Source organism: Pseudophryne corroboree, chromosome 3, assembly GCF_028390025.1.
Source record: "Pseudophryne corroboree isolate aPseCor3 chromosome 3, aPseCor3.hap2, whole genome shotgun sequence".
In the NCBI taxonomy this organism is placed as follows: domain Eukaryota; kingdom Metazoa; phylum Chordata; class Amphibia; order Anura; family Myobatrachidae; genus Pseudophryne; species Pseudophryne corroboree.
The window spans coordinates 670388543-670460631 of NC_086446.1; the positions used below are offsets into that span (position 1 = coordinate 670388543).

The 72089-nt window shown below is 44.1% G+C and overlaps 1 long non-coding RNA gene across 1 annotated transcript; it reads right to left on the bottom strand.

Moving 5' to 3' along the window:
* Positions 1-30177: 30177 nt before the first annotated feature.
* Positions 30178-56732, bottom strand: LOC135058155 (uncharacterized). Its single transcript, XR_010244643.1, has 2 exons — positions 56617-56732; positions 30178-30692 (listed from the first exon to the last, which is right to left on the bottom strand). It is a non-coding gene; the product is annotated as an uncharacterized LOC135058155 (long non-coding RNA).
* Between the last annotated feature and the right edge of the window lie 15357 nt (positions 56733-72089).

The window sequence follows — 72089 nt, forward strand, 5'->3', positions numbered from 1 at the left end:
CCCCGGCCAGGGGTGACTAGTTGGGTATTTAATGCCACGGCCGCAGGGTGCTGTATAAAAGTGACCCCCGGCTGTGGCATTATCTGTCCAGCTAGTGGAGCCCGGTGCTGGTTTCAAAAATACGGGGGACCCCTACGCTTTTTGTCCCCCGTATTTTTGGAACCAGGACCAGGCGCAGAGCCCGGTGCTGGTTGCTTAAATATGGGGGAACCCCTGTCAATTTTTTTCCCATATTTTTGCAACCAGGACCGGCTCAAAGAGCCCGAGGCTGGTTTTGCTTAGGAGGGGGGACCCCACGCAATTTTTTTCCTAAAAATGAACACTTTCCCATCCCCTTCCCACTGATAAACATGCACAGATCTCATGGATCCCTGCATGCCTATCCAAACACGGGATAAAAAGCAGGTCTGTTTTTTTTTAGCACTTTTTTACGAATTGTATTTCTGCACGGCAGTGTTTGGCTATTGTCGGCAGTGTTTGTGATTTGCACTTTTTAGTAAATTCCCGATTTCTACCAAATTGCAGGCGTATTTGACCGATGGTGTATTGATTCGTGATTTTTTCCTAGGACTTCCAAAATATTACGAATGCCCTCATCACTGCCGTGATTTTTGCTTAGTAAATTACCGAGATGACACTTTGAAGAAAAAACGGTATCTCGGTCAAAATCGGGACCTTAGTAAATATACCCCATTGAGTGTAAAAGGGTCGCCAATTTCTTTCCTAATTAATTGAAAGGGTTAAACCACTTTGGACATATGACCCCCACATGCTCAAAAGACACACCTATAATCTCTTACCCATCAACGAATTTGTTATACCTTAATAGAATGGTACCTCATACATATCGGCTCCCTATCAGATGATAACCCCTGGTTATTATAAATGGGAAAATCTCCCCAACCGATCAGAGGGATAAAGCAGCTTAAATGATATCTAGTTCTCAATAAAGCATATCTATATAATGGTGCTACTTATGACATAGCCTGCTGATGTAACGTGCAGGAGAAAGGAGCATGTGTTCACTAATTCTTCAAAGAAATTTTAATGAACAATAATCAACGCGGCAAAAATCAATGGATGTACATAAATCCATCACTATCCATATCTAGATTTGTAAACACATTTATCCCCATAGTCATATGTATTGGCAATCCATCAGTAAACACACATATCCTTTAGTAATTAACAGTTAGCAACATGGAGAGGGCTGATCATAAGTTTCATAAAATTCAGCAATATAACATGTTAATATGCGCCTAATAATTGATATACGCACAAATAGTTGTCCCGTAAGTTAAATACCTGTTAGTTTAGCATGGTGTACTGAAAAGGATAAAACTTCCATTAATAGGGCCGATCCTGTTATATATCCCTTAATTGATCAGACCAGTGGATACAATAAAATCAAAACCCCACCGCAGCAGATTCTTAAGACAATGTAATATTGAATCTTGTATTGGACACTGTAGAAATTTTTTTAACAACAATGTATCCTTGTGTTATATAACCAATTTAGAAACAACAGGCTGCTGCTGCGTAGGTGTAGATAGGAGAAGGTAAGCACATCCCAGCATAAACGGGCTAGTTCCCCTTTCTGCTGTCGTCTCATGTGCAGTTTTGCAGTGAATGAGATCGATGAGAGTTCGGGTCACGCCGATGCCGGGACAGAAGAAAGGAATGCGAGTTGCTTCTGCTGTCCCCAAACAGTACTCCCCCTCCTCTGTTGTGCCGCCACAGTGCAGAGGCAGTGGGAGAACTATTGTGGATGAGAGAGCCGCTCTGAGGTATGAGAGAAGCGTGTGTGTGCCGCCGTTCCTGTGTGCACAGTTCGATGCAAAGCACCGATCACGTGACCAGATGCCGGGTCGGGTTAGGGATTCCACACCCCCGGAAACAGTGTACGCCTGGTATGCCGATGACGTACGTTTCACATAGGCTTGTTCACATCGGTATCTGACAGATCTGTGAGTCAGAGCTGTATAAATAGCAGTCTCAATGCAGGTGTGGCTTCCAATCAAATACAATTATAAAGCTCATTAGAGCAATTATAAGACCAAAAGTAATGAATGAATGCATAAAGCATGTTTAATACATGTGTTAGGAAAGTAAGGCCCCATTTCGTTAATGTAATTTATTCACAGTTATAAATAATGTATCCTTATTCAGTTGGAGACCATAGCCTAAAATAATTGTATTATTAATTAAACCTAGTTGTTGATCTGATATCATAAAATATTCCTACAGGGTATTAGATCCAGATTGTAATTTATACCCAGACGATAATCTACCCTAATAATAAATAGGGAACATTGTAGTAGCTACAGCACGAAAAAAGAGGGTTTTTTTAATATTATTTATAAATTGATTAATTTCATACAAAAAATACGGAGACAAGGAAAAAAGAAAAAAAAAGGGGGGGGGGAACCCTTGTGGAGCCATATAAATAAAGGATAATAACAATAATAATAATAAATATATATATACCGTATATACTCGAGTATAATCTGACTTTTTCAGCACTTTTTTTGTGCTGATAAAGCCCCCTCGGCTTATACTCGAGTCAGTGGGAAGGAGGGACATGGAGGGCAGAGCGCGCCTCTCCTGTGTCCCTCCTCCGTCTCCGGCAGCAGCAGCGGGTCTATTAAATGAAGTACCCGTACGTGAGCTCTGATTGGCTCACGAAAACGGCACTTAATTTAACAGACCTGCCGCCGGAGACGCAGGAGGGACACAGGAGAAGCGTACGCTGTGCCCTCCATGTCCCTCCTTCACAAGACAGCGGGGGAGCGAGGAGGGTAAGTTGTACTTGGCACTGGGGGAGCATATTTGGCACTTGGGGGGGAATATGTGGCACTGAGGGGGCATATCTGGCAGTATGAGGGCATATCTGGCACTGTGGGGAATATCTGGCAGTATGAGGGCATATCTGGCACTGTGGGGGGCATATCTGGCACTATGAGGGCATATCTGGCACTGTGGGGGAATATCTGCCAGTATGAGGGCATATCTGGCACTGTGGGGGCATATCTGGCAGTATGAGGGCATATCTGGCACTGTGGGGGCATATCTGGCAGTGGGAGGGCATATCTGGCACTGTGGGGGCATATCTGGCAGTATGAGGGCTGTGTACAGCTAGAGCTGCATTTCCCACCCTAGGCTTATACTCAAGTCAATAAGTTTTCCCAGGTTTTTGTGGTAAAATTAGGTGCCTCGGCTTATATTCGGGTCGACTTATAATCAAGTATATACGGTATATATATATATTTTTTTTTTCCAATGTTTCTTTAAATGGTTTGCCAGACTTCACTTTGGGTTGTCAGTTGTGATGGACTATGTGTGGACTGTAGTGTTCTTCTTTTTAAAAGGTTTATTGAAATAGGAGTCACTGTAGATTGCTGTCACCCCCATACCTGTTTCAGCAATCAAGTGATACTCATACTCTTGTATTTCTTTACAGTAATCCAAGACTGTGGATTGGGTGGACATCCCAGTCCACATTATCGGGGATGCAGCCTACCCTTTGCGGCACTGGCTAATGAAGGGGTACACACAGCATTTGTAGCTGTCTCCCATCCGAGTGGCATATACCCACACTCTGAGTTCGGCAAGGATGGTGGTGGAGAATGCCTTTGGCTGCCTGAAAGGGCGTTGGCCTCATGAAGAGGAATGATGTTGACCTCAAGTTTATGCCCCACTTAGTAGCGGCCTGCTGTGTCCTTCACAACATAAGTCAGCTGCCGAAGAAACTGTTTTCAGAGGAGTGAACTGTGCAGGACCCTGAAGTGACACACTCTAGTGTACATTCGGAGGCCTTTGATGGGCAACATTCCTCTAGTGCCAAACTCATTAGAAGAAACCATTTGTACCCACCTTAACGAGATGTTAAATGATTATCAATGGTAACAATTTTACATAAACAAAAAGTTTGCACTGTTTTATCCTTTCTTTTAATTGTACAAACCTAACCTGCTAAATGCACAGGCATATATAGAGTAAAACCTGGCTTAAATTGACAACATGTGGGGAACACATAGCAAATATATTAATATAAAACACACAACCCCCCCCCCATACACACACACACACGCACACACACAAACACACACACAAACATGAAAATTGTGACCTTATAACAGCCTAAAACTATCAAAGTTAAATATACAGTCCAAGGCAAAGACTGTCTGTGGCAATTGCCTATATACTTTGTAATCAGGAGATGATGGTTTAGGGTTAGGGGAGTCATAGTAGCGACCTCTGGAATACAGGAGGGGCCTGGATAGCTGGGTACATATGGGTACTCTGAATGCGGGGCAAGATGCGTTCCAGGAACTGAAATTGCCGGTCTTGGACTCGCACAAGATGCGTTCTTGGTGTCCTATTATCTGTGTTATGAAGGATTGCTGCAGCTCTCTTTCCAGCTCTATAAAACGGAGTTGGCGGGCATCCTCCTGTTGCTGCATGTTGTTGTCCATGTCGCACAGTTCTTCAACCAGCACCTTGGTCATTGCCCAGGCAGCAAGCTCCACTTTGTGACTTTATGTTTCCTCTTGGGAACCTTATATACTGCAAGGGTAGGGAAAAAGGGCATATAAGAAAAAGCAGTGGTTGATCGTACGTGTTTGTGGCCTCCTCCCACCTGCACTAGATACACTCTGCGACAGTAAACTTTATAGCGTGCGGTTATGGTGGCATATAGTGCAGAATTGATGTTTATTGGAATGGAGGTGTATTGAACAGAAATTATGCTAAGCAAGGACAAATACTTACTATTGGTGTGCATCACAGGGGCATTTGCCTGGAGTGTCGTGCCCACATCTGTTTCATGGAGAGTCACAGCATCCGCACTGTTGCCGGGTATACTGTCATCAATCGGGTTGGCGGATGAGACCAGATCGGGATGGATAGGGTCTTCTTCGAATAGAATGGGGGATGATGTTGATGGCCCACATTGGGTACTTTCCATGCTGGACTCACTCTCAGCAGCAACCACAAATGGTGAGGGAGTGGCACAGCTGGAGGATGACAGGCTGATGGGGTCACTGAGCACAGTGTTGCCAAAAACTGATGCACATTGCTCATAAAACATCCAGTCGCGCCTTGCAGCCCCACTTTTGTTCCAGTTGTGGTCATGGATGCGGTTAAACTATTTTTTGAGCCCTTTCAGCTTATTCACCACTTGTTGTTGGCTACGGATGATGCCCCGCAAGGCCAGGATCTTCACTATGTTGTGGTATATCTGGGCATCCTTAACAGTTCCTGTGATCTGGCGCTGGACCTCCTTTTCCCCTCTAATGCTTTAAAGCTCCCTCACCTCCTCATTTGTCCAAGACATTGCAGGGCTGCATGAGTTAAAAAGTGCTGCGGGGATCTGTTGTGCCACAGAGCTGCCAAGTACCTGCCTCCACCCTGTGTGATGCCTCTGCGCGGCTCTGCAAAATCACAACACCAGGAAGCTGCTCTGCATAGCCAATCAGCATCAGCAGTGGCAACACGGGAAGGCGGGACATGTCCCTGCACCATTCACACTGTCCAGGACCCTGGGAACAACCCCGCTACATAGCAGTATTGAAATACCAGGGCATTGTTCCCGGGATTTTGGCCCAGGACCCTTTCACACCAGCACTACACCCGCGTTGTTCCCTGGGTCAACCTGGGAAAATAGGGGCATAAGTTTCACTAGTTTCTTTTTCTTTATATTTTATTCAAATACATTTTTATTGCATTTTACTTTTTACCAGATGGTGGTCCAAAACTTCATCCACTTAATATCCTGTTGCTTTAATAAATATTTTGAGTGACAAAAGCATTTTGAGAGGACATAAAGCTTAGAGGCCTAAAATAAAGTACAACATATAAAATTCTAAGTACAAAGATTACTGCTATTTGCTATTTAGTTCCTCTACACCATAAATGTATTTACCCTGGTGCAAACCTTGATTAAACAGTGACCTGCGGATTGTTGCATCAGAAAGCTGAATGGACAAACAGCGCCACTCGTCCATAATATGAGTAGCAAAACCCCAATGTTATTGAATTGGCTGCATGGCAATAATAACTCAAATAAGCATTATGCATTCAAAAGCTGTACGATGCTGAACTGAAAATGAGAAGCTGAAAAGAAAACCTTAACCAGAAATGAAACAGCTCTCTAGGTGAACCATGTCGATGATGTAAATGAAAATAGCCCATGTACACTAGACATATTGTAAAATAAACTGAAATAAATGGGCACGTCCTTAAAAGAAATTTGCTAGTCTTTGATATCTCCAGTTGGTTTATATTAGTAGCAAAACATTCTGGAAAAATCTGCTGAGGTTCCCTGCTTATTATTTCATTGTTATTAGTTCAAGAAGCTTTGCTGAGTGATGAAAAATCTGAATTTACACTTGGCAGTTCACCAAAAGAATAGAGAACGCTGAGAAAATTATAGGATCCCCAACATTTTTGCCATGCAGGTGGTAACAAATCATTAAACACTTTCCCAGAAGAAGTTGCGGCTCAGGAATCACCTGCTAAGTACACAATAAATCTATATTTTGGTACTTGAAGCCAGTGTTTCTCAAACTCTGTCCTGATGGAACCCTGACAGTGCGCGTTTTCAAGGAATCCTCAGGAATAATGATTACCACTTGTAGATCAATTGTTTTAGTCAATTAACACACCTGTTCTCCAGCTAGATGATCTGGAAAGCATGCACTGTTGGGTTCCATGAGGACCAGTCTTGAGAAGCGCTGCTTTAAGTGTTCTTTACGCACCAGCCAAGTGGAATTTTTTTTTTATTATGGTCGGTCACATAGTAATTAAATAGGTCACAGGAAGGTAAAATAAAAAGAGAAGAAAGAAGATTGCACAGGTACAGTCGAAACTGGCAAGGTAGTAGATTTGTTAAATTCCATTTCATTTTTTTAAAGAGGATAGCTCACAATTTGGTAGATACACAGCTTCAGAGGGGATTCTGCCCATAAGGGTCTAATAAGTACCCTTTAGAATTGCTGTATCCATAAAGAGATCTTTCAGCAGTGAAGTACCAATTACTGTCCAGTGGATGGAAGGTGTGTCCTGAATGCAGCATTTCATTGGCCAAAGCATGAGTCTAACAAGGTGCTGCATCACTACAACCTTCCCAATGTGACAATGACAGTAATTGCTTAATGCAGAGTGTTGTTGATAATCAAACTAGCATTATGGAGACCCTCGGATGCAGGCGCTGACAGTACAGCTGTCAACAAGATAGTAAATCATCCTGTTGATTTGTTTTTGGTACGCATGAAATGCTTTAATTATGACACTTTTCAACATCCCAGTGCCTCCATTCGGGGACCCACATACTGCTTGTTGGTATTTTGTAATATGATGGTGTAATGGTTAGCATTACTGCCTCACAGCACTGAGGTATTGGTTTGTTTCCCACCAAGGCTAATTGTATATCGTTGTATTTTTGTCCTTGCGCTTGCGTGGGTTTCCTCCATGTTCTGCAGTTTCCTATCACAATCCAAAGGCATTTCTAGTGATAGAGCCAGATGCAGAGTTGGCTGAAGATCAGGCTTATGTGATTTTGCATTGTGTGCACAGAATAAAATGCATACCTTCACGCATATGTAGAGATGTACACAACTTGCAGTACATCTGCCCTATATCCTCAGGCTTGGTTTGGTACTCATCATTATTATCATGCAAGAGCTCTATACTAGGTGTAACATATGTGCCTGGAAACAGGCATATATACACTTATGTACAACTAGAAGTAGGCCAATGTTGCGACAACTTGCCCTCAGTGAACTTTGCTTATTTAGGAAATTCTATTACCACCCAATAATGACTCTTCAGTCGTAAGTGTAGATGTAACCGAAATAATTACAACTCTGCGTTGCCTATACTTGTGTAGGCCCAATTCCGGAGCATGTACTGTGTAAAAACCCACCATCAGTACGTTCAGCTCAGTATCAGCCTATACCGCTATAGAAAGCTGCAATTTCCAGCACTGTAACGTGGGTGTGCGAGGGCAGTGTGGGATACTTGCCTACATCCCCTAGAAGTCTACCAGGCATTCCGGGAGAGTAACTAAGTATACATAAGTCATAATAACACTGTAATCTTGGGGCAGAACTACCACCATTTTCATTTGAAGCCAGCTGACAAACAACAATTTATTACAGATAAGGAAAGGGGCAGATGTATTAAGCCTGGAGAAGGGATAAAGAAGTGATAAAGCAGTGATAAGTGCAAGGTGATAACACATCAGCCAGTCAGCTTCTAACTGTCTTTTTTCAAATCCGTAATGATTGGCTTGTGCGTTATCACCTTGCACTTATCACTGCTGTATCACTTCTTTATCCCTTCTCCAGGCTTAATACATCTGCCCCTTTTATGCTTTGACTCAAACCAGACAAGTGCTTTATTCCAAGAGTAATAATGCTTCAATTAATGTTATTGATTTATTAAAGGGAAAGGTAGTTATGACTATAAGGGTGATAATGTAACTCACCAGTGCCATACTTCTTTTTCCACTTGAATATCTCTTATTAAATCTATCTCTGACTGGCATAAAATAGTGAGCCATGTTATCAAGGCAGTGGAACAGTTAAAAACAGTAGTTCAAGTGGAAGAAGTGTTGCGCACCATTTGCATCCGTATAGTAAAAACTTGAAAAAGAAAAAAAAATATTTTAACAATTGTGGCAGTATCATCGAAGATGGCATTGATGAACAGGTTATTCAGTGTGTGGCTGGAGGGATCGCCCACACAGACAAAAGCAGGCAGGTGTGAGGACACCCGGGGCGGAACTGTGGGAGGCAGTAGAGTCGACTGCCGCCGGGCTCCTGACCTCAAGGGGGCACTTCTCCTCCACTGTCTCCCGCTGACGATCGCTCACTGCTACCTTTTTTTTTATGATTCTTACAGACAGAGGAGCTGTGTCCATGACACGGAAGCTGCCTCCTGTATATACAGAGAGCTGGCACTGGCTGCAGCTAGGGGGATCTCCAGAGCACAGCTCCTCCCGGGCCCTTCCAGTTAAGCAAGCCAGCCAAGTGAAGCTCTCTGTTCCTTCATCAGGCTGATGATAGCCAAAGGTAGGCACTGGCATCAAGCTGCACTGTGGTGGGGAAGATGTAGTTGGGGGTGCTGGGGGGGCTTTGATAAATGTTGGAAGCACTGTGTTTTGTGTGTGCATGTTTTAAGTGAGGTGTGTGTGTTTTTAAGGAAAGTTGTGTTTTCAAGTAAAAGAGGCATGTGTGTGTGTAAGTGAGAGGCGTGTGTGTGTGTGTGTGTGTGTGTGTGTGTGTGTGTGTGTGTGTGTGAGAGGCATGTGTTTGAGAGGCATGTGTAAGTGAGAGGCATGTGTGTGTGTGTGTGTGTGTGTGTGTGTGTGTGTGTGTGTGTGTGTGTGTAAGTGAGAGGCATGGGTGTGTGAGGCATGTGTGTATGTGTGTGTAAGTAAGAGGTGTGTGTGTGTGTGAGAGGCGTGTCTGTATAAGTGAGAGGCATGTGTGTGAGAGGCATGCGTGTGTGTAAGTGAGAGGCATGTGTGTGTAAGTGAGAGGCATGTGTGTGTGTAAGTGAGAGGCATGTGTGTGAGAGGCAAGGGTTAAAGGAGGCATTTGAGCATTTCTAGAGGACTATCGGGGTCATTCTGACCCGTTCGCATGCAGCGGTTTCTCGCTGCAGTGCGAACGAGTGCAGAATGCGCATGCGCAGCGGACACTGTGCGTGACGTTACCTGGCGACAGAGGTCGCCGGGTTACGTTGCGCCTATCGACAGAAGCGGTCGCAGAGGCGACCGCTAAGAAGATTGACAGGACGGAGGCGTGGATGGGCGGATCCGGACCGTTTGGAGCCGTTTTCGGGGAGTGGTGAGTAAAACACAGGCGTGTCCAGCAGAACAGAGGGCGGAGGTGTGACATCAAAGCCGGGCCCATCATCACTGGATCCATCGCACAGGGTATGTCCATGGCTGGTCTATTTCTGCTTGAAATTTTTTTAGCTTAGCAGGGCTGCACAAGCGATCGCAGCCCTGCTAAGCTAAAATACACTCCCCCATAGGCGTGGACTATTGATCGCAGCAGCAGCTAAAAGTTGCCTGTGATCAACTCGGAATGACCACCTATGTACAGAGTCTGGGTACACACTACCGTACAAATATATAGAGGGGTGTCCATTTCTGAATGTGTGTGTGTGTGTGTGTGTGTGTGTGAGGCGCGTGTGTGTGTGAGAGGCGTGTGTGAGGCATGTGTGCGTGTGAGAGGTATGTGTGTGTGTAAGTGAGAGGCATGTGTGTGTTTAAGTGAAAGCGGCGTGTGTGTGTTTTTAAGTGAAGGAGGCATGTGTGTGTGAGTGAAAGAGGTATGAGTGAGAGGCATGTGTGTGGTTTTAAGTGAAAGAGGCATGTGTGTGTTTAAGTGAAAGGCGTTTGTGTGTTAAAGTGAATGCGGCATGTGTGTATGTTTAAGTGAAAGAGGCGTGTGTGTGCTTTTAAGTGATTGAGGTGTTTGTGTGGTTTTTTTTATATATATTGGCACACTGCTGCACCAAAGCATCTCCATCGAGACCTGCTGGAGGGTGAGGGAGCTCTGTAGGTGTACTATAAAGGTATGCTGGTATCTGTTTTTATTGTAATGACTGACTTGAAGTGCGTCCACTTTTTATGTGTATCTATATTACTATTGGGAAAGGTACCTGAGCACGCTACTACTGTTCACCCTGAGTGCCGGATAGTTACATATGGTATCAGAGCCTGGGGCACTAAAGAGCAGGGGGCCCCCATGGACTAAATATATATATATATATAAATATATATATATATCCACATCGCTAAGAATCCCTCCTCCTTCAGTTCAGCATGCGGCGTGCCAATGACTGAGCCGCAGGCTTGCTGAGCCGGACAGCAATTACACAGCTGAGCCGTCGCTCAGCTGCCCTGACTACAGCTGTTAGAGCACTCTTCTTAGAGCTGTAGTCAGCGCAGCTGAGCGACGGCTCAGCTGTCCAATTGCTGTCCGGCTCAGCAAGCCTGCGGCTCAGTCATTGGCGCGCCGCACGCTGAACTGAAGGAGGAGGGACAGGGCAGCGGGGAGCTGGGGCTCGTGAGCGCAGCACCGCAGATCGGATTGAAGAGAGATCCGATCTGTGGTGTGGCAGGGAGCCCTTTTGGACCCCCCCCCCCCTTAATCCTGCTCTGTATGGTATGTGTGTGTATATGTAGGGGGGCACCAACATTTATCATGCCTCCGGGCGACTGGGACGAACTTACGCCACTGAGGACACCTAATGGCTGCAGCTGGAGAGTGAGTCACTCTAGAAGACTGCTGCAGTCAGGAGAGCTGACTTTGCACAGGTGGAACTGCAGTCAGATACCAGTGTGTGTAAGGAGGCCCCTGGGGGTGTCAAGAGGCCAGTGTCTACACCTGCAAAAGACAGAATGAACACCAAACTCTGACACTGCATCAGTGGAGCTGTGGCAGCAAGCAATCTAAGATGGAGCCTGTGTTAAGGCCCGTACACACTGGTCGATATATCGCGGGACCGTCGACCAGTGTGTACGGCCGATACATCTGTGAACTCCGTCGTTCACAGATGTATTGCATCGGCCGCGCAGCACAACCGACGGCCAATATATCTACCGATATATTGGCGCGTCGCTGTGTGTGTACGGGCCGGTCGGCCGACCGCCCGTACACGTGCCTCGGCGGCCGGCGGTGATTGACAGCTGAACTGGGGGGGGCGTGTGTACACGCCCGCCCAGTTCATGATGTATGCTGAACACACTGCTCGATCCGTCTATAGATATATCTGCAGATCAATTGATCTGCAGATATATCTATTAGTGTGTACCCACCTTTACCCTACAAGAAGCAGACTGTGAGGCTTTGTTTGCAGACAAGCTGCCCAAGTATAGCCAGGGCAAACAAGTATTCAGTGCCCTAAATGGGGGCTAGGTTGATTTTGTTTTGTTTCATTTATGCTGACAGTAAAGCAGTATTTAATTTATTTTTTGATAAAGCTGTGTATGGACACTGATTAAGAAACTAAACACTGAATCAGTACACCCATCGAATTACCCCATGTTGTTGTCACACAAAGTAGAAACAACATTATACATACTATAGTTTATGTGTGTGTGTGTGTGTGTGTGTGTGTGTGTGTGTGTGTGTGTGTGTGTGTGTGTGTGTGTGTGTGTGTGTTTCCTTGTTAATATATTGCAACTGATAAGCTATTTTTTATAAAAAAGAAGAAAAAATAAGCGAGAAAGTAATTGTGTGTCTGTCTGTCTGTTTGGACATTATGCACGGCCAGAGTTTTGTACCTAGTTCCTCCAAATTTGGCAGAGTAGTGTAGTTTGATCAGGATTAGGTTTTGGTCAGGGCCATGGAGGTCTACATGAAACTTTGCCCAAAAAACTACACTGATCTGAAGGCACAAGCTGATATGTACAAGTGGGAGAGAGGCAGATCTCCAACAGAAGAGCAGTGAGTTGGAGGATGAACTGTCACCCTACTCTAGCAGTCACTAGCCATTGGGGTTCTGTGTACTAAGCCTTGAAGAAACAGTGGACTTAGATAAAGTACCAAACAACCAGCTTCTAATTGTCATTTTTTGAACACAGCATGTAAGATGTCAGTTAGCAGTTGATTGGCTGGTATTTTATCACCATCTACTTTATCTCTCTCCAAGGCTTGGAACATCTCCCCCATGGTCTCCAATGTTGGTCCTGCTCAGCAATCATTTCTGTTCTGTAGTGATTTCTGCTCTACAGTGATTTCTGAAACCGTAGTGATTTTGGAATCTTTACTGATTTCTGTTCTGTAAGTCAGTCTGCTCCTGACAAGCCGTATTCCAAATAGTCTAAGAATATGCATGTCTGCACTGCCATTTACTCCTAATTTGCATTGTTTTCCAGGTGTGAATGGCTACTGTGTTCCTTCTCAAAGCTTTCCCCCTTTAATATACAATATCACATTCAAACTAAGTTTACTTCCTTTCACATCTCATCTATCAAAAGTGTGGTCCTTTTACGGATTATTCACTGTTAAAGCACAATAACAGAGTCACCAAGAAAAGATCCAGTCTGGGTCGCAGCTCCTAAGCAGCTAGAAGTAAAAGAGTGACAAGATGTGAGGAGATTTCAGAGGAAGTACAAGCCACGCTTGGCAGCTCACCAAGAGAGACAATCAGCCAGAGACAGAATAAGTAATGCTAGCCATACACCAGAACAATATCATTCCAACCAGCCAACTTTTTAGCTGGTTGGAATGATAATCTGGCAGTGTGTAGGAGCTAACAATTATCAACCGTTTGCTCCCACATACTGAAAAATGCAAAAAACAATTGGTCCAACTAGTTGGGAAAATCAAACTTGTTTGATTTTCCCAACTAATCGATGTAGTGTAGGGGAAACTTTTCCCCCAACTGAACTATAAGTTGGCGGACACTGACCAGCAGCGTCCGCCTACTTCTTTACTGTCATCACTGACATGGCTGTGTTACTATCAACCCGGAGCGTATATGTCGGTACTTCACTCACCCCCCACTGCATCACTGCTGGTATACCAACCCATCTCCCAAACTGCACTATTTCAGTTATCTCCTATCTGTACCACCCCCAGCACCGATCGCCACCCCGCATTCACGGCCCTTCCACCCTCCGATGGGCGCCCACCTTTTACTGCAGTCATCAATGCCAGGGCTGTTCCTCTCAGCCTGGGATCCTTCCCTGGCAGCAGAGCGGGATAGGAGGAGCTGCCAGGGCTGCCCCTGTCAGTCCGAGATTCCAGGCAGTGACAGCAGTAGAGTGGAGAAGAGGATTGAAGCTCCTGCTGCTGCAGTTGGATAAAGGTGGCGTCAGTGCAGCTGGAGGTGAAGAGACTGGTTCTCAGGTAGTGCCCAGGGTGAGCCCAGAGTGTGTCAGGGTACTCTGCTTGGCAGGCACTGAATGAAGTGGGCGCGTCCTGGGAGGCGCAGAGGGTTTTGGAGCAGTGCTACAGCTGGTTGCTGTCAGTTGGGGAGGCAGCTGCATCCACTGCTGGAGGGGCAGCCTGAGAGCACAGCATATGGGGTGAGAGACCAGAGGCTGGCATGGCTAGGGTGTGCCGGTATATTGTGTAGGTACAGGGGGAGGTTGGTGGCTGGGGTATATGGGCTGTAACGGGAGGGGGGGGTTATTGTATGAGGGAATGGGGGTGGATGGATTATATGTGGGTCCTGGAAGAGGATGGTGAATGTAGGTACAAGGGGAGGGTGGAGTATATGGGGTACAGGAGGAGCATTGGGTATAGGGGGGTAGGGTGTGTGCATACAGGGTCTGAATGGGGTTGTGAATACAGTGAGAGAAAATGGTGGTATGCTATGTGGTATGGTGTTAAGAATGGGATTGGCAGTACCAAAGAGGATTGAGTAGTATATAGTAGATGGGGTACATGATGGCAAAGGGGCTATTTACGAAGCTTTGGATGAAGATAAAGTGGACAGAGATAAAATACCAGCCCATCAGCTCCTAACTGTCATTTTTCAAACCCAGCCTGTGACATGAGAATAAGAAGCTGATTGGCTGGTACTTTATCTCCATCCACTTTATCTCCATCCAAGGCTTAGTAAATAGATCTTTAAGTGTATGGGGGTGGGGTGTATGGACACATGGCCTGGATTCCCAAAGTGTATGGGGTTGGGAGTACAGTTGAAGGATGGAGTAGTGAATGGGGTACATTGTGAATAAGTATATGGGGATGGGATGTATGGACTCTGGATCTATATGAGGTTGGAAGTGCAGTGAGAGAAAAGCGTGGTAGGCTACAAGGTATGATGATTATGGATAGATAGATAGATAGATAGATAGATAGATAGATAGATAGATAGATAGATAGATAGATAGAGGTAGATTTACATTTAGATATATATATATATAGAGAGAGAGAGAGCAAAAAAAGTTTTCAGTTTCTTTTTTTTTTTAAACAGAAGTAGGTAGACACTGTCTGCCTACTTCTGTGACATCATAGGTTGGATAGAAGTTAGCAGGTTGGCTGGTCTGAAGAAAAGTTGGTAGAATTGTGTGTGGCACACAGTTGGACAGACAAGTTGGACGGTTGGAAGTTTGGAGAGTTGGAGGAAAGTTGGTCTGATGTATGGCTAGCATAAGTCTAGCTCACCAATCAGCTGATGCTCTTAGACATGGTGCATCTAGGGTCATGGAGTCCCCAGCTACAAGACAAACATATCAGTAATGCAAGCCATACTTCAGACCAACTTTCCTCCAACTCTCCAAACCTCCAACCGTCCAACTTGTCTGTCCAATTAAAACAGTGCTCCACACATCTAACCAACTTTTCAGCAGACCAGCCATCTTCTCTCCAACTTGTAATGTCACAGAAGTAGGCGGACAGTGCCTGCCTTCTTCTGCATGTTTTGAATAGTGGGTGGAGATGTGGCAGTGAGACTTGCGGCTTCATGTCCCATCCACTCCCACAGGTTGGGCATGGACTGGGTGGAGCGGACGCATGGCCGAACATTCACTATGGATTATAAATGAGGCATCAGTCCCTTCGCCCTCTTAGGATTTGACATCCAGAGAATAGAGTGCATGGCAGAGATGTTTTATATACTAAACCCACATTAATGTACTTATAAACTCCAGTTAATACTACCAGGGTACTTGGTGCTTAGTGACGTCTTCATCACAGAAATACATTACATTATACAACGCCGATAGGAAATAAGACGGCGGCCACTAACCAGTATATCAGACTTCAGCCTGGGACTTTGTTATAAGATCTCAGACACAACCTTCTAATTTACAGAAGGGGGAGCATACAAAATAAATTATATTTCTGCACGGATACACGCCTCCATCAGCAATACTGTAACCACTTACAGTGTTTTCTAGAGTTATAACTGGTGACAGGGACATCACTATTTTGGCATCTAGTATTAGGGACAGCATTTAAATCCCTGTGAGTACAGTGTTGCCCTATGACATGGCTAAAACATTATATAACCCTTATTGTGGGACGCAGCGCTAGCAATGACACCACTGTAGCACTCGGGGCATAGTGGCTTTTATTACAGAAGCTGACCCAACCCCAGTGTCCAGTCCCATAACACTATCTCAGTAACCAGCACGACGTCATTTAGGAACAGGAAAGAATCCGTCATACAGGGAATCCGGAGGCAGCATCCGGACAGTCCATTCACAGCCAATAGACAGATCAGCAAATAGATATTGAGGTCCTTCAATTAAACTTTGTAAATTAATGAAGATAGGAATCACGGGGAATGGAGTGATACAAAAAAAATGAACACAGGAACTATATACACAGGATTACATCCGCAGTGGGGAGGAAATAAAATATTAATCATTTATCAGGAGCATCCAGCTCCTCATCACCCGAGAATCAGTGTTTAGCATGGGTTGCTTGGAGAGATGTCAGCATTCGACCGATGCACAGGCGGCGGAAAGACAGAATCTTAAGTACTGCGCCTTTCCCTACCAGCTGCCGCAGCTTTGTGAGGGGGACCGGCTCTAAGCTCTCGCTCCCCGCTGACACCCTACCAGACCCCCTGCCTCCGGACAGCTCCCACACCACCACTGGCCAATTGACAGGGACAGCCAGGCAGCAATGGAGTTCTGCAGCCGCTGCCCCTGGTTATCCTCCAACCGCCTCCGCTGCCAGCATGACAGGGGCAGCCCGAGAGCCGTGATGCACTGCCGCAGCTGCCCCTGAACCAGCTCCTGCTTCACAGTACCGCCGCTGCCGGGGATCCTGGGATGACAGTCAGCCCAGCCAGCGGTGATGGGGAAGAAGTAGGTGGACACTGCTGGCCGGTGTCCGCCTACTTATCGTTCAGTTGGGGGGAAAGGTCTCCCTCCACCTGAACGATTAGTTGGGAAAATCAAACAGGTCTGATTTTCCCAACTAGTTGGCCCAACCGTTTCTGTATGTTTTCAGCATGTGGGAGCAAACAGCTGATAATCGTTTGCTCCCACACACTGCCAGATTATCTTTCCAACCAGCCAAAAAGTTGGCTGGTTGGAAAGAAATCGTTCTGATTAATTGCTAGCATATGCCAATGCTACTAGACATGCAGCCTCAAGGGACATGAAGTTGGCAGCTGCAAGACAAACACATCAGTCAAACAAGGCTGCGCAAACAAGGAATCCCCAATTACAAGACAAACCCACTAGTCAGCCAATGCTGTACAAACTGCAGCCTCAAGAGCCATGGAGTCTCCAGTAGCAACACAAATTTGACAATCTGCTAATGCTGCAGGAACTGCAGTTCTCAAATTAAACCTTTGGCAAGATGTTAAGTATGCTGCATTTCATTATGATGCAAATATATAGTGTGAGATGCACCCTAAGGTAAATATTGGGAACATGTCCACGCAATGCATGCACTGCAGTGCTAAGACATGGGACAGAGAAGCACCTAATACGTGTTGCTGTGGGGATAAGGTGAAACTACCACCACTATTGGACACACCTGAGCCACTTAAATCTCTGGTTGTTGGAACATACAACATACAGTACATGCAGGGAAAATTTAAAGTTCAGGGTCAAGTCTACTATCGAGTAGGATCAGTGCTGAAACTTCCTAATGAGAATTATAATTTCCTTCAAATTTACTTAATGGGAGAGGGAAACCAGGAAGAAAAAAGACTATGTTAAAATATTCCTGCCATTGTTTTCCATATATCCTTTCAGTTGCAGGAAATGTTGCATGATACCAATAACTACATCAAGAGCTTTAAGAGTGCCTTAGAAAACATGCCATCAGATGATCTAAGAGCGATCAGCCTACTGCTAGGTTAATTGGCTCCCAACAAAAATAACCCTAGCATGAATGTGTATACTTGAAAAATGTGGTAGGGAATACTGGGGCAGATGTATTAACCTGGAGTTGGCATAAGGAAGTGATAAACCAGTGTTAAATGCAAGGTGATACACGCACCAGCCAATCACCTCCTAAGTGTTAATTTACATATTGGAGCTGATTGGCTGGTGCGTGTATCACCTTGCATTTAACACTGGTTTATCACTTCCTTATGCCAAGTCCAGGTTAATACATCTGCCCCATAGATTGTAAGCTCCACTGAGGCAGGGACTGATGTGAATGGCCAAATATTCTCTGTAAAGCGCTGCGGAATATGTGTGCACTATATAAATAACTGGTAATAAATAAATATGTGCCAAATAGACAGTGATTGGGTCTGCATTGGGGAAATTGCTCCCCATTGTTCCCTATCGGATTCACACATTTCCTACAAGATTCACAATACATTGGCTAGAGCTATAGAGTATATTTTCATTTGAGTAAATTGAGAAAAAATAGGTAATACAACCCACACTTCATGTGAAATAGTGGAAGAAACAAACATAGTCTGATATTCTGAAAAAGCAGCATTTATGTTACGTTTGTGCTATTAGTACAACAATTTTAATGTACAGTTACAATAATAGACAGAACACTACTGTACAGTAATAAAGCCATGCTAAATGTAGGAAATGCTAGAGTAAACCAAGGAGAAATGAGTCTGATTATACACAGAAGAAAATGAGAAGTGCAACTTCCAACACAGTATAAAATCAGGGAAAATAAAATAGGAATAGAATTAATATTATTTTATTATATTTATTATTTACAGCTATGGTTTAAACAGCAGTGCATTCCAAATTGAAAATATGAGCTTACATACAATTTAGAATGTTTAATATATGAACCTTTCACAATCATTTGGAGACTTTCCAAACATTCATCAAACGAAATTTCTGAATCACAGTCATAAATAGGACTGAAAAACACACTAAACATTATATAGCACATAAATACCACTACAGATTTACAGAGTGATCTGGAAAATTAAAGTAAATACTATATAAATCCTTTAAAATAAATCCATAAATGAAAAAAATCTATAAAATTGTAATTTGAAAAAATTGGAGGGAAACCTTTATGGACCTGTTTTAATATTTAAAATGTAAAAAAAGATTTTATACATTGATGATAGTAATAATAATCTTAATGACAAGTGTGTATTCCTACAATTGCAAAAGACATACACATCAATGTTGTTAAATGTAGACTTCTAAATATTACTGCATAAAGTGAATGAAAAATAACATTATTAAAAAATATAACACTTTGTACAACATGGAAGGGGATGGCCTATAGGATAGCTCCAGGAGATTAATGCTGGGGGTCAGACTGCTGGCCTCATGGGGCAGATTGCTGTATTAGGTGTCAAAGTGTAACCAGAGCATCAAGGAAATGTTCAGTGTCTCAGTGTATCTTTGTCCTGACTCCTCTGTCACAGGATATGTAGACATGAGGGAATGGCATATGCAAGACTTACGGTGGTTGGCAAGGATAGACTTATAGGTGCAGCAACAGAACAATTCATCTGATAAATGTTATTTTCTTTTTTAAGTATATGCACAAGCACTAAACATATTTTTCTATATATGCAATAAAAGTTTATTTTCAATGGAACAAATATCTCACATTGGTGCAGTAAGTAGCATCAGGGCCCTTGAGAAATCCACAGGGCCAGGGTACTAAGGGGGCATGGCAAACATTCAGATGGTGTGACCACTCACCCCCCTACCCCCCAACAACAACATAAATCAGTGTAAAATACCATGGGTGGCATATACCAGCTTGCTGTAAAGGGGGCATTTGTTCCAACCACCAACTGGCTCAGGTTCCTGAGGCAGAGTATGGTGTGAATGAGAAACATAGGGGCAGATGTGCTAAGCCTTGGGGAGTGATAAAGTGAAGAGAGATAAAGGTTCAGATGTACTAATGCTCCACTTATTGTGGAGATAATGCCAGTCCTGGTTCGCTTGCAATTGCTGTGAAACAGGAGTCAGCTATCACAATTGTTACTAACAAAGGTCCTGCCAAAAAGGGTGAACAAAAGTCAACCCTGTGGTGGTGACTGCACAGACACATTCCACTGGAAATAAAGATACAGCACTAGTAAGGATAAACTGCTAAAAAATATAATGGATATTACCAATGGAAATATGTAGTAAATAAATATAATGGTGTGGCTGATAAAAAGTAATGATTCAACATTTATAAAAAAAAGTTTTAAAAAATGGAATGTTCCACATACAAGGTCAATGTAAAAAGAGCAAATTAGCACACATTCAGATATGCACAGCAAGAGGCAACCATCAGAGGGGTACTGTGGGCACAGCTGTCCCGGGCCCAGTCTCTCTAACAGAGAGGGGAGTGCCCCGGTCACTCATGCCGCCGGCCGCCCACTGCCGTCAGGCCCCGTTCATCTGCCGCTATCCACCCGCAGAACTCTATTGAAAACATCCCCCCCAAAATGGCCACCACCTCAGAGGAGACAGTTATTATAGATAAGGCGGCGGACATTTGGAGGGGGGGGGCGTTTTCAATAGTTAGAAGCAGGCAGGTGACAGGTACGCACAAGTTGATCCACAGATTTCCCTGTTATTTTAAAGATACCTTGATGTGCTTTTTATCTACTTCGCGAGTGTGAGTCTTGGGGTACGCTCCATCTATACATTTCAAGTCTCTAAAGATACCTTGATGTGCTTATAACCCCTCTCGCGAGTGTGAGTTTTGGGGTACGCTCCATCAATCTAATATAGATCATACTTACTTGCCAGGTGTAGTTCAAGTAAATCAGGCATTGGAAAAAGAAACCTTGATGGGCTTAAAATTTTTTGATTAAAGTGTGAGTGGGGTACGCCTAAAACCACCACTAGCCTTCTTGAAAAAGAATAATCTAGATTTATCTGACGTATATGAGAAATTTACTACACATTGTTTTTTTTGTTTTCATGTTTCCCTACATGTTACTATATCCTGGAGAAATCGCACCAGTCAATTTTATTTGAAGACTCTACCACAGGAATCGCCAATAAGGGATGTAATGGTGATATCTTTACTATAACTGGTTGTCAATTTACTATAGCGCTGTTGGTATAAACACAGATCTCAAATTTTCTGGTATTGTGAACTGTATTTGAGATGTGGTGACATCTTCTGAGATTTGTGATATCATTAGCTGCTTGGCGCCTGTCCTGGGACACCCCCAAAAAAATCTTTGCTCCAGGTGACAGCACAGTGGCAGCCGTGGCCAGAGTGGGGGGGATCCACTGACAATGAGGAGAACCCCTGACAATGAGTAAAACCCCTAGCAATGAGTAGGTGCTGCCATAATAACTAATAACTGTGTGGGCATAATATTGTGACAAGGCTTTAATGTGATTAATGTGGGGGCATAATATGGTATCGGCGCATAACTGTGGGGACTTAATATGGTGTTGCTCAGTATGTGCATAGGATTTATATATATATATATATATATATATATATATAAAGAAACGTGCTGAGCCCGGCACTCCCGATGCAACAAAATTCAAGTGCTGCGGTGCCCTCCAGGAGAAGAAGCTCGTTCCCCAATGTAGCAAGTGATGTAAAGGCGGCACTCAAGCAGACTTCTCACAGGCGATAAAGTATCGGTAGGTTCATTATGCCAAATATTATGGCATAATAAACCTACCGATACTTTATCACCTGTGAGGAGTCTGCTTGAGTGCCGCCTTTACACCACTTGCTATATATATATATATATATATATATATATATTATTTTTTATTATTATTTTATTTTATTTTTTATGTATATTTTTTTATTTTATGTCTTTTTTTCGGAGGTGGGCCCTGCTTATTTTTTCAGTCCTGGGCCCCATAATTTCTAATTGCAGCCCTAAGGCACAGCAATATACTAGTGATAAGCAAAGAAATCTTGTCTGGTTTGTACCCACATACTGTAAATGAACTGTTCCCGCAATACAAGGTGTCAGTCCAGATAACGTTTTCCATTACGGATATTTATCAGTCCTTGGATACTGAGGTATAGACAGTCCTTAAGCAAGATGACTTGCAGTTGTTTAGTCTGTGGATCCGTGGATAGAGAGATGGCAGATGGCCAGTGCTGTGTGTCTGTTCATGATGCAGTGCTAATTTTTAGGAACCAGAGGAGTCACTGTAGCATCAGTTGAAGGTGCAAATGAGCTTTTAAAAGGTGGAGTAGCTGCTTAACTTGTTTTGCTGGGAAATCTCACCCCAGCTACTCCAGAAACAATATTGCACTGTTTTGCACTAATATATTGTTGTGCTATCGGTCTCATAGAAGGTTGACACCCTCCATGACAGCTGCTTTGGGTACACTAGGCAGCGCCAATGTGGATCACGTTCTCTGTTTTTTACATACTCCACTGGAGAGTAAATTCTCTGAGCTCTGCTATCTCCTCTGAGTCCCATGCACTACTGCAGCTATTTTTTTTCTCTGCAAAGCTTTATTAATAACTGGAAAAAAATAACAAGAGCTTGCTTCCTGCTTCTCCTGTGAGAAGACACTCAATGGTAAGTGACTTCTCTTCTTGGTAACAGCTGAGTCACTTGGCATTGCTATAGGTTCCTATAGCAGTGCTAAGTCTGCCAGGTGCAGTGCGATATTGTAGCCTGATGTTAGCAATATGTACAGAGATTTTCGACCATACGGGCACACATGGTATGTCATACCGTGGGTGTGACTTATTACGCCGGGCTACGACTAGCCGCAGCTTAATGTATTTCCTGCATCATAGTACATGGGCACACTAGCTACGCCAGCATTGCAGTGACTAGGACATTCAGCGGCAAAGTGGAGTGTGGCTACATCTGTACATAGACCACTGTTCTACATCTTCCCCATTCTCTGTAAACAGCTTCATAATGTATTGATGCAATAAACAATACTGTAGTATTTAATAATGACATTATTTGATTTTCACCACTCCACCGAAACTGCTCTTATTAAAGTCACAAATAGTCTTCTTACAAATCCAAGGGTCATTTCTCTCTACTCATACTTCTCTACTCATCATCCTTTAGTACTGTAAACCACCATCTCCTACTTCAGGCCTTCCACTATATTGGTCTCTGACTCTGTCCTCTGATAGTTGACCACCTGCCTATCTAACCACTCCTTCTCTGGCTCTTCCTCTGACCACCACACCCCTTCTATTTTTCTATATCCCCCAATGGTCTGTTCTTAGTCTCATGTTTTCTCTTCACACCTCCTTTCTTGCAGAACTCATCAGCTCATTTGGCCTCCAATACCACCTATGCTAATGACACACAAATTTACCTCTCTCCACATTTTACCTCTTCTCCCCTCTTGGGTCTTTCTGTAATCTCCATCAGGATGCCATTTCTTAAATTCAATGGGGGAATTTAATTGTATGTGATGGATGCAGTGTATTGCTTCAGAACAGCATGTTGTGGCCGCAAGAATTGCAAGATTTCCCTTGTCCTCCATAGTGGTGTGTGGAAAACAGGGGCACCCTGTAGGGGTCGATAAAATTAGCCGCAAGGGGGGCAAGCTGACATTGCAGTGGTGTGGACATGCCAGAAATGACACCTCATCTCGCCCCTCCTCATGGCCCAATCTCACTCTGGACTGGAAGGTTTTTGCATGCAGCTCCATGAGCTACCGATGTGTGGTATAAATTATAAAGCTGCACTTACTAGTGGTTTAAGTCTTATTTAATCTACCTCTATGAGTGCTACAGCCAAACAAAATGGCAGGATTTATTTATAGAACAACATGTAAGAGGAATCATTTTCTTTAGCTATGAAACTCTTTCAATCACTCTGAAGTCTTGTTTCTAATTAAAACGTTAAATGCTTTATGCACTCTATCAAGTCAATTGCCAAACGTCTCCTTGTATTACATTGTCTCTAACTTTTTTTTAAATGCTTATTACTAGTTCCCTGTTATAGTCAAATTGGTTTTGTTACCTACTAAAACATAATATACATAGTTATGTCATTGGCACTGCTGTAATGTGAAAATCCTGGGGTTCCCCCAGAACAGCGATAGATAGAGTGTGTGCCATATTAAGTTTATTGTTGCTGCAGTGAAATTGTCAAGTACCTACTGAATATGAAATATATATTCAAGAAATCCTGCTGTCTTACGCTGAGAGACCCAATGGCACTGGTGCATGGAAGACATTCCAATCTTGGCAAATGATTTTGGAGAGATTTTCTTTCCAATAGTTAAAAACTTGGAACTGACCTCCAAATCCCAGAAAGCCTTGAGGAATTTGTTCTCCAATTCTTTGGTTTCCTACACTCTGAATATAAAAACTGTTTGAGAGTTTACAGAATGATAGCTGGTTTTAAAATAGTATTGTCCTCTGAGATGAACAGCTCTTAGCTATGCAAAGGAAATAATTGCTCAAAAGAATTCCAACTTGCACGAAAATAAAACTACCTTATTGTAGCCCCTTCAGAACTACAGACATGGGGAATGTGGAGACCAATAATAAGAAGTATTACCCTACATTCATACCATACGTGTGAAAAAACAACCAGTATGTATGGCGTGCTGCACAGGATATATGTGCATATACATACAGTGGCTTGTAAAAGTATTCAATCCCCTAAATAGTCAACAGATTTATCTGTATTGCACAATATATTTACACAGGTTGTTCCAGGTAGTATTTTATTGGGATTTATTTGTCTGTAGGTATTTTAAAAATAATACATATATATACGTATACATCGCAAAGGTGGTGCTGCACTCCAATGATTTTCACATGAAGCTTATGTAATACAACGTTTCAATGCCCTTTATTCGTTTGGCATTTTCATCAGGAAATACACCTTTGCGATGTATTGATTTATTTGTGAGGGCACCCAGTGTACAACTTCCTTCAGTGGCTGTGCTGGACCCCTGCCTGTCGTATATATATATATATATATATATATATATAAATGTTGTTTGCATAAGTATTCATCCCCTGCAGACTAGTACTGGGCAGAACCACCCCCTGTAGCAATAATGACTTTATGTTGTTGGGGTAAGTTTCTATCAGGTTTGCACAATGTTTGGGAGTGGTATATGCCCATTTGTCCTTTATATTGTTCAACCATACCGGTGTTGATTTGACCTTGTTCTTGGGATCATTGTCTTGCTGTACGGTGAACTTTGCCATCAGCAGACTGATAGGATGTATTAATGTTAATAATGTGGTACAACTTCAGAAAAATGCAGTTTTTGTAGGTTTACTGCAACATATATGGCTGACCTTATGTTTTATAAAGGGTTTATATGTGCAGACTCGCAGCACAGAAGCCCCATAGAATTGTATGAATGTGCAAGTATGCAGCAAGCTCTGGAAAGCATAACTTTCTGGAGTTTCTACACAATAGGCAATGCCATCTATAGATGGCATTGCCTATTCTTTTTGCAAAAATAAAAAAACATTTTGTAAAAGCATCTGGATCTGAAGAATTCCTCTGCACCCCTGCAGATTGCGCAAGTGCAGGCCAATGTCCCTACATGCACAAGTGGACTACCGGATCATAAACCCAGAAGTCTTCTCTTCACTGGGACAGCTTAGAGACAGGTGTAGAAAGGAAGGGTTTGTGTTCTTGGAACACTGGGAAGACTTCTCAGTCAGGCGCCATCTTTTTTGTCGCAATGGATTTCACCTGAATGAGGAGGGGGCTGCGGTGCTGGGGGGCAGAATAGTTAGAAGATTGGAGGAGCTTTTAAACTAGGAGCCTGGGGGGAGGGTTTAGCTAGAAGCTACGGGTCAAACAGTGAGAACAGTGAGGATGGGGGTAGTGAACAATTTGGGGATGGAGAAGGGGGTAGCGAAAGATCAGCCAGCAAGTGTATTTGCATGGGTATTGACACCAAAAAATACTGACAGAGGTATTGCCCAGGATATTCCCAATTTATCACCAAATGACGAATATGGCTCAACAATACGGTATATAGAAAATTATGTACAAAGCATAAGGGAAGATACTAACTTCAGGGTGGGGGTTTAGAAAGTCTTAATAGGTCAAAAAGAGATAGTAGTGAGGAAAACTGTATTAAGTATGATGGGGTGGAAAGGGAGGAAGGAGATTAAGAGTGGGTCTAGGAGGGCACTTGTAAAGATAGATAAGATACCATTAAAACAAACAGGCAAGGGAGATGCTAAGCTAAAATGTTTGCTTGCAAATGCAAGAAGCCTATCAGGTAAAATGGGGGAATTGGAATTGCATGTATCTAAATCTCAGTATAATATTATAGGTATTACGGAAACATGGTGGGACGACTCTCACGACTGGGTTGCAATTTTGGAGGGATAGTCTCTTTTTAGGAGGGATAGGACTACCAAAAGGGGATGAGGTCACAAGTAGGGGCACAGAAGCAAAGAAACTAGTCATTGGCACGTGCTACAAGCAACCAGATATTAGCGTACATGACGAGGAACAACTCTTACTGCAAATTGAAAAAGCTGCGGGAATGGGGGACATCCTAGTTTCAGGGGATTTTAACTACCCGGATATAAATTGGAGTAATGATTCATGTGTAAAAACTAGGAGCAGCAGGTTCTTAAATACATTAAAGGATCAATACTTGACTCAATTAGTCCAGGACCCAACTCGAGGTAAAACTATTTTGGACCTAGTTATTACCAATAATGTTGACATTATATCAAACACTAAAGTTGGGGAGACCTTGGGAAATAGTGATCACTATATGATCACATTCGACATCAGGTTCAGGAAACAGCTATAAGGGAACAACTAAAATATTTAACTTTAGAAAAGCTAACTTCAGTAGGCTGAGACAGGCACTAAACAACATTGACTAGGAAGTTTTGTTTCATGGTAAAAACAGTGGAAATGTGGGTAGCTTTTAAAGGGTTGCTTGATAGCAATATTCACAAATTGATTCCCATGAGCAGTAAACGCAGGAGTACTAAACACAAGCCAATGTGGCTCAATAAGGAGGTCAAAGAAGCAATGGCTAAAAAGAAGCGTGCTTTCGAAACATTTAAATCTAATAAAGGGGAGGAGTCATTCCAGCATTATAAGGAATGCAATAAAAAATGCAAAAAAGTAATACGAGCAGCTAAAATTGTAAACGAAAAACAAATCACTAAAGAGAGTAAAACCAATCCTAAAAAGTTTTATAAATACATAAACAATAAAAGGTTAAAGAAGGAGAACGTAGGCCCACTAAATGATGTATTGGGAGCTTTGATAAACGATGATAAAATAAAAGCTGAAATACTGAACACATTTTTTCCTCAGTATTCACCAGGGAGGATCAGATGGTGAGAGTAGTGCATAACGATAGTGAAGGTAATGACTTGTTTAAGTGAGGAAGTGGTCCTGGAGAGATTAAGCAACATAAAGATTAATAAATCACCAGGTCCAGATGGTTTTCATCCGAGGGTTATTATGGAGCTTAAGTCGCAGCTAGCAAAACCCCTATACATGATTCTCCAAAGTTCAATTACATCAGGAATGGTGCCAAAGGATTGGCGCATAGCAGTGGTAGTGCCTTTATTTAAAAAGAGAACTTAAAATAATCCTGGTAACTATAGACCAGTTAGTTTAACCTCTATAGTGGGTACAATATTGGAAGGTATTTTGAGGGATAGCATACAGGATTATCTGCAAGGTAATAATATTATTAGCAAAAGTCAGCATGGGTTTGTAAGGGACAGATCATGTCAAACTAACTTAATCAGCTTCTATGAGGAAGTGAGCACAAATCTTGACCAGGGTAAAGCAGTGGATGTGGTGTATTTAGATTTTGTAAAAGCATTCAAAACAGTGCCTCACAGAAGACTGATCATCAAGTTAAGGGAACTTGGCCTAGGATATACTATTTGCACATGGATAGGTAATTGGCTGGATAACAGAGTACAACGAGTAGTGGTCAACGGGATGTTCTCCAGCTGGGCACTAGCAGTCAGCGGAAAACCACAAGGGTTCGTACTTGGCCCGCTACTGTTCAATATATTTATCAATGATCTAGGAATAGGCATGGAAAGCACAGTGTCAATCTTTGCAGATGATACTAAACTGTGTAAGGTAATTAATTCAGAAAGCTATGTGGAGTCTCTACAGAATGACTTATTTAAACTTGAAACCTGGGTGTCTAATGTAGAAAAATGTAAAGTTATGCATTTTGGGACAAAAAACACACATGCATGCTACACTCTAAATGGGGAAAATATAGGGGTAACCGTGGTGGAAAAAGATTTGGGGGTGCTCATAGACAATAGGCTTAGTAACAGTACACAATGTCAAAATGCAGCAGAAAAGGCAAATAAAGTGCTTGTGTGCATAAAATGGGGCATTGAGACAAGGGACAAGGATGTAATCCTGCCACTGTACAAATCATTGGTACGTCCACACCTTGAATATTGTGTTCAATTTTGGGCACCATATTATAAAAAAGATATCGGGGAACTAGAAAGGGTTCAAAGGTGAGCTACTAAATTGATTAAATGGGTTAGAGACACTGGAGTACAAGGAAAGGCTTACTAGGTTAAATATGTATACTCTAGAAAAGAGGTGTCTAAGAGGAGACATTATTAATATATTCAAATATGTAAAGGGTCATTACAAGGAGCTAGCAGGGGATTTGTTCATTAATAGAACTCTGCATAGGACACGTGGGCACTCACTGAGGCTAGAGGAGAGAAAATTCCGTACACAACGTAGGAAAGGTTTCTTCACGGTAAGGGCAATACAGATAGAGAACTCCCTGCCAGAGAAGGTAATAATGGCAGACTCTATAAATGCATTTAAAAACGGATTGGACAAATTTCTAACTGGAAAACATATATAGGGTTATAGCATTTAGAAGAGTGACATTAATATCTGGGAGTGGTAGAATCGTAGTTGTCAATTGGTATTAAACCTTTACTTCAGCAGGTGCTTTATAATATAAACAGCTTAACACAGAATACAGGTTGAATCCGATAGACATTTTACCTCTTTTCAGCCTCACTAACTATGTAACTATACTATGTAACTATGTAGCTCTTATCGGAAGGGATGTCCCAGTAGGTAGGTGTACCTGCATATTGGTGAACAATAATGCTGGTATGCAGATGAACAATGGTGGGATGGATTGGAATATCCATGTGAAAATCAATTCTTCCCATCATAAAGCATGTTGTCTTGCGGTATCTCCCAGTATCTCACCATCCATCGATCCTTCAAATTTAACAAATGCCCAGTTCCACTGAAGAAAAGCATCTCCCTGCAATATGATGCTGACACGCTGTACTTTACTATTGAGATGGGATCTGCTGAGGAATTGGCAGTGTTAGGTTTGTGCCACACACAGCATTTTGAATTATGGCCCAAAAGCTCCATTTAAGTCACATCTGACCACAAACCTTCACTTTAGCTGGGTCCAGATATGCTTGGTGGGACTTTCCTTCAGTTGTATACAGGCCAGTTGTATACAAAGCTTGTGATATAGTTGACTGGCAGATATTCACTACAGTCACAACCACTGAAATCTGTAGCTCCTTCAGCTTTATATTTGGCCTCTATGGGGAATTTGAGGAGAGCTTTGTCTAGGCAGTGCCTGGATGGTATAATAGAGATTCCATTTCCTTACATTCATCCAACAGTGCTCAGTTGTATATCCAAGCACCTTGATATTACTTTGTAGCCATGTCTATTACTTTATATTTAAATTTATCTTTCATAGACTACTCTTGGTCTTCATTTACAAAGTTTTCCCAGATTCTCAGTAAGGCAAATATTATATGAATTAGCAATCTTTTAACCAGAAATACTGAGTATTTTAATGATTCAGAGGAGGAGCCTAATTGAAATTTAATTTTTAGGACACTGTCATTTATGTAAACTTGGATCTTCTACAGCATATGGGCTGAATAATTATGTAATCAGCATTGTTCAGTTTTATTTATTTAAAAAGAATCTACAGACATATAATGAATTATGTTTTTAAAAATTTAATTTAAAAGCCTGTTTAGACAAATATTCTCAGAATACCTGTGTAAGTGGCTTTTGCAATACAGACTGGGTACTAACGTTTTACTTGATTGAATAACTACAGTACAAATTCTACTTCTGTGGTGTTTGTTGAGAGAAGGCAAACATTAGTGGTTAATTGTGGTGTTAACAAATACAGATGTGTCCACTTACATCTTTGCTTTTTTTTAAATTAAACCCAACATGCAAAACACGGCTAAGCTGTTTTTCACGAGTAGCGAGTGGATGAATTTTAAAATTTTTGTTTGCCATAATAGAGTATGTATAAAGTAACATATTAAAGAATCAAATTAAGAAAAATCACAAGGCATGGCTAAATCTTCACTTATCACTGCTTTATCACTTCTTTATCCCTTCTCCAGGCTTAATACATCTGCCCCATGGTTTGATACATTATAATAGACATCATCTCAAGTATGACAAGTGTGGCTTTGCCAGTTATTTTACGCTATTAAATACCGTAGCATTACTGTGTGCAACAAACTACCTCCGCTATATAAGCTTTTTCCAAGTGGGATAAACATCTTCAAATATCAACAGAAGGGCCCACCTAGGCAGGTAATGTGATACAAGAACAATCTTCTGAGTGAGCATAAAGTGGATGATATGTCACTGTCAGCTCCTGATGCTTCTTTTCTCCTTGTATTTTCTCTACTTACAACTGCGGTTACTTCTGTCTCACTGGTATTGCAGTACATTTCCATATCGTCCCATTTACAAGAAGGGGATGCTGCATGTTAAAGCAAATTTGTCATGTTGCATGCCTCAGATTATTTTTTGACTGTAGTAATATATGGGGTATATTAGTTGTACATCATTTTCGTACCGTAGATCCCTAAACAAGCAAAATATAGTGAGTGTAACTTAATTAGTTAATATTAAGTAGAAAAAAGTTACCAGAAATATTGATTTGAAGGGAAATAAAATAAATATAATTTGCAAAACAAATACCCAAAGTCATTTTCATTGCATTGTTGTACAATTGTACCATTTCCGCTGACACTTAAAGTCTATAGATGAGTTGCAATTTAAAAAAGACCAACTGAAGCTGATGACTGACTGTAGAACTACGCATCAACCAGCATGAACAAATGTAGATACAGTGTATGTATATATATAAATATATATATATATATATATATATATATATATATATATATACATACTGTAAACGCGGCACTCCTGGTGTCTGGATCAATAAAGTTCTTTGGCAGGCAGATCGCTACTGACAACGTTTTAATTACCTTTATTATGTCATTTTCCTCAGGTCAAATTAACAAATAGACAAGTCTTACCTTATAAAGAGTACCAACACCCCGTGCAAGTGCCAGCCACGGGCAACGGGACACCGCCTGCCCCATCCAGCGCATCTGGAAGTGATGTTGCGCCGCGTCACTTCCCCCGGCCGTGCTTCCCATCACCATGGTTACAGTGTAAATAAAAACAGAGGGGGTCATTCCGAGTTGTTCGCTCTGCAAATTTCTTCGCATCGCAGCGATTTTCCGCTTAGTGCGCATGCGCAATGTCCGCACTGCGACTGCGCCAAGTAAATTTGCTATGCAGTTAGGAATTTTACTCACGGTTTTTTCCTCGTTCTGGCGATCGTAATGTGATTGACAGGAAGTGGGTGTTTCTGGGCGGAAACTGGCCGTTTTATGGGTGTGTGTGAAAAAACGCTACCGTTTCTGGGAAAAACGCGGGAGTGGCTGGAGAAACGGAGGAGTGTCTGGGCGAACGCTGGGTGTGTTTGTGACGTCAAACCAGGAACGACAAGCACTGAACTGATCGCAGATGCAGAGTAAGTCTCGAGTTACTCAGAAACTGCACAGAGATGTCTTATCGCAATGTTGCGAATCTTTCGTTCGCAATTTTGATAAGCTAAGATTCACTCCCAGTAGGCGGCGGCTTAGCGTGTGCAAAGCTGCTAAAAGCAGCTTGCAAGAGAAGAACTCGGAATGACCACCAGAATACGAACAACTGCAGATACAAAATATAGCAGGCTTGGTATAAATATATAATAAGGGCAATTGTACATTCCTTACTTACATAATAGCTCTTATAGCGGTGATCTAATAAAATATAACAAAATATAAGGAATAAATTGCTGGCAGTACATAGATACCAACCACTATTAGCAGAATTATCTATCAGCATATATACTTAGAACAGCAAATGTCCCATTATCAACTGGATGATAGATTAACTAAATCCCAGTAAAACTGTTATTATATAGGGTATAACATCTTACAACAGGTACGAGACACAAGGACACCCGGTCCATTTCTATATGGAGATTGTGGCACAATCAAAAACGCCACGTTCCATAGTCAGACAAATCTAAAGTGATAATGCTGATATGTGGTAAATACTATGCATCGTAATAATACTGACCCTATCTACAAGAAGCTATTGTAGCCATGCGACTCGTTGAGTCCCCGTGGATGAACTGTATCTAAACGGTAAATCCAACGGGCCTCCAGTCTAAGTAGTTTAGACCCCCGATCGCCACCACGCATGGTAGCTGGCACATGATCGATCATGCGATATCGGAGCGTGGTAAGTGGATGCCGTTTGGAAGCGAAGTGCCTGGCAACAGGCTGTTCACTTGTACCCTTGGAGATGGCCAGCTCCGAGGGTAAAGGTGAACAGCCTGTTGCCGTTTAGATACGGTTCATCCACGGGGACTCAACGAGTCGCATGGCTACAATAGCTTCTTGTAGATAGGGTCAGTATTATTACGATGCATAGTATTTACCACATATTAGCATTATCACTTTAGATTTGTCTGACTATGGAACGTGGCGTTTTTGATTGTGCCACAATCTCCATATAGAAATGGACCGGGTGTCCTTGTGCATCGTACCTGTTTTAAGATGTTATACCCTATATAATAACAGTTTTACTGGGATTTAGTTAATCTATCATCCAGTTGATAATGGGACATTTGCTGTTCTATGTATATATGCTGATAGATAATTCTGCTAATAGTGGTTGGTATCTATGTACTGCCAGCGATTTATTCCTTATATTTTGTTATATTTTATTAGATCACCGCTATAAGAGCTATTATGTAAGTAAGGAATGTACAATTGCCCTTATTATGTATTTATACCAAGCCTGCTATCTTTTGTATCTGCAGTTGTTCGTATTCTGTTTTTATTTACACTGTAACCATGGTGATGGGGAGCACGGCCGGGGGATGTAAGGCGGCGCAACGTCACTTCCAGGTGCGCTGGATGGGGCGGGCGGTGTCCCATTGCCCACGGCTTGCACTTGCACGGGGTGTTGGTACTCTTTATAAGGTAAGACTTGTCTATTTGTTAATTGGACCTGAGGAAAATGACTTAATAAATGTCATTGAAACGTTGTCAGTAACGATCTACCTGCCAAAGAACTTTATTGATCCAGACACCAGGAGTGCCGCGTTTACAGTATGTATGCCTGACCCCTCACGGAGGCACCCGGTGCAGCAATTTCTACTAAAGGAGAGCCGGATCACACGGACACAGTATATATATATATATATATATATATATACATATTAGCCAAAGGGCGGCACTCAGACGACTATCATAGTCAAACACTGGATCCAGTCATCCGTGTGGCCCCCTTCGGCAAATATATTGGTTTTCTGGTAAGGGTAGGACAAATGGGAGTGCACAGACGCAAGTAATCACTGCAGACATGGAGTGCCGGCCAATTGGGAATTTTATATATATATACAGATATATATTGCAATTGTATTAAATATGTGTGTATATATGTATGTATATATATATATATTGTGACAAGAACACTGGCATAGTGTTTGAGGGCAGGTATGTTTGTCCCAGGTTCTTGTCTTACATATATTAGGAAATTTTTTGTTTTGTCAGAACCTTTTCAGTTTATTGGAAAAGCTGGATAAGGGCCCTGAAAGAGAGATAGGGCAAGTTCCAGATATTGGGCCCAGTTTGAGTCTTTGTCCTCACAGAGGGCTAATCAGGGTTTCAGCTGTGTAAGTGGGTTATAGGGCTGCTAGCCTGATTAGTGTGTGCAGACTGCCTGGGAAGACTGCAGGATCTCTGTGAGAGAAATACGCTTCCTTACTGTTATGCACACCAGTGCCAGCAGGAATGTACTGGTGTCTGAACGGTGAGGGATGCAAAACAAATGAACTCACAGACAGACTAGGGAATATGACATTACATACACAGAAGGTGATAGGGTAACAAAATAAACACAAAGTGATCAGAGAAGCCCAAAGGCTAAGAAACTGGGTGTCTCCCTAGTATTAGGAATGCTCAGATGGAAAGAAGCGAGATGTAGTGATTTAATACGTAGAGAACCCGAAATGCTGTTGCTAAGGGCAACAGCAAAACCCTAAAGGGTTACCAACGGGTGTGGCAGTAAACTCCTTGGTCAGAGATGGAATAATAGACACAAGGAGAGTCTCCACAATCCTAGTCCTCCCTTGCAGTGCACTGGTTCAGCTTACTGCCACTAAACTGACACCTGAACACCTTGCACAGTGAGAAAGGATTTTGGCAGGCAAGTCTGAGAATACAGCCGCAAACCTGCTAGGTTCACAGAGTAGCAAAAGAACCCCAGCAGGTTAAACGACTGACTCCAGTCTTACTGCTAGGTCTGGATTGGCAGAGTGTAATACCAAATCCCAAGGCCTATTTGCAGTAAGCAACAAACAAATACAAAGTTTACACAGTACTAGCTAGCTTTCAGGAACTGACTAACCAACAAAGATTCAGCAGCATCTGCCTAACCTGAGAAGAGGGTTTATATAGCAGGTGCTGTCCACGCCCCACTGAGACCTCACAGACTGTGAGCACAAAAACCAGCACCGGATCCCCTGCCGTGCACAGAGCCTGTAACCACTGCACAGCAAAAGACCCGAACCGGAGTATCAGCTACGCTCAGGTTACTCCGCTAGCACTTGTCTCCCGGTTGCCATGATGACGTGGCAGCACAGAGCAGGATACCCTAACAGTACCCCCCCCTCTGACGAGGGGTCAAAGAACCCCTACCACCGGGTTTATCGGGGAACTGCGAGAAGAAAGAGCGTAACAGTCTGGGGGCATGAAGATCACAACTGCGCACCCACGACCGCTCCTCCGGGCCATACCCCTTCCAGTGCACCAAAAATGACAGCCGACCCCGAAAAATCTTGGAGTCAAGAATCCTTTCAACAACAAACTCCCTCTGGCCACGTATCAGAAGAGGGGAAGGTCTTCCACTGGAAGAAGGATTACTAATCGCCCGTTTTAAAAGGGAACAATGAAATGTTTTATTGATACCCAAAGAACGGGGTAGATCTAACTGAAATGCCACTGGATTGATAACCCTAGTGATCTTATAAGGACCGATGAACCGGGGGCCTAACTTATGAGATGGCTGTCTCAACTTCAAATTCTTGGTAGACAACCAGACGAAGTCTCCTAATTTGAAGCTGCTGGGTCTTTTCCGCTTATCAAAAACCCTTTTGGTCACTAATGACACAGACACAAGGGCTTTCTTCACTTTCCTCCAAATACCTCTAAGGACCGAAACCACAGAGGAACCACCAGGCGTGGAGTCCAGGGGGTCAAAAGAATTGGCCTTAGGATGATGCCCATACACACAAAGGAAGGGAGAGATCCCTGTAGCAGAGTGAGCCGCGTTGTTATAGGCAAACTCCGCCATGGACAGATGAGCAACCCAGTCAGTCTGACACTTGGAGACATAACACCTGAGGAACTGCTCCAAGGACTGGTTCACCCTTTCAGTCTGCCCATTAGACTGCGGATGGTAGCCTGACGACAAGCTGACAGAAATCTGGAGATCGGAACAAAATGCCCTCCAGAATTTGGCCACAAACTGGGATCCACGGTCAGAGACCACATCAAGTGGCAACCCGTGGAGGCGCACAACATGCAGCATAAATAATTCAGACAGGCGTCTGGCCGATGGCAGCCCAACCAATGGAACGAAGTGTGCCATCTTCGAAAACCTGTCAACGACAACCCAGATGGCTGTCATCCCCGAGGATTTGGGCAAGTCCACCACAAAATCCATTGAAATGTGGGTCCATGGCTTAGATGGAATAGAGAGTGGATGTAATGGGCTAACAGGAACCCCTCTAGGAGTCTTATTTCGGGCACAGATGTCACATGCCCGAACCCACTGATCCACATCCCTAGCCACCGAGGGCCACCACACCGCCCTAGATAGCAACTCCCGAGTTCTGGCAATACCCGGGTGACCTGCCGACTTCTTGGCATGGAATTCCAGGAACACTCGCTGTCTTAACCTAGGAGGCACAAACAAAAGACCTACCGGAAGGTCTGGAGGAGCCTGCTCCTGTGCTCTAAGGACTAATGACAAGAGGTCCTGGGTAATTCCCACTTTAATACATGATGGGGACACAATGGCCAATGGCTCCTCGGTGGTCTCCTGGATTGGAGCAAAACTCCGCGAGAGCGCATCAGCCTTGATGTTTTTTGACCCAGGGCGATATGTTATCAGAAAATTAAAGAGAGCAAAAAACAAAGCCCATCGTGCCTGCCTGGCATTGAGGCGCTTCGCTGACTCTAAATATGCCAAATTCTTATGGTCGGTGAGAATTGAGACCACAAACTTAGCCCCCTCAAGCCAGTGTCTCCACTCCCCGAGTGCATCCTTAATAGCCAACAATTCCCGGTTACCCACGTCATAATTCATCTCGGCAGGCGAAAATTTACGGGAAAAGTAAGCACAGGGATGAAGGCGATTATCAGACACCCCCATCTGAGAGAGCACTGCCCCAATACCCTTCTCAGAGGCATCCACCTCCACCACAAAAGGACGCTCTGGATCTGGGTGTCGCAGCACCTTGGCCGAGACAAATGCCCTTTTGAGACGGGCAAAAGCCGCTTTGGCCTCACAAGACCAGTGAGCAACATCCGCCCCTTTCTTAGTGAGTGCCACCAAGGGCGCCACTATAGATGAAAATCCAGCGATAAATCGTCTATAAAAATTCGCAAAGCCCAGAAAACGCTGAAGCGCCTTCAAACTAGTGGGCTGCACCCAATCCAGGACTGCCTGTACCTTGGAACCCTCCATTTGGAAACCTTCTGGAGAGATAATATATCCTAGAAATGCGATTTGCTGAACTTCAAATTCGCACTTCTCCAGCTTCGCCCCAAGCCGGTGGTCTCTGAGTTTCTGGAGGACTAAGCGTACATGCTTCCGATGTTCCTCCAGGGAATGGGAGAAGATTAGGATGTCATCTAAGTATACAACTAAGAATCTATCCAAATATTCCTAGAGCACATCGTTCATGAAGTCCTGGAAGACTGCCGGGGCATTACAGAGCCCAAAAGGCATCACCAAATATTCATAATGCCCTGAGTGGGTATTAAAGGCAGTCTTCCATTCATCCCCCTCTCTTATTCGGATTAGATTGTACGCACCGCGTAGGTCAATCTTAGAAAAAATGGTGGCAGTACGAAGCTGGTCAAACAAGACCGAAATGAGAGGCAGTGGGTATGAGTTTTTAATCGTGATACGGTTCAATTCCCTGAAGTCGATGCAGGGTCGCAACGAACCGTCCTTTTTACCCACGAAGAAGAACCCCGACCCAACTGGAGACTGTGAAGGTCTGATAAATCCCTTAGCCAAGTTCTCCTGAATGTACTCTGCTATAGCCTGAGTCTCAGGACGTGACAGGGAGTACAACCTGCTCTTGGGAAGCTTAGCATTCGGCAACAAATCAATGGCACAGTCATAGGGGCGATGGGGAGGTAGTACCTCTGCAACTCTTTTGGAGAACACGTCCGCAAAATCTGCATAACATCCTGGCAATCCTGGCAAACTTAGCTGTGAAAGCCTGACTGGAAGGCTTAAGCAACTCCTGAAACAATCAGTACCCCAACTAAGAATCTCCCCAGAGACCCAGTCAAATTGAGGATTGTGGGCCCTTAACCAGGATAACCCCAACACCAATGGGGCAAAAGTACAGACAGTCACATAAAAGGACAATTTTTCAGAGTGTGTGGCTCCAATAAACAAGGAAATCTGGCTAGTGCAAGAGGTAATTTTACCCTGGGATAATGGTTCCCCGTTTAACCCACAAATCTCAATTTCCGATGCCAAGGATACTAAGGGAACAGAGTGTTTCAGGGCGAATTGGCGGTCCATAAAAACCCCGTTGACCCCACTGTCCACAAAGGCCTCAGTCTTGACAGTTTAAACCGAGGATCTTCAAGGTCACCGGAATGATAAAAGTCTTCTTGGGAAATTCTGACTTCTGGCCTGACAGGATATTTCCCATCACCCTCAGGCCCTGAAGTTTTCCGGCTTTTCTGGGCATGATACTACCACATGACCTTTGTTCCCACAGTACAAACATAACCCCTGCTGTCTCCTCCGCGTCTTCTCACGCGAGGAGAGGCAGGTAGCCCCAATCTGCATAGGCTCCTCGGAAAATTCCTCAGACTCTGAGGTTCCCTTGGGAAAGAAGGAAACCTCTGTCTCCCTTTCAAGCCTGCGCTCTCTCAGCCGTCTATCCACCCGAATGGATAACTGCATGAGCTGATCCAAGCTATCAGGCAAGGGATATTGTACCAGTTGGTCTTTTAACTGGTTAGAAAGACCTCTTTGGTACTGGTGTCTCAGGGCTGGGTCATTCCACTGGGTATCATGGGCCAACCTCCGAAACTCCGTACAATAAACCTCAACTGGCCTTCGCCCTTGCTTAAGGATCGAAATCTGAGCCTCGGCTGAGGCCGTCTTGTCAGGGTCATCATACAACATGCCCAGTGCCGTAAAAAAAGCATCAACACTTTTAAGCGACGGACAGTCAGGCTGCAACCCATATGCCCAGACCTGTGGGTCTCCTTGTAGCAAGGAAATCACTATGCCCACCCGCTGAATCTCCGACCCAGAAGACTGAGGCCTAAGCTGGAAATATAGCTTGCAGCTCTCCTTGAAACAAAAGAATTGCGAGCGATCTCCAGAAAAACGATCCGGGAGATTTACTTTCGGCTCTTTAACCCCTGAAGGTACTGCTGCTGCGGGAGCTCCGCCAGCGGCCTGTGAGGTGTGCATTTTAATGGGCAAATCATTAAATTGTCGAGTCAGGACCTGCACCTGATCGACCACCTGTTGCAAAGTAATTTGAGGGGTATGCTCCATATTCCCACAAAATTTCAACAGGAGTATTGGGCTGCTGAATATGTTATGCACACCAGTGCCAGCAGGAATGTACTGGTGTCTGAACGGTGAGGGATGCAAAACAAATGAACTCACAGACAGACTGGGGAATATGACATTACATACACAGAAGGTGATAGGGTAACAAAATAAACACAAAGTGATCAGAGAAGCCCAAAGGCTAAGAAACTGGGTGTCTCCCTAGTATTAGGAATGCTCAGATGGAAAGAAGTGAGATGTAGTGATTTAATACGTAGAGAACACGAAATGCTGTTGCTAAGGGCAACAGCAAAACCCTAAAGGGTTACCAACGGGTGTGGCAGTAAACTCCTTGGTCAGAGATGGAATAATAGACACAAGGAGAGTCTCCACAATCCTAGTCCTCACTTGCAGTGTACTGGTTCAGCTTACTGCCACTAAACTGACACCTGAACACCTTGCACAGTGAGAAAAGATTTTGGCAGGCAAGTCTGAGAATACAGCCGCAAACCTGCTAGGTTCACAGAGTAGCAAAAGAACCCCAGCAGGTTAAACGACTGACTCCAGTCTGGGATCGGTATGAAATACCTCCAATCAAAATACCGACGTTCAAAATCCCGACACCAATTGACCGATGGTCAAAATCCCGACAAGGTCAAAATACCGACACGGACAAAATACCGACATTTAAAATACCGACAAGGTCAAAATACCGACATGTAAAATGCCGACAGGTCAAAATACTGACATGCCTTTTTTGATGTTTTTTTGTGTGTATGTCGACATAAATCAACATGGACACCATATAAAGTGTACCGCGTCCCCTCGCATGGCTCGCTGCGCTCGCCATGCTTCGGGCGCGGTGCCTCGCTGCGCTCGGCACACTATTATATTCCCCCTCCAGGTCCACTGGGATGGTAAAGTATGAACAAGTCGGATTCAATGAAAAAAATCATGAAAAACTCATGTCGGTATTTTGACCTGTCGGCATTTTACATGTTGGTATTTTGACCTTGTCGGTATTTTAAATGTCGGTATTTTGTCCGTGTCGGTATTTTGACCTTGTCGGGATTTTGACCATCGGTCAATTGGTGTCGGGATTTTGAACGTCGGGATTTTGATTGGAGGTAAACTGACTGCATCCCTCCAGTCTTACTGCTAGGTCTGGATTGGCAGACTGTAATACCAAATCCCAAGGCCTATTTGCAGTAAGCAACAAACAAATACAAAGTTTACACAGTACTAGCTAGCTTTCAGGAACTGACTAACCAACAAAGATTCAGCAGCATCTGCCTAACCTGAGAAGAGGGTTTATATAGCAGGTGCTGTCCACGCCCCACTCAGACCTCACAGACTGTGAGCACAAAAACCAGCACCGGATCCCCTGCCGTGCACAGAGCCTGTAACCACTGCACAGCAAAAGACCCGAACCGGAGTATCAGCTACGCTCAGGTTACTCCGCTGGCACTTGTCTCCCGGTTGCCATGACGACGTGGCAGCACAGAGCAGGAGACCCTAACACTTACACAAGTGAACCATACAGTGTTGGTTGGAAAACTCTGTGTTTTTGTTTAGAGACAGTTAGGAACGTATTATGTTTAGTTAGTGCAGGACAGGCCAGGTATTTTCTTTTGATGTTTGTTTTGTTTTCTGTTTAATAAAACTGGTCGTGGCCAGTTGCACCTTAAAAACTGGACTTGTATGACTTCTCAGCTGCTGCCGGCTGCCACCTACCCCAAGAAACGGGGTCCGGTTCCCCTACAGTGTTACAACTTATATATATATATATATATATATATAGCAAGCAGAGGTACGGCACTCAGGGCTCAGGATAAGAAAATAAGGTCTGATTAGTCCCCAATTGAATAAATTTGATGCTATTCAAAACTGGCCTCGTCCAGTGAATAAAAAACAGGTAAGGGCTTTTTTTGGGAATAACTGGGTACTATATATGGTTTATTCCCAATTTTGCGACTACAGCAGTGCCGTTGTCAGACCTTACCAAAGGGAAGTGTCAAATATGGTGAAATGATCAGAACAATCAGGTTAAAGAATTTCTCATTTAAAATAGGGAGATATTTTCAGAGCTGCCTGGCCGAACAACCATAATAAAACATGACATTGTCACAGAACCAGGGGTCAGGGTCCATTTAAAGCCATATAGGATTCCTGAAGCTCAGCGAGAAGCTGTTTCTAAAGAAGTTAAAACCATGTTAGAACTTGGAGTCATAGAGGAATCTAACAGTGAGTGGTCCAGTCCCATAGTTCTCATCCCGAAGCCAGACGGTAGCATACGCTTCTATAATGACTTTCGTAAGTTAAATGAGGTGTCCAAGTTTGACGCATACCCCATGCCCCGTGTGGATGAGCTTATAGAAAGGCTGGGAACAGCCAGGTTTCTCACCACGTTGGACCTGACCAAAGGTTACTGGCAAATACCTTTATCTGATAGCGCAAAAGAAAAAACAGCCTTTTCGGTTCAGGAGGGGCTGTACCAGTATAAGATGTTACCCTTTGGGTTGCATGGGGCTCCAGCAACCTTTCAACGGGCGATGGATAAAATTTTGAGGCCCCATAGAAAATATGCAGTTGCCTATTTGGATGATGTGGTAATTCACAGTACAGACTGGGGGTCCCATTTGGTTAAAGTACAAGCAGTACTGGACTCAATCAGAGAGGCAGGGTTAACTGCTAACCCAAAGAAGTGCTGCCTCGCAATGGAGGAGGTCAAATACTTGGGCTTCACCATAGGCAGAGGTCTGATTTGGCCCCAATTGAATAAATTTGATGCTACTCAAAACTGGCCTCGTCCAGTGAATAAAAAACAGGTAAGGGCTTTTTTTGGGAATAACTGGGTACTATTGATGGTTTATTCCCAATTTTGCGACTACAGCAGTGCCGTTGTCAGACCTTACCAAAGGTAAGTGTCAAATATGGTGAAATGGAACCCTGATGCAGAAAAAGCGCTCCAAGTGTTAAAAGTGGCTTTGTGTTCACAACCTGTATTGATAACACCAGATTTTTCAAAAGAATTTGTGGTACATACAAATGCCTCAGAGGTAGGGATAGGGGCTGTGTTGTCCCAAACCAGAGATGGGGACGAACACCCTATCATTTATTTGAGTAGGAAACTCAATGAGCATGAAAAAAGGTATGCCATTGTGGAAAAGGAGGCTTTGGCCATTAAGTGGGCACTAGATACCTTGAGATATTACCTCTTGGGTAGAAAATTCAGACTAGTGACAGATCATGCCCCTTTAAAATGGATGTATGTAAATAGAGGCAAGAATGCTCGTGTAACTAGATGGTTTCTAGCATTGCAGGATTTTAAGTTTACTGTCGAACATAGACCGGGTACACAATTGGCCAACGCAGATGCATTGTCCCGCATCTTCTGTTTGGGGGCTACAAGTGTTCCGGCCCCTAGGTCGAAACAGGGGAGGGGGATATGTGACAAGAACACTGGAATAGTGTTTGAGGGCAGGTATGTTTGTCCCAGGTTCTTGTCTTACATGTATTAGGAAAATGCTTTGTTTTGTCAGAACCAAGTCAGTTTATTGGAAAAGCTGGATAAGGGCCCTGAAAGAGAGATAGGGCAAGTTCCAGACATTGGGCCCAGTTTGGGTCTTTGACCTCACAGAGGGCTAATCAGGGTTTCAGCTGTGTAAGTGGGTTATAGGGCTGCTAGCCTGATTAGTGTGTGCAGACTGCCCGGGAAAACTGCAGGATCTCTGTGAGAGAAATACGCTTCCTTACACAAGTGAGCCATACAGTGGGGGTAATTCCAAGTTGATCGCAGCAGGAAATTTTTTAGCAGTTGGGCAAAACCATGTGCACTGCAGGGGAGGCAGATATCACATGTGCAGAGAGAGTTAGATTTGGGTGTGGTGAGTTCAATCTGCAATCTAAATTGCAGTGTAAAAATAAAGCAGCCAGTATTTACCCTGCACAGAAATAAAATAACCCACCCAAATCTAACTCTCTCTGCAAATGTTATATCTGCCCCCCCTGCAGTGCACATGGTTTTGCCCAACTGCTAAAAAAATTCCTGCTGCGATCAATTTGGAATTACCCCCAGTGTTGGTTGGAAAACTGTGTTTTTGTTTAGAGACAGTTAGGAACGTCTTATGTTTACTTAGTGCAGGACAGGCAAGGTATTTTCTTTTGATGTTTGTTTTGTTTTCTGTTTAATAAAACTGGTCGTGGCCAGTTGCACCATAAAAACTGGACTTGTATGACTTCTCAGCTGCTGCCGGCTGCCACCTACCCCAAGAAACGGGGTCCGGTTCCCCTACAGTGTTACAACTTTTATATATATATATATATATATATATATATATATATATCAAGCAGAGGTACGGCACTCAGGGCTCAGGATAAGAAAATAAATGAGGCGACCGCCATGTCAGCAAAACAACAACGTTTCAATCTGTCAAGATTTTCATCAGGTTATATATATATATACGAGAACATATACTGTATAATACAATTGTTTAATTTCCTAATATCCTGCCCCCCAAAAGCAGCCTGACCCTAACCCTCCTGCCCTGCAGCCTAACCCTTAACCTCCCCCCATGCACCCTAACCTTAACCCTCCCTCCCCGCAGCCTACCCTAACCCTCCCTACCCGCAGCCTAACCCTAACCCTCACACCTTACTGCCTAATTCTAAGACCCCCATCTTAGTGTCTAACCTAACCCTCCCTCCCCATAGCCTAATCCTAACCTTCCCCCCCCCCCACACACACACAGCCTAACACTATCCCTCCCCCCCAGAGCTTAAATCTAACTTCACCCGCAGCCTCAACCTAACATCACCCCACCCCCCTCCCCAGGCATTCTTACGATCAGGATGGCAGCATTTGGGATGATGGCGCTGGCATTGTGATCCATGTCGGGATCCTGGCGTCAGCAATCTGACTGACCGCTGGCATCCCGACCGCTGATATGCCCTGTACGGCATAATTGGAGGACTACAGTCTGGCATAATGTAAACCAGTGGTACAGTGGACTAATATTAACCACCGGCTCTGGAGCATAATGTAGTCTGGGGGCGTTTCAGCTCAGCATAATGCAAACTGGTAGCTATTTATGTGTGAGGGGTTTTTAATTTTCGGGGTGGTGCGGTTGAAACAAGGGCGTGTCAGCTTCGTTTTTTGGGGCCGCTGTGTGTTATCACACACAGCTGCTCTATCGTAAAAATGGCAGCGAGACTTCTGCTGTCGCAGCCAGGCAGATTCTGCTAAAAAGCAGAATCTGCTACTCTTACTTAGTACCGCACGTGGTGGACATATATGTACACACTGGTCTTTTTATTCACTAAATATATAGATGGTCTATAGTATGGGCTGTATCAAACATATTTGATATAAATAACGTAAGTGGACACGGAAAGGTCAAACATCCCATAATATATAAATACTCATACATAATAGAACCAGTATGAGACCGAACTGCACGTTATAAGCACACATTCTCCCACCTCATGGTAAGGCTCCTGACTCTTCTTCCTGGCAGCTACCCCCTGTCCAGTGCACATATTGAGGACTCAGATCCACTCACACAGCAAACTTGGTAGAAGAAGCTGCTATCACTGGGCATGTGCAGCAGCTCCGCTCTGTCCCTTAAACTGCATGTTGCGGTGACAGCTCAAGTAATCGTATTATATACTGTTGTTATTGTGGTCATAATTTAGCCACTGGCCACTGGGACCCCCCCCCCCCCCCCCCCCCCCCACACACACACACACACCCATCCCTTGCAATTGCCTATGGGGAAAGAGCATAATAACATGCACATGCTCTGGGTGCCATGGCTATATACTTTGCCTCCAGCTCTGTTCAGGACATAATGCAAGGGAGAATTATCAATGCTTGGATAGAGGTAAGTACCAAGTAATCAGCTTCTGTTCTTTTTACACCCCCTGTAAAATGACAGTTAGAAGCTGATTGGTTGGTACTTTATCTTGTTCCACTTTATTTCTCTCCAAGCTTTGATAAATCTCCCCCTGAACATGAGGTATTGGGGCATTGAGGTGGAGATGGCAAAGAGATACATGACATACATAGAGGTGCCAAGTTCATAGACATAGCGAAGGTCAAAAAAGCAATTGCATACTATGAAGAAGTCAATGGCACAATTACCTTCTATGGCATGATTATTGTATTTTCAGTCAGCAGGAAAAGAACTGTCCTGGGGGGTGATTCAGACCTGATCGTAGCTGTGCGTAAATTTAGAACACTACGATCATCCACACTGACATGCGGGGGGACGCCCAGCACAGAACTAGTGCGCCCCGCATGTCAGGTCAGACCCCACCGCACAAGTACAAAAGCATCGCACAGCGGCGTTGCTTTTGTACTTGAAGAGTAACTCCCAGCCAGCGCAGCGATGGTCGGGAGTTACTCGTCGTTGTGATGGTCGCAGTGGCTGCGTGTGATGTCACACAGCCGCTGCAGCCCGCCCCCCGCGCGGTCCAGCCACGCCAGCATTGGCTAGACCGCATCCACAAATTGGCGCCCAAACACCGCCGTGCCGCCCCCTCCTGCCCAGCGACTGCCCAGCGACCAGCGCATGCGCACTTCTGACCTGATCACTGCGATGAACGGCAGCGTGCGATCAGGTCAGAATGACCTCCCTGGTTGTAAGTGTAACTGTCTATGTAGCAAGGAGAATAACTTCTATAAATAGGTATATTTCTTTACATTTCTTTTAGATCAAACAACCACATGAAAATTATGTTTATAATATATATATATATATATATAGATAGATAGATAGATAGATAGATAGATAGATAGATAGATAGATAGATAGATAGATATATAGATAGAAAGATAGATAGATAGATAGATAGATAGATAGATAGATAGATAGATAGATAGATAGATAGATAGATAGATAGATAGTGATGATTTTTTTATTACTTTTTTTTCCTTTTTTTCTTTTTTAATGACTGAATTAGTACTCTTTATTATAACAGCCATTTTAATGGGATATGGTCAAGATCCCGGCGGTTGGGATCACAGCAGTCAAAATACCCAAGATAGAATCCCAAAACTACTCGGAATGCCAACACCCACATCCCGAATAGGGTCACAAGCCTGGAGCCGGAATCCCGACAAGCTTCTGCAGGCCCATGTGAGACGCAAGCAACGAAGGGCAGGAGGTTTAGGCTGCAGGAAGGGGGGGTTGGGTATAGGCTGCGGGGATGGGGGGTTAGGTTTAGGTATCCCCAGGGAGGGTAAGGGTTAGGCTGCGGGAGGGGGAGAGTTAAGATTAGGCTGCTAGAAGGGAGGGTTAGAGGGACGTTGGTGGAAGATAAATATACTTACCTTACCCCTGTTGTGATTCTGAACATCGGGATGCCACAGTCGGTATTCTGACCACCTGCATCCCAAATGCCGGCATATTAATCCCAACCCAGTTTAATTACTGTTATGGGGAAAACTGGACATCCCTACATGCATGTTCCATTGTACATAATTTATAAATATTATTTAATTTTACAAAACATATTGTATTTATACTATTTAAGCATTAAGCAAGCATCATATACTATAAATCCAGAGGCAGAACTCTAGGAGGCAACGGAGTCAGCTGCCGCCGGGCTCCTGCTTTGAAGGGGGGCACCTCTCCTCCTGTTCCACGTGTTCAGCGACATTAATCAATTAAGTTTCAATGACAGCAGATGGTATCTCTTCCGTAGCCGACTTCCCCACTAGTCATATCTCTTCCGTAGCCGACTTCCCCACTAGTCACTGCACCTTACAAATCACACCCTCTTTATTATAGATACACTGGAAGCAGACAACTTACTGATAAAGCTATTTGCCCCTATAAAAGAAGTATGAGAATTCTAACTATATGAAGTTATTTCTCAGACAATTACAAGTAACTTCATATACTGTAGTTAGAATTCTCATACTTCCTTTGCAAGAGCAGATATCTCCATCAGTAAGGTGCATGTTTCCAGTGTAATAGGTTGTGGGTTCTAATCCTGGATATGTCACTTGCAAATTAATTGGCAGATAAATAATCAGCATTGTGAGTGACTGAGCAGATCTATGTAGTGTGTGGCTGGAACCCGACATAGATCTGCCTAGTTGCAACGGTTTTGTAGTAGCTCCATATAGTTAGAATCTGCAGGCTTGTAATGCAGGTGCAAATATGTGTATATATTAGAGATGAGCGCCTGAAATTTTTCGGGTTTTGTGTTTTGGTTTTGGGTTCGGTTCCGCGGCCGTGTTTTGGGTTCGAACGCGTTTTGGCAAAACCTCACCGAATTATTTTTGTCGGATTCGGGTGTGTTTTGGATTCGGGTGTTTTTTTCAAAAAACACTAAAAAACAGCTTAAATCATAGAATTTGGGGGTCATTTTGATCCCAAAGTATTATTAACCTCAAAAACCATAATTTACACTCATTTTCAGTCTATTCTGAATACCTCACACCTCACAATATTATTTTTAGTCCTAAAATTTGCACCGAGGTCGCTGTGTGAGTAAGATAAGCGACCCTAGTGGCCGACACAAACACCGGGCCCATCTAGGAGTGGCACTGCAGTGTCACGCAGGATGTCCCTTCCAAAAAACCCTCCCCAAACAGCACATGACGCAAAGAAAAAAAGAGGCGCAATGAGGTAGCTGTGTGAGTAAGATTAGCGACCCTAGTGGCCGACACAAACACCGGGCCCATCTAGGAGTGGCACTGCAGTGTCACGCAGGATGGCCCTTCCAAAAAACCCTCCCCAAACAGCACATGACGCAAAGAAAAAAAGAGGCGCAATGAGGTAGCTGACTGTGTGAGTAAGATTAGCGACCCTAGTGGCCGACACAAACACCGGGCACATCTAGGAGTGGCACTGCAGTGTCACGCAGGATGTCCCTTCCAAAAAACCCTCCCCAAACAGCACATGACGCAAAGAAAAAAAGAGGCGCAATGAGGTAGCTGTGTGAGTAAGATTAGCGACCCTAGTGGCCGACACAAACACCGGGCACATCTAGGAGTGGCACTGCAGTGTCACGCAGGATGTCCCTTCCAAAAAACCCTCCCCAAACAGCACATGACGCAAAGAAAAAAAGAGGCGCAATGAGGTAGCTGTGTGAGTAAGATTAGCGACCCTAGTGGCCGACACAAACACCGGGCCCATCTAGGAGTGGCACTGCAGTGTCACGCAGGATGTCCCTTCCAAAAAACCCTCCCCAATCAGCACATGATGCAAAGAAAAAGAAAAGAAAAAAGAGGTGCAAGATGGAATTATCCTTGGGCCCTCCCACCCACCCTTATGTTGTATAAACAAAACAGGACATGCACACTTTAACCAACCCATCATTTCAGTGACAGGGTCTGCCACACGACTGTGACTGATATGACGGGTTGGTTTGGACCCCCCCCAAAAAAGAAGCAATTAATCTCTCCTTGCACAAACTGGCTCTACAGAGGCAAGATGTCCACCTCATCTTCACCCTCCGATATATCACCGTGTACATCCCCCTCCTCACAGATTATCAATTCGTCCCCACTGGAATCCACCATCTCAGCTCCCTGTGTACTTTGTGGAGGCAATTGCTGCTGGTCAATGTCTCCGCGGAGGAATTGATTATAATTCATTTTAATGAACATCATCTTCTCCACATTTTCTGGATGTAACCTCGTACGCCGATTGCTGACAAGGTGAGCGGCGGCACTAAACACTCTTTCGGAGTACACACTTGTGGGAGGGCAACTTAGGTAGAATAAAGCCAGTTTGTGCAAGGGCCTCCAAATTGCCTCTTTTTCCTGCCAGTATAAGTACGGACTGTGTGACGTGCCTACTTTGATGCGGTCACTCATATAATCCTCCACCATTCTATCAATGTTGAGAGAATCATATGCAGTGACAGTAGACGACATGTCCGTAATCGTTGTCAGGTCCTTCAGTCCGGACCAGATGTCAGCATCAGCAGTCGCTCCAGACTGCCCTGCATCACCGCCAGCGGGTGGGCTCGGAATTCTGAGCCTTTTCCTCGCACCCCCAGTTGCGGGAGAATGTGAAGGAGGAGATGTTGACAGGTCGCGTTCCGCTTGACTTGACAATTTTGTCACCAGCAGGTCTTTCAACCCCAGCAGACCTGTGTCTGCCGGAAAGAGAGATCCAAGGTAGGCTTTAAATCTAGGATCGAGCACGGTGGCCAAAATGTAGTGCTCTGATTTCAACAGATTGACCACCCGTGAATCCTTGTTAAGCGAATTAAGGGCTCCATCCACAAGTCCCACATGCCTAGCGGAATCGCTCCGTGTTAGCTCCTCCTTCAATGTCTCCAGCTTCTTCTGCAAAAGCCTGATGAGGGGAATGACCTGACTCAGGCTGGCAGTGTCTGAACTGACTTCACGTGTGGCAAGTTCAAAGGGCATCAGAACCTTGCACAACGTTGAAATCATTCTCCACTGCGCTTGAGACAGGTGCATTCCACCTACTATATCGTGCTCAATTGTATAGGCTTGAATGGCCTTTTGCTGCTCCTCCAACCTCTGAAGCATATAGAGGGTTGAATTCCACCTCGTTACCACTTCTTGCTTCAGATGATGGCAGGGCAGGTTCAGTAGTTTTTGGTGGTGCTCCAGTTTTCTGTACGTGGTGCCTGTACGCCGAAAGTGTCCCGCAATTCTTCTGGCCACCGACAGCATCTCTTGCACGCCCCTGTCGTTTTTTAAAAAATTCTGCACCACCAAATTCAAGGTATGTGCAAAACATGGGACGTGCTGGAATTGGCCCAGATTTAATGCACACACAATATTGCTGGCGTTGTCCGATGCCACAAATCCACAGGAGAGTCCAATTGGGGTAAGCCATTCCGCGATGATCTTCCTCAGTTGCCGTAAGAGGTTTTCAGCTGTGTGCGTATTCTGGAAAGCGGTGATACAAAGCGTAGCCTGCCTAGGAAAGAGTTGGCGTTTGCGAGATGCTGCTACTGGTGCCGCCGCTGCTGTTCTTGCGGCGGGAGTCCATACATCTACCCAGTGGGCTGTCACAGTCATATAGTCCTGACCCTGCCCTGCTCCACTTGTCCACATGTCTGTGGTTAAGTGGACATTGGGTACAGCTGCATTTTTTAGGACACTGGTGACTCTTTTTCTGACGTCTGTGTACATTTTCGGTATCGCCTGCCTAGAGAAATGGAACCTAGATGGTATTTGGTACCGGGGACACAGTACCTCCAACAAGTCTCTAGTTGGCTCTGCAGTAATGATGGATACCGGAACCACGTTTCTCACCACCCAGGATGCCAAGGCCTCAGTTATCCGCTTTGCAGTAGGATGACTGCTGTGATATTTCATCTTCCTCGCAAAGGACTGTTGAACAGTCAATTGCTTACTGGAAGTAGTACAAGTGGGCTTACGACTTCCCCTCTGGGATGACCATCGACTCCCAGCGGCAACAACAGCAGCGCCAGCAGCAGTAGGCGTTACACGCAAGGATGCATCGGAGGAATCCCAGGCAGGAGAGGACTCGTCAGACTTGCCAGTGACATGGCCTGCAGGACTATTGGCATTCCTGGGGAAGGAGGAAATTGACACTGAGGGAGTTGGTGGGGTGGTTTGCGTGAGCTTGGTTACAAGAGGAAGGGATTTACTGGTCAGTGGACTGCTTCCGCTGTCACCCAAAGTTTTTGAACTTGTCACTGACTTATTATGAATGCGCTGCAGGTGACGTATAAGGGAGGATGTTCCGAGGTGGTTAACGTCCTTACCCCTACTTATTACAGCTTGACAAAGGGAACACACGGCTTGACACCTGTTGTCCGCATTTCTGGTGAAATACCTCCACACCGAAGAGCTGATTTTTTTGGTATTTTCACCTGGCATGTCAACGGCCATATTCCTCCCACGGACAACAGGTGTCTCCCCGGGTGCCTGACTTAAACAAACCACCTCACCATCAGAATCCTCCTGGTCAATTTCCTCCCCAGCGCCAGCAACACCCATATCCTCCTCATCCTGGTGTACTTCAACACTGACATCTTCAATCTGACTATCAGGAACTGGACTGCGGGTGCTCCTTCCAGCACTTGCAGGGGGCGTGCAAATGGTGGAAGGCGCATGCTCTTCACGTCCAGTGTTGGGAAGGTCAGGCATCGCAACCGACACAATTGGACTCTCCTTGTGGATTTAGGATTTCAAAGAACGCACAGTTCTTTGCGGTGCTTTTGCCAGCTTGAGTCTTTTCAGTTTTCTAGCGAGAGGCTGAGTGCTTCCATCCTCATGTGAAGCTGAACCACTAGCCATGAACATAGGCCAGGGCCTCAGCCGTTCCTTGCCACTCCGTGTGGTAAATGGCATATTGGCAAGTTTACGCTTCTCCTCCGACAATTTTATTTTAGGTTTTGGAGTCCTTTTTTTTCTGATATTTGGTGTTTTGGATTTGACATGCTCTGTACTATGACATTGGGCATCGGCCTTGGCAGACGACGTTGCTGGCATTTCATCGTCTCGGCCATGACTAGTGGCAGCAGCTTCAGCACGAGGTGGAAGTGGATCTTGATCTTTCCCTAATTTTGGAACCTCAACTTTTTTGTTCTCCATATTTTATAGGCAGAACTAAAAGGCACCTCAGGTAAACAATGGAGATGGATGGATTGGATACTAGTATACAATTATGGACGGACTGCCACGGTTAGGTGGTATAAAAAAACCACGGTTAGGTGGTATATAATACAATTATGGATGGACGGACTGCCTGCCGAGTGCCGACACAGAGGTAGCCACAGCCGTGAACTACCGCACTGTACACTGGTTGATAAAGAGATAGTAGTATACTCGTAACAACTAGTATGACGACGGTATAAAGAATGAAAAAAAAACCACGGTTAGGTGGTATATATTATAATACAATTATGGTTGGACGGACTGCCTGCCGAGTGCCGACACAGAGGTAGCCACAGCCGTGAACTACCGCACTGTACACTGGTTGATAAAGAGATAGTAGTATACTCGTAACAACTAGTATGACGACGGTATAAAGAATGAAAAAAAAACCACGGTTAGGTGGTATATATTGTAATACAATTATGGATGGACGGACTGCCTGCCGAGTGCCGACACAGAGGTAGCCACAGCCGTGAACTACCGCACTGTACACTGGTTGATAAAGAGATAGTAGTATACTCGTAACAACTAGTATGACGACGGTATAAAGAATGAAAAAAAAACCACGGTTAGGTGGTATATATTATAATACAATTATGGTTGGACGGACTGCTTGCCGAGTGCCGACACAGAGGTAGCCACAGCCGTGAACTACCGCACTGTACACTGGTTGATAAAGAGATAGTAGTATACTCGTAACAACTAGTATGACGACGGTATAAAGAATGAAAAAAAAACCACGGTTAGGTGGTATATAATACAATTATGGTTGGACGGACTGCCTGCCGAGTGCCGACACAGAGGTAGCCACAGCCGTGAACTACCGCACTGTACACTGGTTGATAAAGAGATAGTAGTATACTCGTAACAACTAGTATGACGACGGTATAAAGAATGAAAAAAAAACCACGGTTAGGTGGTATATAATACAATTATGGTTGGACGGACTGCCTGCCGAGTGCCGACACAGAGGTAGCCACAGCCGTGAACTACCGCACTGTACACTGGTTGATAAAGAGATAGTAGTATACTCGTAACAACTAGTATGACGACGGTATAAAGAATGAAAAAAAAACCACGGTTAGGTGGTATATATTATAATACAATTATGGTTGGACGGACTGCCTGCCGAGTGCCGACACAGAGGTAGCCACAGCCGTGAACTACCGCACTGTACACTGGTTGATAAAGAGATAGTAGTATACTCGTAACAACTAGTATGACGACGGTATAAAGAATGAAAAAAAAACCACGGTTAGGTGGTATATATTATAATACAATTATGGATGGACGGACTGCCTGCCGAGTGCCGACACAGAGGTAGCCACAGCCGTGAACTACCGCACTGTACACTGGTTGATAAAGAGATAGTAGTATACTCGTAACAACTAGTATGACGACGGTATAAAGAATGAAAAAAAAACCACGGTTAGGTGGTATATAATACAATTATGGTTGGACGGACTGCCTGCCGAGTGCCGACACAGAGGTAGCCACAGCCGTGAACTACCGCACTGTACACTGGTTGATAAAGAGATAGTAGTATACTCGTAACAACTAGTATGACGACGGTATAAAGAATGAAAAAAAAAACACGGTTAGGTGGTATATATTATAATACAATTATGGATGGACGGACTGCCTGCCGAGTGCCGACACAGAGGTAGCCACAGCCGTGAACTACCGCACTGTACTGTGTCTGCTGCTAATATAGACTGGTTGATAAAGAGATAGTATACAATACTACTAATATACTGGTGGTCAGGCACTGGTCCCCACTAGTCACACTGGCAGTGGCACTCCTGCAGCAAAAGTGTGCACTGTTTAATTTTAATATAATATTATTTATCATGTACTCCTGGCTCCTGCTATAACAACCTGCAGTGCTCCCCAGTCTCCCCCACAATTATAAGCTTTATATACAATACATTGATGTGCAGCACACTGGGCTGAGCAGTGCACACAGACTGAGTCACTGTGTGACTGTGTATCGTTTTTTTCAGGCAGAGAACGGATATATTAAATAAAACAAACAACTGCACTGTCTCTGGTGGTCACTGGTCACTGTGGTCGTCAGTCACTAAACTCTGTCTGCACTCTCTTCTAATCTACAGTATCACAGCAATCTCTCTCTCTCTCTCTCTTCTAAATCTAATCTAAATGGAGAGGACGCCAGCCACGTCCTCTCCCTATCAATCTCAATGCACGTGTGAAAATGGCGGCGACGCGCGGCTCCTTATATAGAATCCGAGCCTCGCGAGAATCCGACAGCGTCATGATGACGTTCGGGCGCGCTCGGGTTAACCGAGCAAGGCGGGAAGATCCGAGTCGCTCGGACCCGTGAAAAAAAAAGTGAAGTTCGTGCGGGTTCGGATTCAAAGAAACCGAACCCGCTCATCTCTAGTATATATATATATATATATATATATACAGGTTGAGTATCCCATATCCAAATATTCCGAAATACGGAATATTCCGAAATACAGACTTTTTTGAATGAGAGTGAGATAGTGAAACCTTTGTTTTTTGATGACTCAATGTACACAAACTTTGTTTAATACACAAAGTTATTAAAAATATTGTATTAAATGACCTTTAGGCTGTGTGTATAAGGTGTATATGAAACATAAATGAATTGTGTGAATGTAGACACCAGAGGCGTATCTAGGGTAGGGCGAGTGGGGCACGTGCCCTGGGTGCCTTGACAGGCCCAGGAGAGGGGGGCGCCACCGGCGTCCAGGGCATCATGCCCCACTCGCCCCTGTCAACCCTAAATGTGAGGGGAGGAGAGCGCAGCGTCTCTCCCTCCCCTCACCGCCGCTGCCAGCACTAGCAGCGCTGCCAGCAGCTCTGCTGTGCCCGGTCTTCGGCGCTAGCCATTCAGAGCTTGCGGACCGGCTCCTGATTGGCTGCCGGTCCGCGAGCTCTGATTCGCTAGCGAACCGGCGCCAGACAGCCGCCGGAGACCTGGAGCGGCGAGGGGAAGGAGAGGCGCTGCGCTGCGCTCTCCTCCCCTCACATAGCAACAAGAAGCCACCGGCCGGTAAGTGACGGGGAAGAGGCGGTCCGGCGGCACGGGGGGGGGCGGTCCGGCGGCACGGGGTGGCATGTATCTGGCACCAAGTGGGACCTGGCACTGTGGGGCATGTATCTGGCACTGTCTGTGGGGCAATGTAACTGGCACTGTGGGGCATGTATCTGGCACTGTCTGTGGGGCAATGTAACTGGCACTGTGGGGCATGTATCTGGCATTGTCTGTGGGGCAATGTAACTGGCACTGTGGGGCATGTAACTGGCACTGTGGGGCAATGTATCTGGCACTGTGGGGCATGTAACTGGCACCAAATGGGGCATGTAACTGGCACTGAGTGGGACCTGGCACTGTGGGGCATATATCAGGCACTGTGGGGCAATGTATCTGGCACTGTGGGGCATGTAACTGGCACCAAATGGGGCATGTAACTGGCACTGAGTGGGGCCTGGCACTGTGGGGCATGTAACTGGCACTGAGTGGGGCCTGGCACTGTGGGGCATTTAACTGGCACTGTGGGGCAATGTATCTGGCACTGTGGGGCATGTATCCGGCACTGTGGGGCATTGTATCCGGCACTGTGGGGCAATGTAACTGGCACTGTGGGGCATGTATCTGGCACTGAGTGGGGTATGTATCTGGCACTGTGGGGCAATGTATCTGGCACTGTGGGGCATGTATCTGGCACTGTGGGGCAATGTAACTGGCACTGTGGGGCAATGTAACTGGCACTGTGGGGCAATGTAACTGGCACTGAGTGGGGCAATGTATCCGGCACTGTGGGGCAATGTATCCGGTACTGTGGGGCAATGTAACTGGCACTGTGGGCCATTTTCAGTTACCACACCCCTTCTGGAGCATGGCCACACCCATTCTGGTGTGTGGCCACGCCCATTTTTTTCACATGATTCTTTTTGTATGCTTTTTTTCCTGGGGGGGGGCGCCATTTTCCATCTTGCCCTGGGCTCCGAAAACCCTAGTTACGCCTCTGGTAGACACACTTTGTTTAATGCACAAAGTTATAAAAAATATTGGCTAAAATTGCCTTCAGGCTGTGTGTTTAAGGTGTATATGTAACATAAATGCATTCTGTGCTTAGATTTAGGTCCCATCACCATGATATCTTATTATGGTATGCAATTATTCCAAAATATGGAAAAATCCGATATCCAAAATACGTCTGGTCCCAAGCATTTTGGATAAGGGATACTCAACCTGTATATGTATATAGCAAGTCCTCATATTCACAATCAGCGAAGCTGGGTGAAATAGAAGAGATCCACACAACCAATAAAGAAGTATTTATTCACCAATAAAAATAAAGTTTCCATAAATGCTCAAGTGAATGATTCCAACATAGTATTAAGTAGCAGCGTTTATAAGCATGTTACCACTCCTGGAGACACTCCTCCTGTACAGTGGTAACATGCTTATAAACGCTGCTACTTAATACTATGTTGGAATCATTCACTTGAGCATTTATGGAAATTTTATTTTTATTGGTGAATAAATACTTCTTTATTGGTTGTGTGGCTCTCTTCTATTTCACCCAGCTTCGCTGATTGTGAATATGAGGACTTGGTATATTAATTAATTTAATCAAGCACCCAGACATGTGGTTTAGTGATGTGTGCAGTTCATGAGATGTCTATATATATATATATATATATATCCGTGTGTTGCAGTAGGCACTCATGTAATATATGTATGGCCGGGGTGCCCTCCATCCAAGAATACGCTGTGTATGGCTTGCAGCTGTGGGAAACGGTCCTCCGTTCCCAGGGAACAAACACAGGCAGCACTCCACGGACTTAAACAAATGGTGATGTTTATAAGTGAACAAAATCACAGCATGACTGGTCCGACGTTTCAACACCGCGCAGGGTGTTTTTTTTAAGGACTCATGGTGAGCAAACAATGTGTAATGAAAAACGCTTACCTTAAATACACAATACATACCACATGAGACTGGGAGACGCGGCGGGCGGGAGCCTCCGGCGGCACCGCATCCGGTCACAGCATGATGACGTAGCCGTTGCTAGGCTACCGATCGGCAAACCTCCCGGCGCGTCCCACCGACGCTCTAGAGATACAGAATAACAATAACAGTGTAATTAAATACAGTGATACGTGATGTATCAAAAAACATTAAGAGGAAACAGACTATAGTTTCCAAGAAAGTGCAACAGTGTATTAAAAATCGCTGTACATAACAGAGACTGAGACATCTACTTCAATAGAAATGCCTAGATGTTGTGCTCGAATATGCTTATGCACAAAATCTCTTGGCATTAAACTTAATGTAATATATTAATCACATATGAAAGCCAACGATACTACACACCACTAAACTCATTGAAGCGTGAGAAAAAGCATGAAGCACAGAATAAAAGGGGAGAGAGAACATGCATGATTATAAAAATATGCTCAGTGATAATTTCTCATTCAGTCCATGCGGCGCTAAGGTATTCAACTGTACAATCCATCGTGTCTCGCATTTTGACAGTAGCTTTTGTCTGTCACCGCCTCTGATTGGGGCGGGGATATGATCTACTATTTGATATTTTAAACTAGATAGTGGATGTTGGCACAGCTTGAAGTGCCGTGCCACAGGCTGATCATTCTCCTTTCCTTCTATGGCGGCTTTTATAGCCGATCTGTGTAGCGCCATGCGCTCTTTAAAAGTCCTGATGGTCTGGCCCACATATAATAGGCCGCAAGGACAAATGATGACATAGATGATGAACTGCGTGCTGCAAGTAACAAAGTGATGAATTGTGTGCTTCTTGCCAGTTATCGGATGTATAAATGCTGGTCCAGCAATTAGATAATTGCACGTAGTGCAAGAGGGACATCTAAAGCATCCTTTCCTAGTAGACATCACTGGTTTAGGGGAGACATCTGTTTTCACCAACAGGTCGCGTAGATTTCGTCCGCGTTTATTACTGGGCATAACGGACGTCTTGTGAAAGCAAGGTAACGCACTGTCACTTTTCACGATAGGCCAGAGCGCACTCACTGCTCTTGGAATGACCGAGCTGGCCGTAGTGAATTCAGTCACTAACGGAATTTTTGAAGACAGAGTCTGAGCCTTTCTTGATTGTAGTAAAGAGGCTCTAGGCATCCTTGAGACGGCATCTTTCTCTTGTAATAACTAACTGTGGGGATAGCCTCTAGCTTTGAATTTATCCACCACCTGTGTCAGAGCTCTGTCCAACTCCTTTGGATTGCTTGTGATCCGTGCCACACAGATCATCTGTGATTTAGGTAACCCAGCTTTTTATATATTTTTTCATATATGTTTTTCTAATTTTTGTATAGTTTGTGTATGCACATATATTTAGGCTGCATTAAGATGTTTATATCTTTTCTTGATCATATATATGATGCCTTATGTGCATGTTTCTATTTTTGTTTTTTGGTCACCTAGGTAACCTATCTGTGCTTGACTTGTTCCTCCCTGCGGGCGCCTTCCGATGACGTCGCCCGCTACACATAAGCAGCTGCACAGTTTGTGATAGCGGCGGCCAGCGTGGCGTTCGGATCGGAGGGCAGGAGTGCAGGTGAGGTGAGTCAATGTAATTATGTATGTGGGGAAGGTTTTGTGAGGGTATAAATTGTTTGTTCTCATTGTGTTGTACATCCCTGACGACAGGCAGAGGCCCGAAACAATTGTTGGATGCTACTCCAATAAAGAAAATCTTTTGAATAGTCTCCAGAGTGCCGCCTGTTCTCCTATCTGCAATTGGAAATATTTCCTAGGGTGGGCACCGGAGCAGATGTTATGTAAGCAAGGGGAGTGCCGGCTGCTTTGGTGATTTGGATTTGAGATATGCTGCATTGACATATCTTATAGCAGGGCACCCCAAGCGACTATATTTCTTATATCTCAGTGGATGCTTTCCTGTTTTTAACATATGGGACACTGACTTTTTGCGGTATTGTATATACCAAAAAATACTGTACAATATGGAGGATAATCCTGAGCCAGGGTGTGCTTTTGCCCAGTTGAATACAAGGCAATGTTTCAGTTATTCTGATGCGGAGGCTGAACACATACTAAATACCTGTAAAGTGCAGGCTGAATCTTCTGAGCCTGATAATGCTGACCTATATAAAGATCTCCATTTCATCAAAAAACGTGAACTAGATTATATGTATCATGCTATAACCCTGTCGGATTACTATAATGATAAACAAATTCCAAGAGGCTTCGGGATGAGGAACACTCCTACGATTGGCCGATATAATGTGCCTTTTTGTAAAAAATGGGTCGGCATTCTTAATAAATGCTCCATGGACCTGCTCTTATTGGTCATTGAAGAATCATCTAAGGAGCTGACAGCTGTGAAAGTCAAGATATCTGAGTTTGAGTCTAAACACAAGCCAGTGCTGATTCAGGATACTCAAACAAATTGGTTTGAGAAGTTATCTGCACAGATGGACCAATATAAAAAAGACCTAATTAAGTTCAAACGTGATAAAAAAATGTGTGGTCCAGCAGGATTATGAACAAAATAGAGTTTATGTTTGGTTGAACACCCCAGTGGCACGTAATCAACAGAAGCCATTTAACCGCAATCGAAGGACATGGGCACGATTTACTGACTATGAAGGATCGAGTACCTCCGCAAGTGATAATGATGCACAAGTTGCGACAACAACTCGCCAAGATCACTCTTTAGGGGTAAAAACCCGGGCTACATATGGCAAACCACCAAAAAGGATGAGGAGAGGCGGCCAAAGAAAAAGGCAAAGCAAAAGCAAAGACTCGCAAGTAAGGGATCTGGTCTTTAATCTTTCCAAAACTCCACTTGACGATCTTGAATATCAGGTGTTGGCGAAGGGACTTTCATTTATATCTACTGTCCGCCATGACCCTTTTCAGTGGAAGGTAGAATAATTTAAATTCAATAGGACATGAAAACTACGTGAACATTTTAAGACTGTTTCTGCAGCAGCAACTGTTGCCATTACTGATATACCGGAACAATATAGGAGATTACAACCTAAGTCCAAATTTGATCCTATGTCAAATAGTCCATCTATTAAAACATTTTCACGCCTCATGGATAGGTTGGGTAATGATTGTGATCGCAATGTTGGGGGTCACAGTAATCTGACGGGTCCTGAGCGACAGGCACTAAAAAATTTACAATCTCGTTCCGATATTATAATCAGAAGTGCTGATAAAGGAGGGGCGATAGTGGTTCAGGACCTGTCGGATTACATTGTTGAATGCAATAGGCAATTGTCAGATGTTGATATTTATGAAAAATTGACACGGGACCCCACTGATTACTTTAAAATGGAGCTGGACGGAGTGTTATCTAGGGCCGTCACTAACTTTTGGATTTCAAGTGAACTGTTAACTGTATTAGGAACAGCACACCCTGTGGTGCCCCTATTTTACACTTTACCCAAGCTCCATAAGAACAGTCAAAGACCCCCTGGCAGACCAATCATCTCTGCCAGGGGTTCTCTATTTTAACCAATTTCAGTTTATCTGGATGCAGTGTTAAATCCATGTGTCCAGCATACTGCATCGTATCTTAAAGACACTAATGACTTACTAACTCGGTTAAATTCCATAGGTTCACTCCCATCTGGTACAATATTTTGTAGTGCAGATGTTGTTGGGTTATATACATGTATCCCTCCCAATTTGGGGATATCTGCGGTGGCTGCACTAATTGAGAATAACCCTCATTATGTTGGTCCGCCTATGGAACTGTTTTTGGAATTGTTAACTCTTGTGTTGACTAGAAACTACTTTTTGTTTAACGGCAATTTCTATTTGCAACGCCTTGGCTGTGCGATGGGGTCCAATGTGGCCCCATCGTACGCCAATGCGTTTATGTGCTGGATTGAAAAACCCCTTTTACTAAACAATCCTTTTAGCCATCATGTCATCATGTATGCTAGATATATAGATGACTTACTAATTGTGTGGGGTGGCTCTAAGGAATGTTTACGTAATCTCCTAGATAGTCATAATGCATCTTCCAGTGTTGTGAAATTCACTTATGATTTGAGTACAACTAGTGTGAACTTTTTGGACGTCAATATTGCATATAATGATGGCCAGGTATGTACATCATTATATGTTAAGGAGACGGATCGTAATACTGTCCTTAAAGCTGACAGTTTCCATCCCCCCTCATTGAAGTATGGTTTGCCATATTCCCAGATGCTTAGAGCACGACGGATCACTAGTGATCCCTCTAAAATTGAACAAGCTCTGGATGGAATGGTGTCCAAATTCAAACAGAGGGGTTATGATAATGAATCATTATTGGCTACCAAACAGAGTGTTATTCAAATTCCCAGGGATGTTTCTCTCAAGGACAAAATTTCTGTTGGTGATGACCAGCAAAGGATACCTTAGGTCAATAGATTCACTGAGGTGAGCTTGAAAACTAACAAGGAAATTAAAAAAAATCTGGCCCATTGTGAATACGGATAAGGATCTCCCTGGTCTTTATAACACCCGTATTATGCCAGCATACTCCAGGGGCAAGAATTTGAAAGATTTTTTGGTCAAGGTTGATGTGACGGAATTGATGAAAGCAAAACCTATGCCACATTTCCTGTCACGTAAACCTGAATGTTTTAGGTGTATAGGATGTGTTACTTGCCGCTCTATGTTGGTGGGAGATTTTATTTGTCATCCTAGATCAGGCAAAAAAATCACTATTAATTTTCCACTTACATGTACCTCACGGTTTGTGGTGTACGTTCTGTCTTGCCCATGTGGTCTTCACTATGTGGGCAAGACAGAATGCCAATTCAAAGAAAGAATGGCCAATCATAGGTCTGCGATCAGAGCTACCCTGGATTCGGGTTCCAGTGACCAACCAATGGTCCATCATTGTGCACAACAGTCGCACAGTATTGCTGGTATTAGAAGCAAATTAATAGACCATGTCCCATCATCTATTCGTGGTGGTGATAGAGGTAAAAGGCTCCTTCATTAAGAAAGCCGTTGGATTTTTAGGTTGGATACAGTGGCCCCGAGAGGGTTAAATGAACAGCATGGGCTGCATAGTTTCTTGTAGTTTATATTAGGCTTGGTCATGGAGTTATAGCTAGTGGTTAATGAAAATTTGGTGTATGATAAATGTTGTCCACATAAAAAGATATCCGTTAAAAATATTTATAATGATCTTTTTAAAAAAAGATTCTTTTGAGATATTTTTTGATATATAACGATACTGCTTGTATTTTATGTTGCATTTGGGATTTATTTTGTAGAGTGTCCCATTGTCCGTTTTTTATATATATTTTTTCATATATGTTTTTCTAATTTTTGTATAGTTTGTGTATGCACATATATTTAGGCTGCATTAAGATGTTTATGTCTTTTCTTGATCATATATATGATGCCTTATGTGCATGTTTCTGTTTTTGTTTTTTGGTCACCTAGGTAACCTATCTGTGCTTGACTTGTTCCTCCCTGCGGGCGCCTTCCGATGACGTCGCCCGCTACACGGAAGCAGCTGCACAGTTTGTGATAGCGGCGGAGAGCGTGGCGTTCGGATCGGAGGGCAAGAGTGCAGGTGAGGTGAGTCAATGTAATTATATATGTGGGGAAGGTTTGTGAGGGTATAAATAGTTTGTTCTCATTGTGTTGTACATCCCTGACGACGGGCGGAGGCCCGAAACAATTGTTGGATGCTACTCCAATAAAGAAAATCTTTTGAATAGTCTCCAGAGTGCCGTCTGTTCTCCTATATATATATATATATATAATTCTTGGGTACGGACCGGCACTCCTCCTGATGAACAATGATGTCCCCGGTGCCTTCTGGTAATAGATTTGCAGTATCCCAGTAGAAGAAGACAGCGGCACTCAGGGTTTAGTCAAAGTACAAAAAGTGTATTCAGTACATGAATAAGTGAGCCGACGTTTCGGGGCTTACCCGCCCCTTTGTCAAGGTGTGTTACACTACAAACAAAAACTGACATACCTTTATTGAGGAAGAAGCCCGCCAGTGCTCGTGAGTGGAACGGAACGGAGTCGCGGCTTCCCGCTGTGCTTCCGGTCCCCGACTAATGACGTCACTCCGGCTGCGTCTAGCGGTTGTTATGGCAACATAGACGCTAGTTGTAAAAGCCGGTGCGGACAGTCATCTAGGATAAATCAAAATAGTGAAACGAAAGATGTGATCACTGATGTTACAGAGCCCACCACCTTGATGAACATATGTATAAAAACATGTCAAGCAGCTCTCTCAGTGTATACGTACGGATGGATGTCTGTGTGTAAGTGAACTGAAAATATGTGTGAATGATTGGCTGAAATGCTTGTGTGGCAGTGCTGTATGGGTGACCTGACAGGTGTGTGGGGGATATTGCTATATGTGAATGTGAAACAAATCTGTATGAGCAATGATATAGAGTGTGTGAGTGGAATATTAATGCCCGCAGATAGCAGGCAAGTGTGGACTAACAGGTCTGAATCAAGGCGCTGTTAAGTGAAGTGGGGGACTGGTGTGTGACTGAGGAGAAATACTGAGTGCGATGTAATATCTGAAAGCAAATTGTGTTAACTGAAAAGATGTGTTGAAAGTGTCAGTGAAGGGTGTAAATAAACCCTGAAACAGAGGGTGTGAAGAAATGATGATATTGTGTTACGCCGAGAGAGAAGCTGACAGGTATATGTATCACTATATAGCATAGGCATGGAAGCACATGGAAAAAACTAAAGGAGATATAAGAATGGTTTGAAAAGCCTGTAGGGAACCTATAAAAAAAGGCATCTTATTAGATAGAACCACACTCCACCAAAGTCCAATTTCACTGAAAAGGTGGAAGTCTTGATTGGAGACCTTCAATGTAAAGTATTGGAAACCAATGTTCCAATAAGATAGTATCATTCTATAAGAAGATATTCCACGAGAATTTCTCATTGAGGCCGCCTGGGTTGATCGTGCCTAACTCATAGATCCACTTGGATTCGATTTGTAGCAATTTACGGTCACGGTCGCCCCCCCTAGGGTTTTTTGGCACATGGTCGATGATTTGGTGCTTCAGATCGGTGAGAGCATGTCCCTTCAAAGCATAATGGCGTGCCACAGGCTGATCTAAGACTTTGCCCGCCAATGCTTGTTTAATCGCTGTCCTGTGTAGGGCCATTCTCTCCCGCATCGTTCTGATTGATTTGCCCACGTAAACTAGGCCGCAGGGACATGTTAGGAGATACACGATGTGAGTTGTTGTACACGATAGTACATATCTGATGTTGTATCTCCTTTCTCCATGGGGATGTTTGAATGTAGGCCCTACTAACATTTTGCTGCACGTAGTGCATCCAAGGCACTTATAGCACCCTGGTGCTTTGGTCAGGAAATTGCCTCCTGCCTTGGTGACTTGATCTTGAAACCCTGTGATGTCTGTGTGGACAATGGTGTCCTTGATGTTCCTGCCTCTAGAGAAGCACATCATGGGTCTCATGTTCTTGGTTGATGCCAGTGCTTTGTCAGTGGAGATGATAGGCCAGAGAGCTCTGGTAGCCCGTTGGATGACCGGACTGGCCGTGTTGAAGGTGTTGACAAACGGGATTACCGCTTTGGTGTTTTTAGAAGATGGTTTAAGCAGTGTTTCTCTGGGAATTAACAGGATTTCTGCCTTCTGTTGTTGAAGAAGATGTGTGTCATACCCCCTCTGTTCAAATTTCTTCACCATTAGGTTTAATTCATGGTCCAACGTGGTACGGTCACTGATTATCCTTGACGCCCTGATCATTTGTGATCTTGGTAGGCCATTCTTGAGGGGCCTAGGATGATGACTGTTGGCACGCAACAGGACATTTTTGTCTGTAGGTTTTGAGTATAGGCTCGTGGTCAACTTTCCCTCCAAGATGGTAATTTTGACGTCCAGATAGTTGAGAGTGTCATTACTGACTTGGTATGTATATTTAATGGGTGACTGTCGGTTGTTGGTATCCGACATCAGTTGGTCAAAGGCTTCCTGTCCCCCTGTCCATAGGAGGAACAGGTCGTCAATGTACCTGGTGTACATTAATATATGCTGAGCCACTTCCTGGTCATCAAAAAAGGCTGATTGTTCTTCCTTGAACATAAATATGTTCGCAAATGACGGGGAGACGTTGCTCCCCATCGCGCACCCTGTTTTTTGTCGGTAGAACCTACCGTTAAATAAGAAGAAGTTCTTCTCCAGAGTCATAGTTAGCAAGTTCATGAAGAGATCAAGGTTCAGTGTGTCCATATTTTCCGCCAACAGGAATTCTTTCATGGCTTGTAGGCCAGCTGTGTGCGGGATGCTTGTATATAAGCTGTTTACGTCGATTACGCACAACAGAGTACCTGTTGGTATCGGACCCACTTGGTTGATCCGATCTAGGAAACTCGTGGTGTCCTTAATGAAATTATGATGTTTCAAGATGAGGGGTTGTAGTATACCATCTAAAAACATGGAAATTGGCTGGAAGATGGAGTCCCTGGCCGCTATTATCGGCCGCCCCGGAGGTGAAGTGGCGTTCTTATGTATCTTGGGTACTGAAAAAAGAATAGGTACCAGCGGGTGGTCTTGTTTGAGTGCTTCACATAATTTTGGGGATATGTGGCCTCTGGTTTTGGCATCATCCAGAAGTGCGAACAACTCCCGTTGGTATCCAGCCGACGGGTCCTGGGTTAGCTCTTCATACGTGTCAGAAACACTCAGTTGTTTGTTAATCTCACTGATGTAGTCTGTGAGATCCACAACTACAAGGCCCCCTCCCTTGTCCGCCGGAGTTCTTCCAAAAGTCCAATTTAGAAGAAGAAAGGGATCCCAATCACTTATTGCCACAAGATAAATTCTGTTACACTAGGCACAAATCCACATTTGATCCCCCCTCCTCAAATCCGTCCATACAGTCATTTACTAGACTGATTAACGACTCAGTCCTTAAATATACAACTGCTACAACTGAAGTACATCACAATCTTTCTAAAGCAGAGCGCATGGCTCTCAAACAACTAGGATCTTACCGTGATGTAGTGTTCCGTCCGGCGGACAAGGGAGGGGGCCTTGTAGTTGTGGATCTCACAGACTACATCAGTGAGATTAACAAACAACTGAGTGTTTCTGACACGTATGAAGAGCTAACCCAGGACCCGTCGGCTGGATACCAACGGGAGTTGTTCGCACTTCTGGATGATGCCAAAACCAGAGGCCACATATCCCCGAAATTATGTGAAGCACTCAAACAAGACCACCCGCTGGTACCTATTCTTTTTTCAGTACCCAAGATACATAAGAACGCCACTTCACCTCCGGGGCGGCCGATAATAGCGGCCAGGGACTCCATCTTCCAGCCAATTTCCATGTTTTTAGATGGTATACTACAACCCCTCATCTTGAAACATCATAATTTCATTAAGGACACCACGAGTTTCCTAGATCGGATCAACCAAGTGGGTCCGATACCAACAGGTACTCTGTTGTGCGTAATCGACGTAAACAGCTTATATACAAGCATCCCGCACACAGCTGGCCTACAAGCCATGAAAGAATTCCTGTTGGCGGAAAATATGGACACACTGAACCTTGATCTCTTCATGAACTTGCTAACTATGACTCTGGAGAAGAACTTCTTCTTATTTAACGGTAGGTTCTACCGACAAAAAACAGGGTGCGCGATGGGGAGCAACGTCTCCCCATCATTTGCGAACATATTTATGTTCAAGGAAGAACAATCAGCCTTTTTTGATGACCAGGAAGTGGCTCAGCATATATTAATGTACACCAGGTACATTGACGACCTGTTCCTCCTATGGACAGGGGGACAGGAAGCCTTTGACCAACTGATGTCGGATACCAACAACCGACAGTCACCCATTAAATATACATACCAAGTCAGTAATGACACTCTCAACTATCTGGACGTCAAAATTACCATCTTGGAGGGAAAGTTGACCACGAGCCTATACTCAAAACCTACAGACAAAAATGTCCTGTTGCGTGCCAACAGTCATCATCCTAGGCCCCTCAAGAATGGCCTACCAAGATCACAAATGATCAGGGCGTCAAGGATAATCAGTGACCGTACCACGTTGGACCATGAATTAAACCTAATGGTGAAGAAATTTGAACAGAGGGGGTATGACACACATCTTCTTCAACAACAGAAGGCAGAAATCCTGTTAATTCCCAGAGAAACACTGCTTAAACCATCTTCTAAAAACACCAAAGCGGTAATCCCGTTTGTCAACACCTTCAACACGGCCAGTCCGGTCATCCAACGGGCTACCAGAGCTCTCTGGCCTATCATCTCCACTGACAAAGCACTGGCATCAACCAAGAACATGAGACCCATGATGTGCTTCTCTAGAGGCAGGAACATCAAGGACACCATTGTCCACACAGACATCACAGGGTTTCAAGATCAAGTCACCAAGGCAGGAGGCAATTTCCTGACCAAAGCACCAGGGTGCTATAAGTGCCTTGGATGCACTACGTGCAGCAAAATGTTAGTAGGGCCTACATTCAAACATCCCCATGGAGAAAGGAGATACAACATCAGATATGTACTATCGTGTACAACAACTCACATCGTGTATCTCCTAACATGTCCCTGCGGCCTAGTTTACGTGGGCAAATCAATCAGAACGATGCGGGAGAGAATGGCCCTACACAGGACAGCGATTAAACAAGCATTGGCGGGCAAAGTCTTAGATCAGCCTGTGGCACGCCATTATGCTTTGAAGGGACATGCTCTCACCGATCTGAAGCACCAAATCATCGACCATGTGCCAAAAAACCCTAGGGGGGGCGACCGTGACCGTAAATTGCTACAAATCGAATCCAAGTGGATCTATGAGTTAGGCACGATCAACCCAGGCGGCCTCAATGAGAAATTCTCGTGGAATATCTTCTTATAGAATGATACTATCTTATTGGAACATTGGTTTCCAATACTTTACATTGAAGGTCTCCAATCAAGACTTCCACCTTTTCAGTGAAATTGGACTTTGGTGGAGTGTGGTTCTATCTAATAAGATGCCTTTTTTTATAGGTTCCCTACAGGCTTTTCAAACCATTCTTATATCTCCTTTAGTTTTTTCCATGTGCTTCCATGCCTATGCTATATAGTGATACATATACCTGTCAGCTTCTCTCTCGGCGTAACACAATATCATCATTTCTTCACACCCTCTGTTTCAGGGTTTATTTACACCCTTCACTGACACTTTCAACACATCTTTTCAGTTAACACAATTTGCTTTCAGATATTACATCGCACTCAGTATTTCTCCTCAGTCACACACCAGTCCCCCACTTCACTTAACAGCGCCTTGATTCAGACCTGTTAGTCCACACTTGCCCGCTATCTGCGGGCATTAATATTCCACTCACACACTCTATATCATTGCTCATACAGATTTGTTTCACATTCACATATAGCAATATCCCCCACACACCTGTCAGGTCACCCATACAGCACTGCCACACAAGCATTTCAGCCAATCATTCACACATATTTTCAGTTCACTTACACACAGACATCCATCCGTACGTATACACTGAGAGAGCTGCTTGACATGTTTTTATACATATGTTCATCAAGGTGGTGGGCTCTGTAACATCAGTGATCACATCTTTCGTTTCACTATTTTGATTTATCCTAGATGACTGTCCGCACCGGCTTTTACAACTAGCGTCTATGTTGCCATAACAACCGCTAGACGCAGCCGGAGTGACGTCATTAGTCGGGGACCGGAAGCACAGCGGGAAGCCGCGACTCCGTTCCGTTCCACTCACGAGCACTGGCGGGCTTCTTCCTCAATAAAGGTATGTCAGTTTTTGTTTGTAGTGTAACACACCTTGACAAAGGGGCGGGTAAGCCCCGAAACGTCGGCTCACTTATTCATGTATTGAATACACTTTTTGTACTTTGACTAAACCCTGAGTGCCGCTGTCTTCTTCTACTGGGATACTATATATATATATATGTATATATATTAGAGATGAGCGGGTTCGGTTTCTTTGAATCCGAACCCGCACGAACTTCACTTTTTTTTCCACGGGTCCGAGCGACTCGGATCTTCCCGCCTTGCTCGGTTAACCCGAGCGCGCCCGAACGTCATCATGACGCTGTCGGATTCTCGCGAGGCTCGGATTCTATCGCGAGACTCGGATTCTATATAAGGAGCCGCGCGTCGCCGCCATTTTCACTCGTGCATTGAGATTGATAGGGAGAGGACGTGTCTGGCGTCCTCTCCATTAGAATAGAGATAGATAGATTAGATAGAGAGAGATTGTGCAGAGTCGCAGACAGAGTTAGTTTACCACAGTCAGTGACCAGTGCAGTTGCTAGTTAACTTTTATTTAATATAATATATCCGTTCACTTCTCTCTGCTATATCCGTTCTCTGCCTGAAAAAAAAAACGATACACAGCACAGTCAGTCACACAGTGTGACTCAGTCTGTGTGCACTCAGCTCAGCCCAGTGTGCTGCACAGTCATCAATGTATAAATTAAAAGCTTATAATTAATTGTGGGGGAGACTGGGGAGCACTGCAGGTTGTTAGCAGGAGCCAGGAGTACAATTATATTAATTAACAGTGCACACTTTTGCTGCAGGAGTGGTGACCAGTGCCTGACCACCAGTATAGTATTGTTGTATACTACTAATATCTCTTTAAATATCAACCAGTCTATATTAGCAGCAGACACAGTACAGTGCGGTAGTTCACGGCTGTGGCTACCTCTGTGTCGGCACACGGCAGGCAGTCCGTCCGACCAGAATTGTATTATTTATTATTATATACCTACCACCTAACCGTGGTTTTTTTTTCATTCTTTATACCGTCATAGTGTCATCCTAATTGTTACGAGTATACTACTATCTCTTTATCAACCAGTGTACAGTGCGGTAGTTCACGGCTGTGGCTACCTCTGTGTCGGCACACGGCAGGCAGTCCGTCCGACCAGAATTGTATTATTTATTATTATATACCTACCACCTAACCGTGGTTTTTTTTTCATTCTTTATACCGTCATAGTGTCATCCTAATTGTTACGAGTATACTACTATCTCTTTATCAACCAGTGTACAGTGCGGTAGTTCACGGCTGTGGCTACCTCTGTGTCGGCACACGGCAGGCAGTCCGTCCGACCAGAATTGTATTATTTATTATTATATACCTACCACCTAACCGTGGTTTTTTTTTCATTCTTTATACCGTCATAGTGTCATCCTAATTGTTACGAGTATACTACTATCTCTTTATCAACCAGTGTACAGTGCGGTAGTTCACGGCTGTGGCTACCTCTGTGTCGGCACACGGCAGGCAGTCCGTCCGACCAGAATTGTATTATTTATTATTATATACCTACCACCTAACCGTGGTTTTTTTTTCATTCTTTATACCGTCATAGTGTCATCCTAATTGTTACGAGTATACTACTATCTCTTTATCAACCAGTGTACAGTGCGGTAGTTCACGGCTGTGGCTACCTCTGTGTCGGCACACGGCAGGCAGTCCGTCCGACCAGAATTGTATTATTTATTATTATATACCTACCACCTAACCGTGGTTTTTTTTTCATTCTTTATACCGTCATAGTGTCATCCTAATTGTTACGAGTATACTACTATCTCTTTATCAACCAGTGTACAGTGCGGTAGTTCACGGCTGTGGCTACCTCTGTGTCGGCAGTCGGCAGGCAGTCCGTCCATCCATAATTGTATTATTATTATAATATATACCACCTAACCGTGGTTTTTTTTTCATTCTTTATACCGTCGTCATAGTGTCATACTAGTTGTTACGAGTATACTACTATCTCTTTATCAACCAGTGTACAGTGCGGTAGTTCACGGCTGTGGCTACCTCTGTGTCGGCAGTCGGCAGGCAGTCCGTCCATCCATAATTGTATTATTATTATAATATATACCACCTAACCGTGGTTTTTTTTGCATTCTTTATACCGTCGTCATAGTGTCATACTAGTTGTTACGAGTATACTACTATCTCTTTATCAACCAGTGTACAGTGCGGTAGTTCACGGCTGTGGCTACCTCTGTGTCGGCAGTCGGCAGGCAGTCCGTCCATCCATAATTGTATTATTATTATAATATATACCACCTAACCGTGGTTTTTTTTTCATTCTTTATACCGTCGTCATAGTGTCATACTAGTTGTTACGAGTATACTACTATCTCTTTATCAACCAGTGTACAGTGCGGTAGTTCACGGCTGTGGCTACCTCTGTGTCGGCAGTCGGCAGGCAGTCCGTCCATCCATAATTGTATTATTATTATAATATATACCACCTAACCGTGGTTTTTTTATACCACCTAACCGTGGCAGTCCGTCCATAATTGTATACTAGTATCCAATCCATCCATCTCCATTGTTTACCTGAGGTGCCTTTTAGTTCTGCCTATAAAATATGGAGAACAAAAAAGTTGAGGTTCCAAAATTAGGGAAAGATCAAGATCCACTTCCACCTCGTGCTGAAGCTGCTGCCACTAGTCATGGCCGAGACGATGAAATGCCAGCAACGTCGTCTGCCAAGGCCGATGCCCAATGTCATAGTACAGAGCATGTCAAATCCAAAACACCAAATATCAGAAAAAAAAGGACTCCAAAACCTAAAATAAAATTGTCGGAGGAGAAGCGTAAACTTGCCAATATGCCATTTACCACACGGAGTGGCAAGGAACGGCTGAGGCCCTGGCCTATGTTCATGGCTAGTGGTTCAGCTTCACATGAGGATGGAAGCATTCAGCCTCTCGCTAGAAAACTGAAAAGACTCAAGCTGGCAAAAGCACCGCAAAGAACTGTGCGTTCTTTGAAATCCCAAATCCACAAGGAGAGTCCAATTGTGTCGTTTGCGATGCCTGACCTTCCCAACACTGGACGTGAAGAGCATGCGCCTTCCACTATTTGCATGCCCCCTGCAAGTGCTGGAAGGAGCACCCGCAGTCCAGTTCCTGATAGTCAGATTGAAGATGTCAGTGTTGAAGTACACCAGGATGAGGAGGATATGGGTGTTGCTGGCGCTGGGGAGGAAATTGACCAGGAGGATTCTGATGGTGAGGTGGTTTGTTTAAGTCAGGCACCCGGGGAGACACCTGTTGTCCGTGGGAGGAATATGGCCGTTGACATGCCAGGTGAAAATACCAAAAAAATCAGCTCTTCGGTGTGGAGGTATTTCACCAGAAATGCGGACAACAGGTGTCAAGCCGTGTGTTCCCTTTGTCAAGCTGTAATAAGTAGGGGTAAGGACGTTAACCACCTCGGAACATCCTCCCTTATACGTCACCTGCAGCGCATTCATAATAAGTCAGTGACAAGTTCAAAAACTTTGGGTGACAGCGGAAGCAGTCCACTGACCAGTAAATCCCTTCCTCTTGTAACCAAGCTCACGCAAACCACCCCACCAACTCCCTCAGTGTCAATTTCCTCCTTCCCCA